Source organism: Brachyhypopomus gauderio, chromosome 4 (genome assembly GCF_052324685.1).
Source record: "Brachyhypopomus gauderio isolate BG-103 chromosome 4, BGAUD_0.2, whole genome shotgun sequence".
Taxonomy (NCBI): Eukaryota; Metazoa; Chordata; class Actinopteri; order Gymnotiformes; family Hypopomidae; genus Brachyhypopomus; species Brachyhypopomus gauderio.
Genome location: NC_135214.1, coordinates 26805248 through 26871048, shown reverse-complemented (window position 1 = coordinate 26871048; position 65801 = coordinate 26805248). Strand labels below are relative to the sequence as shown.

At 39.7% G+C, this 65801-nt stretch overlaps 14 protein-coding genes across 21 annotated transcripts in view; 7 read left to right on the top strand and 7 right to left on the bottom strand.

Annotated features, from left to right (window-relative positions):
• Nucleotides 1-5930, bottom strand: part of eeig1a (estrogen-induced osteoclastogenesis regulator 1a) — a 16395-nt gene extending 10465 nt beyond the window's left edge. The window contains exons 1-2 of the mRNA XM_077003430.1: nucleotides 5636-5930; nucleotides 5171-5522 (exon numbers count right to left, since the gene is read on the bottom strand). Coding sequence (XP_076859545.1) covers nucleotides 5171-5316 — 146 coding nt within the window. The 5' untranslated portion in view covers nucleotides 5317-5522; nucleotides 5636-5930. The remainder of the gene's footprint in view (nucleotides 1-5170; nucleotides 5523-5635) is intronic.
• Nucleotides 5931-6669: 739 nt separating this feature from the next.
• naif1 (nuclear apoptosis inducing factor 1) lies at nucleotides 6670-8896 on the bottom strand. Of its 2 annotated transcripts, none has more exons than XM_077003429.1 (3): nucleotides 8290-8896; nucleotides 7808-7855; nucleotides 6670-7627 (listed from the first exon to the last, which is right to left on the bottom strand). In XM_077003429.1, the coding sequence occupies exons 1-3, from the start codon at nucleotides 8738-8740 to the stop codon at nucleotides 7155-7157; spliced, it is 972 nt and encodes a 323-aa protein (XP_076859544.1). In that variant the 5' UTR covers nucleotides 8741-8896; the 3' UTR covers nucleotides 6670-7154. The 2 variants fall into 2 exon arrangements, with proteins under 2 accessions (XP_076859544.1, XP_076859543.1); XM_077003428.1 differs by having other exon boundaries at nucleotides 6670-7630; nucleotides 8290-8895.
• Nucleotides 8897-14938: 6042 nt separating this feature from the next.
• On the top strand, nucleotides 14939-21454 carry slc25a25a (solute carrier family 25 member 25a). The gene is made up of 10 exons (XM_077003427.1): nucleotides 14939-15184; nucleotides 15697-15823; nucleotides 15913-16000; nucleotides 16410-16521; nucleotides 17725-17883; nucleotides 18749-18901; nucleotides 18987-19094; nucleotides 19189-19356; nucleotides 19476-19626; nucleotides 19800-21454. The coding sequence occupies exons 1-10, from the start codon at nucleotides 15026-15028 to the stop codon at nucleotides 19982-19984; spliced, it is 1410 nt and encodes a 469-aa protein (XP_076859542.1). The 5' UTR covers nucleotides 14939-15025; the 3' UTR covers nucleotides 19985-21454.
• Nucleotides 21455-21940: 486 nt separating this feature from the next.
• Nucleotides 21941-23755, top strand: zdhhc12a (zDHHC palmitoyltransferase 12a). Of its 4 annotated transcripts, XM_077001232.1 has the most exons (7): nucleotides 21941-22036; nucleotides 22131-22170; nucleotides 22288-22393; nucleotides 22552-22688; nucleotides 22772-22867; nucleotides 23043-23209; nucleotides 23323-23755. In XM_077001232.1, the coding sequence occupies exons 3-7, from the start codon at nucleotides 22303-22305 to the stop codon at nucleotides 23636-23638; spliced, it is 807 nt and encodes a 268-aa protein (XP_076857347.1). In that variant the 5' UTR covers nucleotides 21941-22036; nucleotides 22131-22170; nucleotides 22288-22302; the 3' UTR covers nucleotides 23639-23755. The 4 variants fall into 4 exon arrangements, with proteins under 4 accessions (XP_076857347.1, XP_076857345.1, XP_076857346.1 ...); XM_077001230.1 differs by having other exon boundaries at nucleotides 21946-22170; XM_077001231.1 differs by having other exon boundaries at nucleotides 21946-22189.
• A 596-nt stretch (nucleotides 23756-24351) lies between these two features.
• Nucleotides 24352-27671, top strand: seta (SET nuclear proto-oncogene a). Its single transcript, XM_077003422.1, has 8 exons — nucleotides 24352-24657; nucleotides 25899-25956; nucleotides 26046-26188; nucleotides 26283-26386; nucleotides 26530-26643; nucleotides 26736-26906; nucleotides 27016-27135; nucleotides 27215-27671. The coding sequence occupies exons 1-8, from the start codon at nucleotides 24585-24587 to the stop codon at nucleotides 27236-27238; spliced, it is 807 nt and encodes a 268-aa protein (XP_076859537.1). The 5' UTR covers nucleotides 24352-24584; the 3' UTR covers nucleotides 27239-27671.
• A 2407-nt stretch (nucleotides 27672-30078) lies between these two features.
• gle1 (GLE1 RNA export mediator) lies at nucleotides 30079-37443 on the bottom strand. The gene is made up of 16 exons (XM_077003420.1): nucleotides 37239-37443; nucleotides 36305-36538; nucleotides 36039-36197; nucleotides 35747-35895; nucleotides 35508-35568; nucleotides 34649-34903; nucleotides 34270-34495; nucleotides 33125-33237; nucleotides 32872-32941; nucleotides 32554-32696; nucleotides 31858-32048; nucleotides 31589-31718; nucleotides 31386-31490; nucleotides 31177-31259; nucleotides 30913-30976; nucleotides 30079-30709 (listed from the first exon to the last, which is right to left on the bottom strand). Exons 1-16 carry the CDS (start codon nucleotides 37341-37343, stop codon nucleotides 30641-30643), a joined length of 2157 nt encoding a protein of 718 aa, XP_076859535.1. The 5' UTR covers nucleotides 37344-37443; the 3' UTR covers nucleotides 30079-30640.
• Nucleotides 37444-37549: 106 nt separating this feature from the next.
• Nucleotides 37550-39848, top strand: c4h22orf39 (chromosome 4 C22orf39 homolog). Its single transcript, XM_077003426.1, has 3 exons — nucleotides 37550-37701; nucleotides 37979-38146; nucleotides 38760-39848. The coding sequence occupies exons 1-3, from the start codon at nucleotides 37675-37677 to the stop codon at nucleotides 38889-38891; spliced, it is 327 nt and encodes a 108-aa protein (XP_076859541.1). The 5' UTR covers nucleotides 37550-37674; the 3' UTR covers nucleotides 38892-39848.
• Nucleotides 39849-39954: 106 nt separating this feature from the next.
• Nucleotides 39955-42570, bottom strand: mrpl40 (mitochondrial ribosomal protein L40). 2 transcript variants are annotated; one of them, XM_077003424.1, is made up of 4 exons: nucleotides 42441-42570; nucleotides 40976-41053; nucleotides 40728-40883; nucleotides 39955-40619 (listed from the first exon to the last, which is right to left on the bottom strand). In XM_077003424.1, the coding sequence occupies exons 1-4, from the start codon at nucleotides 42461-42463 to the stop codon at nucleotides 40310-40312; spliced, it is 567 nt and encodes a 188-aa protein (XP_076859539.1). In that variant the 5' UTR covers nucleotides 42464-42570; the 3' UTR covers nucleotides 39955-40309. The 2 variants fall into 2 exon arrangements, with proteins under 2 accessions (XP_076859539.1, XP_076859540.1); XM_077003425.1 differs by lacking the exon at nucleotides 42441-42570 and adding an exon at nucleotides 41261-41472.
• On the top strand, nucleotides 41640-47368 carry acaa2 (acetyl-CoA acyltransferase 2). The gene is made up of 10 exons (XM_077003421.1): nucleotides 41640-41794; nucleotides 42454-42620; nucleotides 44378-44506; nucleotides 44710-44826; nucleotides 44967-45114; nucleotides 45204-45379; nucleotides 45839-45968; nucleotides 46061-46131; nucleotides 46224-46378; nucleotides 46489-47368. Exons 1-10 carry the CDS (start codon nucleotides 41779-41781, stop codon nucleotides 46571-46573), a joined length of 1194 nt encoding a protein of 397 aa, XP_076859536.1. The 5' UTR covers nucleotides 41640-41778; the 3' UTR covers nucleotides 46574-47368.
• Nucleotides 47369-47662: 294 nt separating this feature from the next.
• rpl6 (ribosomal protein L6) lies at nucleotides 47663-50764 on the top strand. Its single transcript, XM_077003418.1, has 7 exons — nucleotides 47663-47675; nucleotides 48356-48505; nucleotides 48612-48710; nucleotides 48828-48971; nucleotides 49394-49442; nucleotides 49957-50141; nucleotides 50578-50764. Exons 1-7 carry the CDS (start codon nucleotides 47667-47669, stop codon nucleotides 50728-50730), a joined length of 789 nt encoding a protein of 262 aa, XP_076859533.1. The 5' UTR covers nucleotides 47663-47666; the 3' UTR covers nucleotides 50731-50764.
• A 644-nt stretch (nucleotides 50765-51408) lies between these two features.
• dynll1 (dynein, light chain, LC8-type 1) lies at nucleotides 51409-53618 on the bottom strand. The gene is made up of 3 exons (XM_077003419.1): nucleotides 53462-53618; nucleotides 52171-52309; nucleotides 51409-51987 (listed from the first exon to the last, which is right to left on the bottom strand). The coding sequence occupies exons 2-3, from the start codon at nucleotides 52300-52302 to the stop codon at nucleotides 51850-51852; spliced, it is 270 nt and encodes an 89-aa protein (XP_076859534.1). The 5' UTR covers nucleotides 52303-52309; nucleotides 53462-53618; the 3' UTR covers nucleotides 51409-51849.
• A 1430-nt stretch (nucleotides 53619-55048) lies between these two features.
• Nucleotides 55049-60361, bottom strand: polb (polymerase (DNA directed), beta). The gene is made up of 14 exons (XM_077003417.1): nucleotides 60151-60361; nucleotides 59544-59601; nucleotides 59390-59456; nucleotides 59160-59234; nucleotides 58893-58951; nucleotides 58764-58813; nucleotides 58610-58661; nucleotides 57879-57933; nucleotides 57164-57236; nucleotides 56944-57014; nucleotides 56584-56670; nucleotides 56213-56280; nucleotides 55952-56091; nucleotides 55049-55807 (listed from the first exon to the last, which is right to left on the bottom strand). Exons 1-14 carry the CDS (start codon nucleotides 60209-60211, stop codon nucleotides 55713-55715), a joined length of 1011 nt encoding a protein of 336 aa, XP_076859532.1. The 5' UTR covers nucleotides 60212-60361; the 3' UTR covers nucleotides 55049-55712.
• Nucleotides 60362-60404: 43 nt separating this feature from the next.
• Nucleotides 60405-63565, bottom strand: enkd1 (enkurin domain containing 1). Of its 3 annotated transcripts, none has more exons than XM_077003413.1 (8): nucleotides 63430-63565; nucleotides 62899-62990; nucleotides 62551-62778; nucleotides 62249-62421; nucleotides 62004-62156; nucleotides 61673-61815; nucleotides 61351-61487; nucleotides 60405-61171 (listed from the first exon to the last, which is right to left on the bottom strand). In XM_077003413.1, the coding sequence occupies exons 2-8, from the start codon at nucleotides 62981-62983 to the stop codon at nucleotides 61011-61013; spliced, it is 1080 nt and encodes a 359-aa protein (XP_076859528.1). In that variant the 5' UTR covers nucleotides 62984-62990; nucleotides 63430-63565; the 3' UTR covers nucleotides 60405-61010. The 3 variants fall into 3 exon arrangements, with proteins under 3 accessions (XP_076859528.1, XP_076859530.1, XP_076859529.1); XM_077003415.1 differs by lacking the exon at nucleotides 63430-63565 and adding an exon at nucleotides 63163-63352; XM_077003414.1 differs by lacking the exon at nucleotides 63430-63565 and having other exon boundaries at nucleotides 62899-63352.
• Nucleotides 63566-65448: 1883 nt separating this feature from the next.
• vdac3 (voltage-dependent anion channel 3) overlaps nucleotides 65449-65801 on the top strand; it is a 10285-nt gene continuing 9932 nt past the window's right edge. The window contains exon 1 of the mRNA XM_077003411.1: nucleotides 65449-65570. The gene's annotated coding sequence lies outside the window, so the exon portion shown is untranslated. The remainder of the gene's footprint in view (nucleotides 65571-65801) is intronic.

The window sequence follows — 65801 nt, the reverse complement described above, 5'->3', positions numbered from 1 at the left end:
AAAAAAAAACAAAGAAAGAAGAAACAAATCACTACAAACTGTAAATGAAGCCAAACATCAGTTGTAGCAGCTTGGAATCATCTGCTCAAGTAAAAAAAAAAAAAAAAAAAAAGCTTCAAGCACTGTATGTCCAGCTGAGTTGCGTAAAGCCGCCGCCCTGGGACCTCTCAGATGACTCAGTCGGCGGCGAGCCGAACAGGACGCTCGTTCCCGGCCCACCAGGCAACACCATGCCAGAGTTCCCCAGCCGATGCGTGTCAAAGCCTGACAGCGGGTAGATCAACATTCCCTCTGCCAAAGTGATGACCTCCAAACAGGCCCCATTACCTCAGCCTGGGCCGCCCTATGCAAGCTCCTCCCGGAGCAAAGTGTGGTGAACTCTCCGCTTGTGTAGCACAGTTCCCTCGAGCTGTACAGAGAGCACAGTGGATAAAAAGCCTTTGGTTGTGTGATGAGGTTAGTGATGAATTATTTACTATATATTTGTGCCAAATGATTCCTTTCTGTGGTTGCGTAGTTGCAGATGTTAGTCACACCATCAACTCTGTGTGTACGTGAACTGTGAAAATACAGTCTTCTAATTCCAAACCAAAAATACCTTATCTTTAAGATAAACTAAAATAACCCCAAAGAAGATAAGGTTTTGATGGAGACTCCAAAGACTTCTTTAACTCACTCTGGACAAAAGCATATATCGAATTATGTATATGTAAAACCTTAATACACCCCTTTTCCAGTAAACACTTCCTCCAAATGTAATTGGTGGAATTATGTAACCAGGGTTTAATCCCGAATGCTGTGCTGAGCCCTCACTCTTTCCTCTATCTCTTGCATGCCAGAACCCATTTGACTCTGTAGAGCATGGGGGAAAGCAGTTGTGTACATGCACCCAGGCAAAGTGCCGAACCACTGGACTCCTTGCCCGATTCACCCCAGACGGTTGCAGTACAAGGGCCACATCTGATCCTAGACAGGAAGCAGGCCTAATCAGGCCACGTGTTATGCATCAAGAAGACAGTGTGTAAAATCACCACAAGTTTTTACTTAAGTGGTAACACAAACTTTGAGCCATGGAGTCAGGAGTACATGGAGAGCTGCTCTACGTGTCTCTAAAGAGCACCCCAGCATGGAAGGATTTTGAAGTAACATATTCTTAAAGCTTCAATCAGCGCATTCTAAATCAGTGTCTGTGATGTCACAAAGACACACATTTACATATATTTGCAGTATAGCCTTGCATATATATTACAGTTCTTATTTATGAATTATGAATTTACAAAATAAAAGTCACACATCATCATTAACTATCCAAACCCTGCACAGCCTGTCCCTACGAGACAGAACCTCAGGCTCCCATCCGCAACACTCTGCACAACTCTGGATTTATATCATTCAAGGAAGACAATCCTTCATAGCGCAAGTGACTTGATCGCTTTGCTCGGATAGCACCTTTTGAAAAAGAACTCAGGCCTGTTGGCGATGGACTATAAGTTTGGGCACTTTGTCATGCAGTCTGATCGCAGTAGAGGAGTTGTACATTTTCAGAAGAACTTTCTTGCAGCCTTTCTTTCCATAGATACTGCTCTGATCTTGGTGGTGAAAAGCATCGTTACGCAGATGAGCTGTACAGACAACAAGCAGACAGTGGACAGTGCTCCAAGGAAGAGGGAAAGCCGCATGGACAATGTCCGCAGTGTGACACCCGTGAGGTTGTCATGCAGATGGCAAATCTAATACGGAAAATGGGAAGAAAAGCTGGCGAGTGGAATGTTCCCCAGAGCAGATCCCAGAAGATCCTTGCACAATAAGCACAAACACGGATTATATGAGGCACACATTAAAAGTGGATTACCCATTTCACTCTTCTATAGGACATATGCAGTTTTTGCTTTGTCTTTTGGATTAAGAGAGAGAAAACGACATGAATGGGCTAATGTACTCCTAAAAAGCTTCATAACAGGTTTTCATAAGGCTCTGTAAGCTTGTACCTTTATAAGCATATACACAGGCCTAGGAGGCAGAGTACAAAGGACTGCGTGGGAATCAAACTACAAGCCTGTTGAAGCACTCTGCCCTTCCTGCATATGTCTGGTGTGCTCAGGCAACGATTTCCAATGTAGTTCTCTCAGCCTAAACTCTAATTTACTAATTAATATAACTAAAAACAATGTTAATAAAAAATAACATTTACAAATGTAAATTGTGTAGATTTATATTTTTAGAATAAGCAGAGACAGAGGTAAAAAAAAATTTCAATCAGAATGAAACAACAAGAAACCAAGGATCAAGTTTTTTTTTTTTTTGTTGAACTCTTTCATGTTTGAAACATGCTTTAATTAAAAGCACATTGAGTTTTGAGCAGCAGGAAAATGGCTGGGGTGCCATGTGCCCACTTTGTAGAGGAGTTACAGAATAAACTGAACTATTTCTGGCTTAACCCAAAGGCCCTCGAAACACACTCCTACCACAACCTACTAGTTAGAAAAATACAGGTTACAAATGATAACTGTGTAGCCAAGTCTGGAGGACATTTTTTTTCTTGGTTATGTCTTAAATATCCATGCAATTTTGGGTGTGGAACCCAGCCACATATAAAGAATTTCTCTCATAATATAATTGATAGCTTTATGCACCTAAGAATTCATGCAGTTTCCTTCTCATATTTGTATTTAAACAAACACTGGGGCACAGACATGCAGATAAAACCTCTCATATTACGTAAAACCTCTCTCACTAAACATTAAACCTTTCATATCATCCTGTAATCTCAGTGTACCTAATCTATGATGAGTTCATTTAGAAAGCCATAGCTGCTAGAGTTGATTTGGAAGAAAATCACAAATTATTACAAATTATCTGCATCAACACATTCCATATAAAATATCTCCAGAGCAGCTGGTTTCTAACTACAGCATTGTGCATTCTCGCATGTAAAACTGAAATCAGAATTCACAGTCAAATCCCTTAATATGTCTTGAATGCTTCCCTGCTTAGGAATGAGAAAGTCATAGGGGTGCTGTAGGATACCTTTAACGAACAACTCAGCTAAACTGAATGTGAACAGTCTCTTTCAGGACTGCTCCAAGCAATAGAAGCTTACTTAAACCCCTCTCAGGACACACCCGCCTACCGCACACACAGAAAGTGTCTCTTTAGCGTGGTCACACTATTTATGAGACTGCTGTTTTTATTCTGCATACCAAATCTTGCAGGCTTTGGATTTGCCAGTGGCTTAGACATTCTGAAAAGTACTCACCTGTATTCTGGAACTCAGAACACAGCATGTGAAATAATTTGGCAAGTAGGAAACAAACCCTGGATCAGTTTGATCAAAGAGCAGTTGACTTGCGGAATGTTTCAGAGTTCTACAACACTAACTTCTATCTGGGGTGGAGGGGGTCCTCAAAACAAATCTGACTGTATTCTCGTCACACAGGAGTATAAAAGCACAGTTCCTCTCTGCTCCAGAGTGCAAGAGATGACGCCTCTTATCTACTGAAGCCGTATCAAGCCGAACACGCATGGCCTGCTCTCCTCTAAACCCCTTCTCTGCATCACACTTCTCTCCAGCAACAGGCATACCTCTTTTTAATCTCCTTGATTTCAGCTTGAATGTTGCAACACTTACAAAACTTGAGCTTGAGTTTAAAGCATGACACTGTAATGGCTCACTAAAACCAGTCCCCACCTGAAAGAGGCAGGAGGAGGCAACTGCACCTTTATGGTGGCATAAAAAGAGGATTTTCATGAAAGATCAAAGGCTTAAACACCTTCATCCTGATTTTACTTGCTTGTGTAGCGATGATACCAGCACAAAAAAGTTGTGGTTGTTAATGTTGAAGAGCAATCCAACCAATCAAATTACATTATCTTATGCATAGTCCTCTTATGCACAGGTTTTATGGGAACATGCAAAAGATCAAACTAGGTAGGTTTGTAATGTCTTCTGACCTACATCGAAGAAGAAGTCGGACAGTGTGAATACATCACTGATTCAATATCAACTCCTGCAACACAAATGGTTTGATTTTCGGTCTAGTGGACACTGTCCTGTTACTTCCCCCTCTGCCCCTTCAGCCATGGTCTCTGCCCCACCTCCCTGCCCCTTCAGCCATGGTCTCCGCCCCACCTCCCTGCCCCTTCAGCCATGGTCTCCGCCCCACCTCCCTGCCCCTTTCTTCCCACTCCACGCACATCTCCCACTCCACGCACATCTCCCACTCCACGCACATCTCCCACTCCACGCACATCTCCCACTCCACGCACATCTCCCACTCCACGCACATCTCCCACTCCACGCACATCTCCTTCAGCACGCACTTCAACACAAAGGCTGCTTGTGCTACGAAAGGTGAATCAGCATGTGGGAAAGAAGGCCGAGTGAAGATGATAGCCGTGTGTGACCTGAATGAGAATGTCAACGAGGAAGAAGGAAAAATGAGACCTCCAACAATCGAGGACCCTGTTCCAGCTCCGTGTCCTCTTTAGAAAAGCCCGAGCCAGCTCAGGCACGGACCCAGTATGAATTGGACTGAACTGTGTCTGTGGCATTACAGTTTCCCTTGTAAAAAGCTGTGACTTACCATGCCAGGCAATGTCCAGATTTATTGCCTCTCTCTCACTCACACACACACACACACACCAGTTGCGACTAGGTGAGTACATGCATCAAAGAGGTTTCGACTGCAGTGGGCTTGCCCGATACAGAAGCAACAAGCACATGGGTACAGACTGTGGAGAGCCCCCGTGCACAGCAGACTGATTGCCCTCTCTTTCCTGTTATTCACTGTGTGGGACAGGGACAGGAGTGAGGGACAGGAGTGAGGGACAGGAGAGTGTGCAAAAACAACACTCTTGCTTTTCACCAGTCCACGTGTCGTATTCTCTCATTTAGCCTTTTCGTTTACAGGATCATGCTTTTACAAATTTTATGTGCTTTGCTGAAAACTGCAGCATCCAAATGCTTTCTGCTTGATTTCTGGAACATCGTTTATGTATAACTTATAGAATTATCATCAATGAATAACTCACATGTTTTAATACAAAGTTATCTGACAGCTTCCAAACGCTTATAAACATGGGGGGGCACCTTTACAATAAACAGACATGGGTCTAGTTTGAAAACAGTGGGTTAGATCATTTAATGACTGAAATATGTTAAAGGTTTTACCTAGAAGATGATGTGGCAAAGTCTCCCCCATCCAGCAATCTGATCTTGCAGAAGAGCACTCCGTTTACAAAAGGCACTGCTGTCAATTCCTCCAGCGTAAACTGTGTCTGAAATTTAAATTTCTTTTTCTTGACTAAAAACGCCATCGACTGAAGATAGCGAATAGACAAGTCTATTCCTTGTGTCTGAAGACGACGGGTTTGTCCAAAGTGTAATCGGAAAAGCAACTTCAGGGTAAACCCATTATTTGTCGCGATTAAGGAATATTGTCCATTTGTTCAACTGGGGGGTGTGTTTAATTTTGAGGTTTTCTTTTTCAATAAGCATCTAGCCAACGACGTTCAGTTAGTATCTGAAAGAAAAAATACAAATCAGCGTAAACGTTTAACTCCGCTTCTTACAGCTGCACAAGGCTGTGTGCACACAACTACTAAACAACATTTCTCAGATTCTCTCTGTACGTACCAGCTGTTTATCCGCCTCAATCATTCACCCTGTCAGAGAAAATGGACAAAATTCGGTTTATCCAACTTCAGTATTTACTATCGGAGATTCTCAAATGTTTTCTTTATAACAAATAAAACCTTTCTACTCTCGGGCACCTCCGAACTCCCGATACTTTATGTACTAAGAGAAAGATCTCCAAATGATTTCCCTAACTTCATAATTCCAGTGTTTAGGCATATTGTAAAGAAAACGCTCATATCACCGCGTGCCAGAATGTAGCGACTTCACCACTTCTCACTTTCCAGAAGGACAAAGCGACTAAGGCCCGCCTCAGAGGAGGTGTCAACACTGGCATGGGGGCAAGGCAGGACTTTCCCATGCAGAAAATCACTTATTCCGTGGATATTATAAACGACTGTCACACGCCAAACCAAATGAAAACTGCCTATATAAAGAGATGCTGTGATTACAAATTTTAAGTGCTATTAAACCTAATTTAACTAATGTATTAAGTTAGTTAGCCTACTCAGCCTACTAATCAACTGAACACTGCTTAGATATCGAAGATGTATTGCAACCAAATACATACAATGTATCTGCAGTTAAAAAGTAGCAGAAAAGCAGAAAAAGTAGCAATGTCGTCATCATAAAACATTATTGTTATGTATGATTCGTATGAAATGTTATCACAAAATTTATTCCACTGCCACCCAATACGTCTCCCTCTGGTGGTGTAAATAGCCTCCAATTTTGCAAAACGTGTTAGCACACGTCGGCTTGTATTACGTACATGTTCATCGCTAGCATGCACAGAGATAACGTCTTTAAATATTTTAATGTGTTCAATTTCTAGTTGAATTAATGTGTACATTAGTAAAAAACTGCTACAGTTACCCCGCATGTCTATCGTGGCGTCATCATTTTAAAAGGCTAGTTGTTTTAAGCGTTGGTGTATTGGATGTATATGATGCAGTTAATGGTAAGCCAAATGTCTTCTAATGAAGTAACTGTACATTTGGGTCAACAGTACATTCAGCTGTACATACTATTAGTAAAAATTCAAGTCACTGGTTTATTCATTTTTTCATCCTGTCTATAGATGTGTAATGGCATATGCCATTACAAACTATAGGCATCTTATTTTGTCAGGCAAAAAAATGTATGATAAATGCAACTTTGGCCACATAGTGGACTAAACTAAACACATGCTGAAAAACAATAAAATGCACACTGTATGCAAAATCATGGAATTTCAAATTGAATGTACATTGGCCACTTATGTAAAATTAAACAAATCAAACCACAACAAACTAAACTCATTACACATCCACACACACACAAGTACGCACAAACACAAACTGTTTGAGGCACTATGTACTTGCATAACATAAAATACAGTCTTAGGGACAACATAACTTACAATAGTCTCAATCATACTCTCACACTCCAGCAAACAAACACACACACACACACACACACACACACACACATACACTCCATTCACTCCTCTTGGAACATACATAAAACCAATTCCAGTCTATTGCCCGTCTTCGGCTTGCTGTTGCATACTGGCCGCACCCTCCCCAGTCTCCACGGCAACCCCCATGGTCGCACTATTTGCATTTTGCAGGAACTTCCTCAAGTCCTTCAGCGCGGGTCTGAACATCTGGATGAGGGCCAGCAGGGCGGCCTGCGTGCCCTCCAGGGCTTGAGCCTGTCTCTCCTGGGCGCAGGCCTGGGCCTCCTGCGAGCGGCGGATCATCTGGAGAAGGTCGTTCTGGTTCTCCAGGTGCTGGGCGATCTCGCGTACGTGCAGGTTGGTGACACGCTGCTCCTGCAGCAGTTTGGCCGAGTTGAGGGCGATGCGGCTCTTCAGCTCCTGGGGTTTCACCGAGCACTCCGCCTGCGCCGCCAGCATCTCCACGGGCGCTTCTGTAGTCACGGTGACAGGGGTCTCCGTGGTGCAGTATTCCACCATGCCCTCCTCAAGTGTGTGGTAGGCTGTCTCTGCTGCTGTAATACACACAGAAGTGCAACCACGCTATTCATTTAGTAACGCTGGATTGTCATGGAGAACATTGAGAAGTCTAGTCTTATAATAATTGCTGTCATTGGAAAACACCAATGTTACTTCTATATCTTTGTTTGTCATGCATCATAAGCCAGAAATTGGGGCATAAAAAGGTTTACCTTCTAGAGTTTTTATTTCACAAGTTGTACCTGGTGCTGACTGAATACCTATTAAACAGAGAAAGACAAGCATTATATATTTATTTCTTATATGTGCATTTGTTTCTCACTCTTTCTTGTTGTTTATACCTTCCCACTATACTGAATTTCTGTAATGCATGGGTGGACAACATTGGTTACCCATTCCAGTTTCTTTGAGTATCTCTTAGAATAAATGTACTTGCTTTGCACATCTGATGAAGGTCCTCTGTCAGAAACGCCCAGTTCGTCTGGAAATGTTATGTGATGCACTACAATTTCTGAGATATATATATATATATATATATATATATATATATATATATATATATATATATATATATATATATATATATATATATATATATATATATATATAGCACTGGTACTAGGTTACTCAAGTGTTAAATTTAGGCGCATTGTTTCTCCCGCTAAGTCACGCTACGCCAACGCCACTGACTTACTTTGCGTTAGAGTAACCGTGGTAGCCGAGCTAATAGGCACAGGCACTGTAATCTCTGCGCTAGCCTCCCCAGCCTCTCCGGCGGGCAGGCTGATGATGGTGGCTTCTCCCAGTAGATTACAAATTCGTTGTTGCATAGCAGTCAAAATGACTGGAACTGTGGTGCAGTCCCCGGTCCCTTCCATCGCCGCGCGAGCTTGGGCCACCTTCCGACGAACCTCGGTCTTTAAATCGGACCATTTCTTTTTCACCTCTGCGAGTTCGCGCTGGCAGTTTGTGACCGCGTTAACGCGTTTCAGTATCTCCATCCACGCGTTATTTTTAGTGATGTGAGTTACTCCAGCGTTGAAGTGGTTAACCAAAATGTGTTTTTGCTTTTCCATCTCCTCCACGATTATTTCAACTTCTCTTTCCGAGAAATTCATTTTTCTCTTTTTTGCCTGGGATGCCATTATATTTTAAATATGACTTGAGAAAAGTATAAAATTGCGTAGAATACGTAAAAATAGTAAGTTTTTCTTGATTGAACTGCGCAACGTAATGGCTTCTTGAATCGACTTCTTCTTCCAACAACAACGTTTGCGTCCGTAATGGCCGAAAGCCCGCCCATTTGTGTGATGTGAATTGTTATTTGCTGAGGCGTTTAGCTAACGTCACGATCCCTACTATTATTGGCTTAACTAACATTCACTCAAGCCTGACTTTGGCGGTTGAAGGTGAGCTTTTAGAACGTACGGCTACTCAGTTATACCACACGAGGGAGCGCTTTGATAATACATAGCAGTACTCGCAACAATTGGCTCTTGCTTTACATTCAGAGCACAAGAAATGTTGGTACTGCTTAATTTCTCACAATTGATGGATGTTTCTTTAGAGCATCCCTTGTTATGATAAACCTAATTTACAGATATGTGCTTTATTCTTATAGTAGTTTTGTTACCCTGATTAAGCAGAGGGTAATTGTCAGTTACCAAAGGTTATTTGAAATTAATTAAGTGAATGTTTGAATGACAACATTAACTACTTTTCTAAACTACTTAGAAAAATCAGATAGACCTACATTTGAATTTTACGTGAATGTAAAATCAAGAGGGCTTAGTACTCGTAGTGTTCTTGTCTGAAACAATGCAGTGTTTTGATATCGCCACATTTGATCCTGGGCAGAAACATTGAAAGAAGGCTATATAACAGATGACCGTTGTTACTGTTTTAAACTGCTATATAATCTGAAACTATAGGTTAAGCACTGCCACAACCCGAACCCTTACCTTACTGATAACCGTTTTTTCATAGCCTTTAGTAAGTATGATACAGCGCTTTTGCAAGCACATTCTGTCTGTTCTAACTTGTTAGCATACCTATACTATACCATACTATTGTGGTATGTAGCCTACCACATATCATGAAACACTCTTCTGGCATGACATACTTTTACCATACCAGATATCTTTAATGTGATCTCCATATAATATTTGTTGGTTTGTTTGTTTGTGTTTAGCCATGCCCTATGGGAAGTATTGTAAAACCTGATGTTCCTCTGAAATAAGGGATGATTCCACAGATATGGTTTCACATGTCCTGGAATTTGTAGCTGAACCTAACCAACCTGAATCCTAATACAAATTAATCATTAATCATTGTTTTACTTTCATTTGATAGCGAACTACTGTATTGTATATAGAGAGGGCTTGATTGCAGTAATGATGGCATCCTTCACTCTGTTCCTAAACTAAATACCTAAGCTAATCCCAACAGTAAGTCAGAGGGAACATGCCTATGGTAGATGCTCTTCCTCAAAATGGGAACTGAAGCAAGGTAACAAAACGTGACTTGGCAGTCACGTTCCCGGCAAACAGAACAGCAGAAAAGCCAGGCAAAGTCACTTTGGTAACCCATTGACATGGCTTTAAAGGACACAATAAAGTCTACTTTGCTTGGCCCTTGTGACTTTGAGCAGGCAAGCCAGGGAGCTTGAGGGGGCCACGCCATGACAGCTCTGATGGAAGGGGTTGTGTTCCAAGCAAGTCTCTCTTTAAACTGTCAACTTTTCTTTGTACAAACGGTTTATATCTGAGTGTACAACATAACCCTTATACTCTTATAATCCTTATACTAGCTTATATTTTTGTCTTGTCATACATTGCATCTGTTCTTCAGGAGTGTTCTCCGAGGCTTGAATGAAAGCCATGGAACACCATTTACAGGCAGATTAAAAGACCTGTCTGTCTGGTGTATTTATAGCTCTGGATTTTCACTGGTATCCAGAGGTGGTAGGACTGTATACTGTATTGAAACCTGGCTTTGCAATGAGGCATTAGGCAAGACGTGACACTATACAATGATGAACCCAAACCTCAGGTTATGACTCATAATGTGGCCTAATATACAGTAATAAAGGTTGATCATATGATGTGAAAAAGTGTACTACAGTAAGTTTGTGAACTTTTTTTATGTGAAATCTTATTTTATCATCATCATCAGTTTTTGTATATGAAATGGCAGGTTTACATTAATCAATTCCATTTACTTGTTGTGAGGGAAATGTGTGAGTTGCCAGCAGACTACATGAAACATGGAATCAGAGCATGTGCAAAAGAAAATGAACCACAGCTACACTTGTAAAGTCAATCAGGTAAAAGACTCAGGTGAGTGCTCAAATAATCAAATAAACCGTAGAGCTACACTGATTAAAAGGGAGAGATCGTGCAAAACGTAAAGCACATAGATCAACAATGCTGAGAGGAAATGAGGCATCCGAGGACATCAGGAAGAAGGTGGTGACAGCTCATCAGTCTGGGGAAAAGCTACAAAATTCCAGCTCCATCCATCCACTGTAAGACAGATAATTTACAAATGGCGGGCACTCAGCATCACTGCGACTCTGAAGTCCCAGAAGTGGACAAAATAATAATAATTTTTAAAAAGCAGAAAAAATATATTTTGGGTTAAGGCCAACCCACACATGACTTCCAGAGAGGCCTGATTTTTTGCCTCCGGACCTGGACGACTCCACAACACCATCAATTCCCAGGCCTATCAGCAAATTCTTGACCAGAATCTCCTGCCATCAGTCAGGGAGTTGAAGCCTGGACAGAAATGGATTATACAACAAGAAAACAGCCCAAAGCATTTCAGCTAAACTAGCAAGGAATGTCTCAAGAGAAAGAAAATTTGCACTCTGGATTGGCCCAGTCAAAGTCTGGATCTCAATCCCATAGAAATGCTGTGGCAAGATCTGAAGTGGGCAGAACATGCCAGATGTGCCTGCAACCTCTCTCGACTGGTGGAGCTCTGCAAGGAGGAGTGGTCAAAAATGCCTGAAAGCAGATGGGAGACACACTTGTGGTTACAGAAGATGTTTGATTGAAGTAATGGCTGCAAAAGGAGGTGCCACAAGCTACCAAGAGTTCATATATTTCTGCACTTTTTCAGATTTTCAGTTTTTTTTTTTTATTGCTTTTGTTGAATAAATAATGAATTTTTTTTCTGTATCACTAATTTGCAAGGTCTACTTTACAGAATTGATAATTGGATGCTCATGTCATAAAATGTATTTTATTTATTTATTTATTTTTTAGAAAACAAAGACCATGTTTGGGTGGTCAACTAACTTTTAAGCAGCAACAGCAGCTGTGTGTGAGTGTGTGTGTGTGTGTGTGTGTGTGTGTGTGTGTATGCTGTACCTATAACATCAACATGACCATGTTTTGTGATGTTTTTGTGATCACACAATTATTACCCATAACCAGTTTCTAGTGTTCTATTGATAATGTGCTATATGACTGTTGTTGATATCAGCAGTTTGGTGGGCAACAGAGTGTAAAATAGAAGAGAGGGGAAAGAGCACAGCTTGTTTTTCACTGTCAGTTTGACCCACGGTAAAGGTTATCAGATATGCTTCAGTGTACTAGCTGTCAGACGTAATTCACACCGAACCCTCTTAGTGAGTGTTGAACATAATAGTGGGACGTGACCTAATTGTGAGAGATCTGTGACATGCACATACATTGAGTCAGTTTGTTCAGAGGGAGGAAATTGGTGAGAATGTTGGTAATATATGGCCTTCATATCTCAGTCACAATGTGTTATCTACATTAATGAATAGAACAATAATAGTGCTCACCACAGTCCTGGTCATGAGCAGTGCAATAAATAAGATAATTAAAGTAATGAAAATGAACCTGAATCCACTGCATTTCAGTCAATTTCAGAACAAGTGTTGGGGCTATAAAACTTGGTTAGGACAATTTGTAACTGTTTTTCTATCATTTTAAAGTTAATGTGTAATTGTCATCAGTAAAAGGGAAAGAAAGAAGTGCTGTAGGCATGGTGAGTTACACTGACACCTGCACTAGAGCAGGGGGCCCACAGCATTTGGGCCCCTTGTGATTCCAGTTGGGTCTTTTTCATCAACGATTTTGCTATAAATCTATAATTTATAAGTTGATACCTAAAAGTATCCCTTACCACCTAGTCTAAACATGCTCTACCTTATAGACCCTGAGGGTCATTTGTGACGGTTTTATTAATAATATGTCTCATTTATGGTAGATTAACAGATATATAATTTGTAAAGGTATGCTTTGATGGTATATTTATTTTAGATTACATCCCAACACAAAAGCCAAGATCCAAAGTGCAAAATGAAGTACTTGACTGAATTAAACAGACTTCCTAAACTGGATGCTTAGTTCAGAAGAAAGTTGAAACGTAATGGTTTAGCTGTTCTGTCCACTGAACATGCAGCAGACAGAAATTTGGACTTGAAGACTACATTTGAACACTGCATGAACTTCACTTAAGTTAGTACATAGCATTCATTGAAACATACATACATTCTTAATTTCCCTGAGGGAAACCTCCCAAAGGGATCAATAAACATATATCTATCAACACATCGCTGGAGTAAGGGTTCAGATAATACAGTTTCAGTATTACTGAGAAGAAATCCTACAGGTACTTCAACACAAATCAATAATCAACAATAATAATGCTCAATAATGTTTTTAAATTATATTTAATTATATAACCTAAATTAAAATCTTTTGAAGTAGCAATTTGGTCAGGTGCTTTAATACATGGCCTGCAACTCTACTCCTTATGTGACGCAGTTTAATGTAGTCTAATAAAAGCAGCTGACCCCCCAAGCCTTGTGCTAGAGCTCATTACAGTCATGTGGCCGGTTAGCCTAACTGTGTGACTTAGCTATACTTAGCTTCAGGAGATCTCTTGGCTCAAATATCAAGCAAATTGCTAGACTAACGCTTACATGACACCTGCCTACACATGCTAGCATATGTATTATTGCAGCAAACTCTGTGTATACTGTAATTGATCACACAAAAGCATTTTGCAGTTTAGATGAATAGATGGATAATGTGTGTGTGATTCAATTATATTTTTGATTCCCTTGTTGAAACCTGACAACACCCATTACAAATTTTTTTGCATAATTGTCAGCAGTTTTTGTTTGTGTGTGTGTGTGTGTGTGTGTGTGTGTGTGTGTGTGTGTGTGTGTGTGTGTGTGTGTGTGTGTGTGTGTGTGTGTGTGTGTGTGTGTGTATGTTCTAATAACTGTAAGTGTGGCTGCAGTATAATATTGTTGCTATTTGAAAATGTGCATCAATTGATGAGTATGATTAAAAAGATGATAATGTTTCTAGAGGACATTAAATAGTATGCTTTAAAATGCCAGTCTTGGCATGCTCCTGGCGTAATTTCTCTGACATACACAAGTGGTAATAGTTAATTTGTACCTTTCACTCACTTTTTAAAATAACATTTACTTTGTAAACTCTTTGTAACTTTGTAAACTCTTCAATTAAGACTACATAGTTCATCTATTATTATGCACAATTTGTATCATAACTACTATTCACAATTAGTAATTATGTATTATTATCTTTTAACCTTTGCTCATGGGTTAGTTTCTGTTCTGTTTCTGTAGGACTGTAAGTTCTTTTTGGTGTCCAATCACCCTCAGCCCAGGAGTGATACCAATATGAAACTGATCAGCTATAATGCTGCAAGATCCACAACCGCCACTGCCATTTCAGTGGGAATGCTGTGTTGAAAACTGTGCACCACTCAAATAATATAAATCAGTAGTGGTTCTGTGGTCAGAGTGATGAGTGGGGCAGAGATTGAAGCGAAATGTTCACAGTCATATTCTTTAATTTCTATATGGTTTTTAATTGTTTATAAACTCTCAGTTTAATATGGATTGTACACAGAATATTATTTTGGAGGCCTAGACTTGTATGTTAAATAACCGATAGATTGCCTGAACTACTTGAATCACTGTGTGCAGGAGTGTATGACAACAATCTTAAAATAAAGCGTAAATATAAAAAGTTATTAATCAGTAATTAGTGAATTGTTGCATTTTTAGTTAATTTACAAACTCTTTAAATATAGAATAACAAATATCCTACATGTTCTTCATGAAACGGTCAGAAAATAGTTAACTTGGCTCTAGAGTATGAGGGGCGTCCTTTCGTAGATTTACGCACGTCCAGGGCCCCTTCAATGGAATGACACGCAGGTTGGTCGATTACGCATGCACCGCAGTAACCAATGAAATCGATGCATTTCTAAACTGCGTATTATGGGAGTGGTGAAAGGACTTTTTAGCATCGCGCAACTTCCTTACCGGCGTTTTATCGTTGCACTGCCGTGAGGAGAAGACAGCGTTAATTTATTTACTTATTTATTGTAGCGTTTTATTTCTAGCGATAATGTTGTGTCTGTGCTTATACGTGCCAGTCCCCAATTCCGACCCCGTCGAAGTTGAGTATTTTGAGTCGAATGGATTACCTTCGGAACTGAAGTCACTATTCAAACTGAGTGTCCTTCTACCATCGCAGGAATTTTCAACCTACGAAAAATGGAGAAAGGTAGGACTCGTAAATATTAGATATTAGAACTGTGTTCAAACGGTTTACATATACGTGTAAATGTACATTTCAATCGAACTTGAATATTCTTCAAGCTTTTTTTTTTTTTTTACTCGCACACGTTCACAGTGAGTCATGCGCGGTTTCCCGTAAATTGTTTCTCTACTTCCTTTGCGCGGTTCCGTCCCATGACCATATATGGATTTGCACATCCTGAAAAAAATTCCTCCATTGGCCAACCCGGCCCGAGTGTTTTCCCACGTTTATTTCATTCGTTTTCAGAATAAATGTACGACTCCAGCTTCCTCTATTGTGAAAATGTCACCAAATCTTCTCATATTTACATAAAGGCGAAGGTCCCATCTGGGTGTGTAGAGGAAATGAGACTAGCATGTCTGATGTGAAGTACCGTTAACTGCCTAGTCAGATTCTAAAGGGGCGAACTATGTACGGTTTGATTAAACATGTACATACAGTAAGCTGATTCAAAATTTGTTTTCTTTCTTCCACAGAAAATGACAAAAACGGAGGAAAATGATGTAAACGGACAGCTAGACTTTGAAGAATTTGTTCACTACTTGCAGGATCACGAGAAAGACCTGAAGCTTGTGTTCAAAACCTTGGACAAGAGGAATGCTGGTATGAGATCACTCTGACTTGCACAGAAAAAAGGTTTTGACTGAAGGTTTATTCTTTTGTATAAACAAACGACTTTTTGTGTCCTTTAGGTAAAGTGAATGCTAACGAGATTGTGGAGTCATTGCGAGAGCTTGGTGTTCACATATCCCTTCACCAGGCTGAAAATGTTCTTAAAAGGTGAGTTTTCAATGTTTTTTATGACGTGTCCAAGTTTGTGTTAGAGAAACAAATATTACTAAATGTCCAAATCTCTGTTCTTATGAGAATTCAGAAGAGGTCTTAAAGCCCAAGTCTTGGCCTGATTGAGAATTGAGGTTCTAGCCCAAGTCTTTAACATAAGATGACCTTTGTAGCATTCACTGATGCCCAGTTAATCTGCTCTGCCTTGTTCTATCAAAATAATTAAATCTATAATAATAAACTGCACACTTTAATAATTGCTGTATGTATGCACTATAAAAAATCCAAAATAGCTCTCCAGGACTGGACCAAATAATTGTTATTCGTGGTCTGTTGTTCATGCTTGATGAGTTATGTTATTTGTGTTGTAAATGTGCATGCTTTTTGTCTCCCTTTCATTTTCTAGCATGGACAAGAATGGAACAATGACAATCGACTGGAACGAATGGAAGAACTATTCTTCAATGCAGCCCTCAGAGAACATTCCAGAAATCATCCTCTACTGGAAACACTCCACAGTAAGTTGTCCTCTTCCATCTGTTCAAAAATTATGTGCAGAATTGTAAACTCTGTTGCTCATATTGTAACCAGGGATATATAGGCAAAGGTGTATTATAAAATCTGTAAGCTTTGAGGTCATATTGCATATCTGTATTTCAAGAGGTGCAGTTATTTAATTCTGCAGTTTTTCTATTAAGATAGGAGAAACATGCACAGCTGGACATTCAAATTCTGATCTAGAACGGTCAAATGTACAGCATCTAAAATTAACCTGTTACTCCTCTCTTTTGGGACACTGTGAACTAGGACAGAGTCTGGCTAATAGGAGTAGAATAGCAGCAACTGAACCCTGGCCAGTTTCCATGTCCTTTCTGCTAACACCATGCTGCTATTTATATGTTAAATAGATGCTCAGTGCTGGTGCGTTAAGTAGCTTGCAGGGACCCTTTAACTCGTGCTCTTACGTTACACCCCCACTAAATATGAGGCCAGCTAAAGCACAAAACTTGGAAGTGTTCATCTCAATTTTTTATAGTAATTCTATGTATTTATTGCATTTGTCGTGGTGCTTTTTGTTATTCGATTTTTCTTCATTATCATTTTTGTACATTTACATGGCAGAGAAAGGCCTAATATACTGTTCACATGAGAAATTTCATGTAAATAATATGGTATCAATTAGGCTTGTGCGTTTGATGTCTGCTAATCTAGCTGACCGGCCTAGGTTAAATTTTCTCTTAAACAAAAGCTACAGTTTATAGTCTGTTGCTTTTTAACTGATGTCTTTATCTTATGAAGAATACAGTATATAGACAGCAATGCAAAGGTTTTCTGCACTGGTTGGCAATGTGTTGCAAAGTCCAAAAGGGTTTTTGTACCCAATGTCCACACTTTGTCTTTAGATAAGTGTTAATTAACCATCTCTGATATTTTGGCTAGTGCAGTGCTTGTAATCTTAAAAGGTCTTGCAGGCTCAGGTCATCTGAGCAGCACTTTCTCTGACGTGTGTTTAGCCATGACCCACTCAGTTGGACTTTGTGCCAGACCATGACTCATTGCTTATTATTGCACTGCCAAAGAACAGAATTTGTAAATTCACATCATTTTTGACTTGGTGACCCCTTTATTTGACCTGGTCCTTTGCTGTGAACTTTACAGAAGCATGGAAATTGCAAGAATATTTATTGATCATTTTTTCTCCCTCTATTTTTTCCCTATAGATCTTTGATGTGGGCGAGAACCTGATGGTTCCAGATGAATTTACCACAGAGGAACATCTGACTGGCATGTGGTGGAGGCACCTGGTGGCAGGTGGAGGTGCTGGCGCTGTGTCCCGAACCTGCACCGCTCCACTGGACCGCCTCAAAGTGCTCATGCAGGTGAGCAACCTGTATTCCCCATAGAGATTTCAGTTTACATTCTCTAGACAACTGAAGGACTACAAGAACCATAAATACTCAAGTACTTGGCTGGGCTAGCATGCATAGCTTTGTCTGCCTTTCAGCTAAGGTCATGATAAGGTGATTTCTTTGGATTGGCTTGTTCCCTATTTAGGGTGTTCTTTTCATAGACATTCTCAACTTACTTAGTACAGAAAACATAACAAATGAGAATATTGCCTTGGATAGATAACTTGTCACACAGCCCCCAAGGGCTTCACTATAATGCATGCTACTGCTGAATTCTTTCATCAGTAGGAGGAAAAGTGGGAGGATTGCACAACCCTAGCACGTTACAGGAACCCTTACGAATACGTCAGCTCTTACAAGATCCAATGACCTTTACCCAAGGGTCATAAACTGTTTAATGTGTACATAATTCAGTGCGTGCTAGAGGCTTGTCCTCACAAGATGGTTTGTACACAGCCAATCATAGCGCAGAGCATTTGGTGTGCCCCTCCCACTGCACTCTTTATTGGGTGGTGTCTTGTGAAGCTATCCCGTAACAAATGTTACAACAGCTCCATTACCTGATGACATTCTGGACTATAAACTTTCACCCAATTGTTGCTTGGCACTTTTAGAAAACTTTTGACTTTGTTCTCTTGCAACATATTCACATGTGGCAATGAGCTGACGCATACCTGCTTACGCCGGGACAGACTGACCGGCATTTTTAAAGTAAATAATTAATGGAAGATTGAGACCTAGAATTAAATAGCTGAATAGTTATGGGCTCTTTCTGTGTGAACTGTGCAGTAAATTTTGAAAAATTAAATCTGGTCTCCTCCTTGTTCCCGCTCAGGTGCACGGTTCCCGTAGCAGCAACATGTGTATCATGAGTGGGCTCACCCAGATGATCAAAGAGGGAGGTGTCCGCTCGTTGTGGAGAGGGAACGGGATTAATGTCATCAAGATCGCCCCCGAGTCTGCGCTCAAGTTCATGGCTTATGAGCAGGTACTTAATTAGTGGGGCACATATTTATTTAACCGGAATTGCAATATTTCAACAGCTGCGTAACTGAAATGATATCTCCTTATAGATCAAACGCCTAATCGGCAGTAATAATGAGACGTTGGGCATCATGGAGCGATTTGTGGCTGGATCTCTAGCAGGAGTCATTGCCCAGAGTTCTATCTACCCCATGGAGGTGAGTTGCTGGTAGTTATTAGTCATTGTTGTCACGATTGCTCTGTATGTGTAACCAAGCTGTGGATGTTAACCTTGTCCCATGTCCCATCTAGGTTCTCAAAACCCGTCTGGCTTTGAGGAAGAGCGGGCAATATGTGGGTATCTCCGACTGTGCCAAGCAGATCCTAAGGAAAGAGGGATTGACTGCATTCTACAAAGGTTACGTGCCCAACATGCTGGGCATCGTCCCTTATGCAGGCATCGATCTGGCAGTTTATGAGGTCAGTAGGAAGCGATCAAACTGAGAATGATCACCGATGCATCCATTTAGATATATGAAATAGTCAGCTTTCACCTGTCTAGCTCTGTAGTTGACTTCCATTTCACAATATTGTTACAGACATTGAAGAACACGTGGTTGCAGCGGTACGGCAATGAGAGTGCCAATCCTGGTGTTTTTGTTCTTCTGGCCTGTGGCACCATCTCCAGCACGTGTGGCCAGCTAGCAAGCTACCCTCTAGCTTTAATACGGACACGCATGCAGGCACAAGGTGAGGTTTCTGATTCTCTTCTTTGGTGCTTTTAGTGTAATTATGCATTTTGTGAATTCGCTGCACAACTTCACATATTTGTTGTATTTGGGTGAACATTCATGCATGCTCTATGTTTATGATAAATAATTTTAAGTTGAGCTTTATCTAATTGCCTCCTTTCAACCCTACAGCTACAGTGGAAGGCACTCCTCGGGTCACCATGTCTGGGCTTTTCAAACAGATTATGAAGACAGAAGGACCGTCGGGTCTCTACAGGGGCCTGACCCCTAACTTCATGAAGGTCATCCCTGCAGTTAGCATTAGTTATGTCGTGTATGAACACATTAAATCCACACTTGGTGTGAAGTCGAGGTAAGCTTGAGGGAAAGTGGCTTTTGTTAGGAGAAGAGAATTATGTAAGCTGGAGGCAACTTGGTGGACAGGAATCTCAGGACCGTAAACCTGAGGTGTGCGAAGAAGCCATCTCATTCTGTGAATGTGAAAAGGGATTGCAGCAATGTTTGTGGAAAGAAGACTCAAGGTAGACAAAATGGACTGATTATCAATGCAATATTTATTTAGATGGAAGTGACAGCTTAACTGCTTAACTGTGAAAATGGGGACCAAATTGTGCCATCTTGTTCTGTGAGCCAGGCTATACTTGGAGTAAATGGCCAAGTGCTTTTCTTTGTAGTGTCACTTGAATGATGAGGTGAAATTTTGTACTTCTTTTATGCTCATCTGTACAATCAATTGTGTCTACGTATATACAATTTCTTACAGATTGATACTTTGTTAATGAACAATACTCAGATCTGCTCTCTTTACAGAAAGGGAACGAAACACTAAAACCAATGTGCAGTATTTTTGTGTTTGTTTTGTTTTAATATCTATATGTAATTCAATAGCAGAATGAGTACATGGTGCCATTGCTATTATTAATGCTGCTAAACAATGACTAAAGTAATGTATTTATGCATACAAGACAGATATTTATTTTTGAATAATTATTCCTGTGAACCTAGGATTTGTATTAAAGCTAAGTGTATTTATTTTTGGAAGTTCCAAGTAACAAATTTAAATGTCTGGATGGAATTTGTCTGTTAATCAGAAAATGTATGCACTTTAATTGCTTTAGTCACTTTTTAATGTGCTTTATCTATTGAAGAAAGCAATTAACAAAATATTTGGCATCAGAGTTTTTATACAGTACTTTGGGACCATCTTTTGTTCAATAATACTTATTTGCATAAGTTATTGAGTTTTACACATGACTGTAATGAAGCAAGAAATGAGTTTGGAAGCCCCAAAAGTATATTTGTTTGTTTCTCTGATGCTAATTTATTTGTAAGTCTTATTCTTTGACTGTAGAAATTACCAGAACGTTCTAAAAAATCCACTTAGTTTTTTTTATGAGGTAATATTTACACAAGGTGATTTGACAGCTGGGACTTTGGGTTTTTTCTTTTAATGTGAACTGTTTCTGTATAGTGTGAATGTCCTCAGAAAAATATACTGACAAATAAGGTTAAGTTCAGTTATTTAAGTTAAGTTCAGAATGGGTGTTGTTGGTGTGTTTTATTCTTACAGAATTGTTTTTTTGTTTTTAGGGTTCTTTTTGCCCTCCTAACTCACATTATCACAGCACATGTCGTTAAACATGGAATAATGTACAGGATTTCAAACCTTTTTGTCAGTCAACTGGGTGACATTCAGTTTTAGAGTTTGGTAGAAATGTGTTCAATTTCAGTGCTTCTGTGAATGAAGCTAAGACCATGCTAGTGAGTATGTCTGCTGATCCAGACCTATAAAACAACCAATAAAGTGTTTTTTTCCCTCTTTGTAACCTGATTGATTTGACTTTCCTTGGTTTCTGATGTTATATTTGGTTAGCAGAATTTAAACTTTTGCAGTTCATGCTGAAGTTAGCCAAATATAAATTTTGAGATGACGTTTGTGAGCGGGAGAGAGAATAAATGTTTATTAAACAAACACAGCAAAGATGAAAGTGAATATGGAATGCTTGTTGCAGTCAGAAAATTAGGTGTTGTACTATTATTAATATTTCTATTTTGCAACATTTAAAATTTATTTTTGGCCTAATCTATTATTGCTCAGTGGCATCTACTTTGAAAACCGGCTCCCTTGATCTAAAAGGCATATATCATGCTGATCCATTAACTGATCCTGGGGAGATCAATGACAAATAAGCATTCTTAAAATTAGAGATGAGAGGCTACAGCTTTTACAGTAGTTAAACCTTAACACCTTAATGCAAAGCCTTAATCCCGTTCGGAATAAATGTTACAATTTGAACTCTTATTTTGAAACAAAGAAATGTTACCGGAACAACTAATCTTTCTCAGCAAAAGATCAATGTCGCTACTAGTGAAACAGATTAGCTGTTTGATTGTCAAAGCAGCTTAATGTGAGAGGAGTTTTGTAATTTTTTGTATTTGTAAATTTTCTTCGGGTCTCAAATTGTTCATGGATATTTTATGTTTGTGCATCGTGCTAAGTAGGTTACAGAAGTTGTAGAAGAAGAAGAATTTCTAATGCGGCGTAAGCTACGTTCGCTTATGTTAGTGATAGTTGGCTATTGCTAACTAATGTCTGATATTCACCGTTCTCAGTGTTATTTAACTATGATATCTAGCTAACCTACGTTTTATGCCCCAGATTGGCTTTGATGAAATGAAGTTGTTCAGGGCTGGCTGCTTTGTGCGCACATCACATGTTATCGTTACTTGGGTCATAACTTTGGTTCTGTTTCTTCATAATACAGGTATTTCTTCTCATAATACAAGTATTCATTCTCATAATACAGAGAATTTTTGTCTCATGTTTCAGTGCAGTCATAAACTAAAAGAATAAAGTGCTGATTGTTGGATTGAAATTCCTATTAACACCAGGTAGTAAATGTGATAACATTTTGTTTAATAGACCTCCGTAAGTGTGAAGAAAGAGGTGAACTTCTGAACCCAATCCTGTTTGGCTCCGTAGTACTTCTCTCAGTGATGATGTATTTCACTGTGTCACTCATGGATCCAGGTTTTGTTCTGACTGACAATGACACTCAGGTAAATAGCAAAACAGCATCTGTTTAAAATTCATACTTGGACAATTTCATCATGCTCATTAAAGTGTATTTTGTCTCTTGAAGATTATAGGGGATGACAGTAATCAAGAACTGGAAATAATGATACCACGTAATCAAAGTTTTCAACGCCCACGACGCTGTGGCTATTGTTCAATACTGGTAGTGACCTTAAGAATTTAATCCCATGTTGTGTTATTGAGTACTTGTTGGATACGTTTATTTAGACAAAAGATTTCTTTATAGAACAACCTGGAATTTTGCTTATGCAGTTATCCAGAAACAGAACCGATGAAGAGTACCAACTGCAAGAATGTTGTTTTCTTATTGCAAATAGCAACCAATGAGGGCGAGGCACTGTAAGGAATGTAAGCAGTGTGTCAGACGCTTTGATCATCACTGCCCATGGATAGAGAACTGTGTTGGAGAAAGAAATCACAGGTGGTTCTTGCTATATCTGTGCATACAGTTACTGGCTGTATCTTGGGGACTGCAGACTGCCTGGTGAGTGTGCTGTATCTATCCTTTTCTGTGCATTTCTACATGTCTCAACTGTATTTTTTACCTACTTAGAAATCGTATTGGTGGTGTTAATGCTTATTTTTGTGTGCATTCAGGTCTGGCATTACATTTGCCCCCAGCTGGCAGCAGTGGTTCATACAGAATGGCTTTCTGCTTGGTGCCCTTGCTGTGACGGGAATCTTCTCTTTGGTTGTGCTGTTGCTGCTATGCATACACCTGTACCTGGCGGCCATCAACACTACCACCTGGGAGTTCATGTCCCGCCACCGCATCTCCTATCTTAAAAGTTGCGACTCTGAAGAAAATCCTTTTGATGGAGGCATGATCTGCAATCTGTGGTTGTTTTTCTGTGTTTGCCGCACCATGGCTTGGGAAAGGGTGTACTCCAGAAGGACTAATGGGCCCTTATGACAGAGATATTCAGGACTCTCTAAGGCTGCATCCAAATTTTGGAACAGCGCACAGTACTTTTAAATGTACACTGTAAATAATTATTATGTGGAACCTAATAAAATGTCTTTGCAGTTTTATGAAAGAGTGCTTATTTCAGTCCATCCCTATGTTACGGCCCTTATCCTATTTACCCAGTGTCTATGAAACTATGTATGATATTGTGATGGTACAATTATACCACACCTAATGTAGAGTAATTTATTAGATCTGACAATAGCAATAATTTAATGAAAAATCACACTTGTGTTACCTTTAATCTTAGAAACAATATAATGAAAAAGACTGCTACGTATATATTGAAATCTTCAGAAAAAAAGCTTAAGGGCAATATCCTTGACTGTATTAACATGTAAAATTGCGTAACAAAGCCAACGTTCATGTGTAAAAACTTGACCTTATCGCACATTTGAAATCCGCCAAATTTTTTCAAAGTACTTTAGTAACAGATTGTCTATATCAAGTTTTGTGTTTTATCACTATTTCAAATGATCAGGGATGTAGACAGTGAAATGTAATTTCGGTCAAAATCCCGCCCTTTTTGTAGGTGTTTCACACAGCTCCCACTCCGCAGTGGCGCCTATCAGCTCGCAAATCCGAGAGCGAGCGGAGATTTCCGTAGGTTTGTTCTCGAAGGGGGCGGAGCTCGTGCTCAGCTTGTGTGTGGGGCGCGTGCTCTCCGAAAGAGAGCGCGTGAGTGCGGTCGGTTGGTGTGTGTGGCGGCGCGCTCGTGCGTGTGCGTGTGTATTTGCGTTTCCTCGCTGCAAGTTGTGTGGAGGAGCGCAGCACATTTTGGTGTGCTTACTTTCACATCACGTCAAGAGAGGATTTTTTACACCTCAAGAAGTTTTGGGAGAAATAATCGATCATTTTCGCCGAAAGTACTTTCCCCCTAATACCTGAAATCATGTCTGCCTCAGCGGCTAAAGTGAGTAAAAAGGAGCTGAACTCGAACCACGACGGAGCGGACGAGACCTCCGGTAAGGAGCGAGGGCCTCGTGAGCATCGCCATTTTCACTTTCTCTTTTCACTTTTAAGACGCATTTTCGCCTAATTGTAACCAGATAAACGGCAGTATGTTGTGTGTAATTTAACCGCGGTCGCCGCGTGTTCGTATGCGGTTACGACTGGCCGTAGTCGCCGCCGGTTGGATGTTGTCGGTGCTCCCGAGCGGAGGAAGGCGCCGGTGGCGGAGGCCATGTTGGCTAGCTGCTAACGGCTAACGACTCCGCTACAACGCTGACTAGCGTGACTTATTACATTTGAAACGCGCGTACGCGGCTGTCGTACAAGCGCGGTGTGTGTTTATTATTTTTTAGTTTTTTATTCTCGATGAGTATACAGCAAGTAAAAAAACCCCGCAGAATTGTAAACGGCGTTAAATGAATCATGGAGTCGCCGCGCTAGCGACTTTATTGTTGTTGTAGCTAGCGTCGTCTCCGCCATGATGTAGCTGCGCGGCTAGCCAGCGTGCTAATTGTTTGTTATACGCTCAGATGATGGAGGGAATAATCATGCGACCGGGAATCTTCAGATAACTTATAAATGTATAATAAATAAATGTTTTAGTTTTATGGGAGACACGCGTGGGAGTATGCTATTAATACTATTTGAATAATACTGGAAGGTGCCGCTTGAGAGGACACACGGGCAGGTAAGTTTAGAGTCTCCGCACATTTAAACCACGCGGCCCGAGTCGCAGGAAGCGGCGTGTGGGTCCCCCACTCAGCTGTGCCCACAGCGGCGTGTTGGGCAGCACTTCACCTCTATTAGCTGCTCCTAGCTGCTACTCTAATAATCAATCGTGTTTTATTCATTTCATGCCCCGTATTTGTTCAAAAACCTAATGTTAAGACGGAATTTGTGATGGAAAGGCGTTGGAGTAAACAAAACCCGCGCTAAATCTATTATACTTTTTTAGCATCGATCTTTGAAAGTTTTGTATATTGTTCTTTTAAAGATTTATATCTGAGCTCTGTTGAGTAAAGGCCATTTAAAATAAAGCCCAACGTGTGCTATATATCCAGTTTTGTAATATTCTAGAAAATGCTTTTGTTGGATATGCAAAATGAGTGTGTCTGAACCTATACACCAAGTGATGGAGTTGCTACTAGTTGCTGCTTAAACTGGTTAAAATGTACTAACAAATACATTTTCTTTGTTTGTGTTTGTTGGAGGGGGTGGTGTACCATAATAACACGAGTCTGCATTTGCATTTCAGAAAAGGAGCAACAGGAAGCCATTGAGCACATTGATGAAGTACAGAATGAAATCGACAGGTAATTTTATTTTACTGAACATGTTGATGTAAACATTGTTATGTAAAGGTCCTGGAATAAAACAACATGCATATGTTTGTTCATCACAGACTGAATGAACAGGCCAGTGAGGAGATCCTCAAAGTTGAGCAGAAATACAACAAGCTTCGCCAGCCGTTTTTTCAGAAGAGGTCAGAACTCATTGCCAAAATTCCCAACTTTTGGGTAACTACATTTGTGAACCACCCACAAGGTAAGCAAGAAAGAACCACACATCACCTTAAAGAGTTAAAAAAAATATTCTGAAAGATAAAAATTTCATATGGTTGTTCTCTCCAAAACAATAGTCTCTGCTCTCCTTGGAGAGGAGGATGAAGAAGCACTTCATTATCTCACCAGGGTGGAAGTAACGGAGTTCGAAGACATCAAATCAGGCTACAGAATAGATTTTGTAAGTACTATAGTTTATTGTGTAGACTCCAGATATTATGTGTGATGTCTCTTGTTCAGTATGTTTTACTATTATTGCTGCACTAAACTCTATTATGGTTCCTGGATAATAACTTCATGTTAATGTTTTCTCTTGTTTTGCAGTACTTTGACGAAAACATGTATTTTGAAAACAAAGTCCTTTCCAAAGAAATTCACCTGAATGAAAGTGGAGACCCAACTCCCAAGTCAACAGAGATCAAATGGAAACCTGGAAAGGTATTAGTGATGGTCGTCATTAATGCCTTATTTTCTCTAGAGAACTTGTGTTATTGAAGTATACATTCTCTTTTAATTATTTCTCTTTAAAGGACCTCACAAGTCGCCCCAGCCAAACTCAGAGTAAAGCAGGCAAGAAGAGGCAACATGAAGAGCCAGAGAGCTTTTTCACTTGGTTCACTGACCACTCTGATTCAGGAGCAGATGAACTGGGTGAGGTCATAAAAGATGACATCTGGCCCAATCCTCTGCAGTACTACCTGGTGAGTATGGACAACTCAGTCTGGGGGCGAGGTTCTCTTAATGCAAGGAACATGGCAAATGTTTATCTTCTGTGAAGAACCTAATGTTGACTGTTTAATTTGTCTGCAGGTTCCAGACATGGAAGATGAGGAGGGTGAAGGTGAGGAGGAAGATGATGATGAGGAAGGCCTAGAGGACATAGATGAAGAGGGAGAGGAGGATGGAGAAGAGGAGGAGGATGATGGGGAGGTAATTGACATGCCATTAATTAATTGATAGACTTGTGAAAAGTTTTGTGATACTTAAAATATCGAATTACTCGTTTCAGGATGATGATGGAGAGGATGACTGAAGCGGAAAACATTGAATATAATCCACCTTTACCTGGTCCCTGTTCCCCACTGCCCATCTGCTTCTTTGGCGATTTTTGGGAGCAAATATGCATTTTTTTTTGTTTGTTTGGGTTTGTGTTGTTTTTCCCCTGCCCATTTGTTTTCATGCTCCATTTCCTGTCCTTTATCCTGACAGTGCCATGTTGAAGTATCCCCCCCCATCCCACCATCCCATGAACAGACTCTCCCAGTAAACTGACTGCAAAATACTGCCGTTGTGGCATTTAACATCTCAGTTCCAGAGTACACTTTGAGGCAAAACACACTGTAGTATCAGCAGCACGCTGTCTGGAGTAGACTTGCAAATAGCATTTTCTTTTTTATATATATAAATGTATATGCATATTTCTTCCTGTTTGTGATTAAATGAACAAAAGCCATGGTGCATAGTGACGTGTGAGTTCCAGCATCCTTCACTGCTTTCCTTTACTCATGGCATTGCCACCCATCCTTTGTTTTTTCCTCCTCCCTGGTCAAGCTTGTGGTTTACGCAACATAGAATTCACAAGCTCATCATTCCTGTCCCTTCTGTAATCTTGTCAGTTTAAGGGGGGGCTAAATTTCAATGAGGTATGAGGGAGGAAATAGGGTATTTGGACAACATGGATTTTTTTTTATTATTTTTATCTTGTCTTGTTTTACAGACATTTCATCAAATTTGAAATGACATTTTTGATAAAGAAAAGAATAAAATAAAAAAAAACTTAATCATGCTTGTAAATTTTGGCCCCATTACCTTGGTTAAAATTTGTGTAGTGTATGTTCTACTAACCTGCTTCTCACAAGAGAAACCTAGCTGTTCAGTTTGCTTTGTTAAAATAAAACTTAATGTGAACAAAATGTTTGACATTTCTCCACCTGTAATAGTTAAGACAACGTGAAAAAAATGATTTCATTGATATAAAGCACTGCAACTGCCAGATGCAAGTGACTTTCTTTCCAGGTGCATTCTAATAAAGCCCTTGTTACATTTGATTACATTTGGGCTGGTCAACTTTTAAAAGCCTTTGGTGTCATCAGAAGCGTGGACGCGAACTGTTCCTGCAGCAGTCTGTGGACGATGAGAGCCACAAAGGTTTGGTCCGAGTCCTCGAATTCTTGTCTAGTCACAGTCTTCGGCCAGTCACTTGGTTGAAACGCCCAGCCTATAATGGAAAACCGCACAAGTGGGTTTAGTTTCGCAAATTTGCCAGTGTGTATTTGCGAACGTTTAATGTGCAATGACCCACCTAGATGTGTTTTGCACCGGGGGCATGTGGCTACGGTCCACGAATAACCGGGGAACCAGGTGAAATGCTTATCCGATGGCCAATGCTTAAACACATCTGCTCTTCTTAAAGTGATCACTTCGAACTGGAACCCTTGAGGATTTTCAAAAAGCTGCACAGGAGTTTTTTGTTTCCCGATGATCGTGTTGTTCCGCTGAGACAGGGCCAGTCGACTCGGGACAAAATTCACATCTTTCTCAAACGCCACTTCATGTCCGCAAGATCTGCACAGCAGCAAGTCCTGTGAGCTAGAGCACGCATGAGCCCGGCCTACCCTCACACACCAGACTGTCAGGAAGGTAATGACCCAAAGAGACGTGTGGAACTCTGTTAAATGCATCGCCAGGAACTCTCTCTTTACTAAATACATGTTTAAGTCGCTAGATCCACTCAAACCTCGTTCTACCAAAAATGTCCGCGGTTTGTTTAGCAGGAGACTAGAGGTGAAAGCTATTGGAGGTCAAATCTGGAAATCATCGCTTGACTGGTTTTATTACGCCCCTGCAAAAACATTTGGTGTAATGTCACAGAACCAGAATTATTACTCTTGGGGGTAAAAAAAGAAAGAAAAACAATGTTGGAGCTATGCCACCTTCCCCCAAAGTTAAGGTCACATGTCACAAAGCAAGAAAAAAATTAATATTGCCACCTATAGGTGGGAGGATGAACGAACAAAAAGGTTGAATTTATTTATATAGCGCTTTTCACAATACAAGCTTTTACAAAGATGATTCATAAATGCCCGAATCCCTAAAGACCAAACCAGAGGCGACAGTGACGAGGGAAAAAGCTCGTAAATGGTGATCTAGTGAAGGACTTTGGGACGGTGGACGATAGAGGAGCGTTTCTGATGCTGCAGCGTCACATTACCAATCACACCTACTTGTGGTAGAAAAAAGAAACATAGACCTGCGTTCGCTTTGTTTGCTATTTTCGTGTAATACATTTTTCAGTTTTACGAACTTTCTGATCCTGGACAAGTATATAAAACGTTAATTTTTGTCTTAAGCCGATTGTCTCCAATAGTATTATTATTTTTTATTCGTAGGCGTCTGACCCGGAAGTCGTTACAGAGTGCGATACGATTTTCTAAAAATTCGCTGGTGTTTTCGGGTATCCAGTTCTGCATTACAATTTAAACAGTGTGATATCCAATTTACACTCAGACCGGGATTTAAGTATCCAGGGATTAATTAGGATTACGTGCTCTCTCCTTGTATGCAGCAAACGTTTCTTCCTTTGATTGATCAATTTAAACAAAATCAGCAGGAAGGAGATAGTGGTCTGAAGTGGACAAATAATAAGATGTTGTAAAATGACTGTAGGCTATACATTTTCATATTGGTGGACAAAATACTGTGTACTGGTTTGTACATTAGTACAACAAAAATAGATTGAACTATTAAAATAAACTGAATTGGTATGTCCTACCTCCAGGAATCCCAACCAATGAACTATAAAGCAAAGCACAATGGCAATACACTGACCAGTGTGATGAAAACAAAAAAATGATGCATGTACAAGACAAGACATCCACATTTGCCTTTTATGACCTCGTATGTGCTGCATCCTGCAGACAACCCAGATCACACTTACTTACACCCACCCTTACACACACTGGCATGGAGCAATAATGAGAACAGAAAGTCTGCTCATTTTCACATTTACTCATTATAAAACTCTAAATATAAACATTCATCTACAATTAATTCCACCATTAGCATACATAAAGAGGCTACATTCAGTGAGTGGCATCATTCCAAGGTAAGGCTTATGGCATGCTTACTGAATGCACGGATAAACCTGACAAGTTGAAGAAGAAAAACAAACAAATATACCACTAATTAAAAGGCCATATCTCCCACCCCAATAACTTTTAAAATCTCTTTCGTGATAAAGGAAATACAGTAAAAACAGATTAAGCACAAGCATATGGGGGGGGGGAATCCATAATTATTCTGCTAACATACACAGAAACTGATGCAAGCACATAGCAACATAAAAGCCTTGTATTTTTCAGTTAATTGCAGAATAAAGTCTGAGGGCCTTCATTACTAGTATTATAGTTAAAATGCTAAATAATAGTATCAGCTGTCAGGATCTCCAGAAGGCTGAGGTCAGCTGTCCTTTAGGTGGATCAATCTGCTTGTTTCTTAAAGCGCTCTGGGTTAGAAAGAAATAAAACATAAGCACTCCATTTCTTTTTTTATTTTACAAAACATAGACGTAGAAGATAAATATAATAAGAATGCATAACTAAGAAACGACATACGGAGTCATTCGTTTCACACAACCTTCCATTCCCAATATTAATATTCAGAGTATTTAAGGTAAAGATGACACTCAAAGTTTCCCTCCTAGCTTACCTGTAGAAACTGTTTGAGTCTAGTCAGTGAACCTAACTGTCCAGTGCTGGTGACTGCTTCAATCCTGTGATACAGAGCAAGTAAGCCCAGGTTAATTCAGTCTTACAGGCCTCTGTAATATAGATGCATTTGTTCAACACCAAACAACTGTTTCATTAATTCTGTCAGTCAGAATTAAGCATTAACACTTAAGCATGAACAGGTGAGCATTAAGCCAACTGTGTACAAAAATCATTTCCAGAACATGCATTGCAGTGGCTGTACCTGGAGATGTATTCCTCTTTGATGAGCATTAAGAGCTTCCAGAACTGCCCTTGATATTGTTTCAATAGAGCGTTCCCACTAACCTGCACATGTTTAAAAGGGAGATGCCAAAATACAAGACATGGAGGACATAAGAATATCCAATATCTCTATACAAGAGTTCGTAAGACATAGGGGAAAGTAAGCCCATAAATGTCAGTAGGTTTTACCTCAAGAAAGTCGAACAAAAGAGTTGCTGTGACGTCAGCAATAGGCTCCATATTCAGCATCTGAGCCAACCAGCGCCAGCCGTGATTCAATCCATGATGGCCAGGCTGTAATGGACAGTCACAAAGGGATGAATCAAGAAAATAAAAGAAATATCTGCAAACATGTTCACATCGTTTACATCAGATAATATGAGGAAGGCTACCCCTTGTTTATTACTATGAGGCCATCGTAGCTGTATTATGGCAGCATAGAGTCGGATCATCCCAGACATCCTCTTCAAGAAACTGTCCTGTCCCTCCACCCCCGAGTCGTTCACACGATATCCAAGAATCCTACAGGCCAAGAAACATTTCTGATCAGGTTGAATGCAACCAGTCTGATCCTGCATAGCTCAAACTCCAAATGTTTTAGAGGTGATGGTAGAATTTTTTCAAATGAGTTCTCCCCGAGGAGTTGGTGATACATCCATACCTTTGATACTCCTCTATGGAGGTGCCCTGCTTCATAACTGGATAGTGGGGAACAGCATAAGGACACTTCTTGTGGAGGTGGGCCAGGATGAGGTTTCCCACGGTGGGGTGCAGCTCCCACACCCCTGAGGCCACCACAGCAATGGGGAATGCCGCCTCATGGTGAGAGGCCACTTCCTCTTCTCCTTGTTTCTGTGGACAAGTTTATTAGTAACCTTGTTACATAATTTAATTTATGTTCTCAATGGTAAAAAAAATCAGTGTCCAGCAATAGTGATTCTAAAAAATTAAATATTCTGCAAATATTACATTGCATGGTAAGATCGGGTGTAGTGCTGTAAATGCTTCAAGCTCATGTGAATGTGCATATTATGCCTTCTGATAAACTGCTTTAGCTGATCCCAAGTCTACTGTATGTCGGACATGTCACCCAAGATGCTCTCACTAAATGCTACAGTGAATGTACATGTGAGCTTTAAGGCATCCTTTAAAGTACATGGGTTTCCTGTGGAGAGGCACTTGTGCGCAGTTTATTCCAGAAGCATGTATATAAATATTTATTCTGAATAAATAAATAAATACACTGACATAAAAAAGATAAAAGACATTGACATTATTGGTTTTCTTAAGTAAATTATGCCTAATCACAACAAATACAAAATACTTGTAACAACTTTGACTTATATAATATACTTACCACAAACTTTTCTGCTAATTTATAGCTAACAAATTCCAGCCCATGAGGATGGTGGGATGTTGATACAGATTTTCCACCCGAGACAACTTGCCGCCCTGATAACAATTTATCAATCTTGTCAAAGATCTCCTTCAGCTGGGAACCTAGATTTCATTCAGGAAAAAAAAAAGTTTCAAGAAAAAAACAGTGATGAAAGGTGTTGTAGCAGCCATAGTTTTTAAGAATTTTCAAAAGGCAAAAAAAATCTAAAGCTCTTCATGGAGGAGCACAAATCCAAAGGCTAATATTTGTGGGCTTTAGAAATGTAGTTAAACTCACCTGAAATGCTGGAGATCTGGCTCACAGGAATTGTCGCAGCTTTCTGAAGTTCCATTCTCAACTTCTTTGTCTGTACCAATGGACAAAAAATATAACTGCATGTTTATAAAATGTATTCATAAAATAATGTCATTACTTGTGTGAAATGCTAAATAAAAGTATATAAATAAATGTATAAATATACAGACAAACATACGAACAAACCTAGTGATGGTTAGTTTATATTTAATTACATTTAAGGCCAGAGACTGACCTGCGTGTCCTTTGCATTGTTCAGATCTTCAAATGAGTGGGTGTACTGGCAGGCCAGATCCTGCAGCTCTGTGTACCACTTAAATGTGCTGTCTTCAGCTACAGCCTGCAGGCCTGTATGTAAGCAATGTTAGAACATTTGACTCTTCACATTTCCACTCTTCAAGGAAACACAAGTGTGGAGACTAACCACGAGATTCTGTGGCGAACACCTCTTAAATAGGCAGAGTAAAACAAAATGGACAAAGAGCTTTGGGCCATGACATGTTCTATTTAGGTAGTTCAGAGTTGTTTTATCAGCTGATCCAAGGGTCCTTAAGAGGACATGCCCCGTGATCAAAAGCGGGGCAAAAGGAAGCAGTACTCAGTTCTGTTGAATCTGAGTGGGATAGGTAGCCAGTACTCTTTAAGGACTGATGTCATTTTTTTGCTAATCTTTACATGTGCTTGTACTCTGGCTACTAGATTTTGAACCCTCTATAGCAGGGGTACTCAAATAGAAATGATGACGGGCCACATTTTATTTTTTCAATCACTGAAGGGGCCGGTTAGAGGGGGGGGGGGGGGGGTATTATGTTGTGTTCTAGAGAGTAAAAATTCACAGCTGAGTCACAGGTACGCCCTGGGTTTGATATAGTACACACAATGGTCAGGTATGCCTGGAAGCAGGTCAAGGCAATACCAGTTCATATACCAATATCAGCCTACCCAGTCTTGGGTGGTTTCAGCAGTAAACAATGGTCTACTTTGTCAAGTGCTGCACTGAGATAAAGAACCACCAGTACAGACACGTTACTTGCATCATGATTGAACAAATTCATCACACTTGTCATTAGATAGTTCTAATGGTTAATAAGCTCGTCAATAAAAATAGAAAAAAAAATTATAGTAATAGTAGAATTACTTTGGAGTCTATGAATCAGGCTTGAAAAGTAGGCCGTCCTTGCATTGATGATCTGCATGCTGAATTCAATTTGCAAATGTTTTTTCAAATTTCAAACTGGACAGTGAGCTTAGTCTGCCTCCATTTTTGTTCTGTAATCCTGCAGTTTCTACATAACCCAACAGTTACATAATCTTGCAGGACTGTGTAGGCTGAATAACTGTTATATAAAATTCAGCTGTTCTACCACTGTGGGGTTTCACCTTGTTTTTGGACTTGGTCTTTAGCAGATGGTGCTGGACTCTTCTTTTGTTTTTCTTGCTGCACTTTCAACTCTGCCTGTTTCTTCCTCTCATCTTCCTCCTCCTGCTCCTTCTTCTTCCTCTCCTGAGCTTGAGTGACCTGCTCTTGCAGGGCTCTGAGAAGTGATCTCATTTCCTGTAAGGCCCGCTCTGCCACGGTCATGTCCTCCACACTGGGGAACTGTCCCTAAGTGGTCCATACAGTACATTCATAGTCAGAATTCAATAGAGTAAAACAAACGCTCTAAAAAATGCTGGTGGAACCCTTGAAATGATCATGAAATTATAATTTTCCATAAGAAACAAAGCAAAATAAATGAAAAGAAAAATGACAACTCACTTCAGCTGTAGTGCGAATCACCTCTGAGACCTGTGAGCAAAGCTGATTCCCACGGGTGATGTAGGAGGTATGATCAAGGGTGGGGCCTGGTTGTGTTGGGGGAGCAGGTTCCAGGAGTTGATTGAGTTGAAGCACCTCTTCTTGAATGGCATTAAGTGTCCTCAGCCTCTCCCTGCCCTCCACCTGCCTCTGCCTCTCAAGCTCCGCCTCCCGTAACCGCTGCTGCTCCGCCTCCCGCAAACGCAGGTTCAGAATCTGATCAAGCAAATACATTTCAGCATGACTATTTTCCAAGGTCAAAGGACACTCAAAATATCAGTCCTCCTTGGCTTGTACAAAGTAGAATATAGAATATAACTAAAATTTTAATTAATTAATTTTCATTAACCCCCAGAAAAATTCTGTTTTGTCTTATTTGTGCAACCCCTTGTTGAATTAATAAAATATATCTAAAGACAGAGACGGATTCATAAGAATAATTTACGTTCACATTTGATACTGACTTTCACATTTGTTAAACTGTAATTATTGGAAACATTTTGGACAGAATAAGATTAAAATCTCTGCTGCATGTCAATTCCTACATTGGACCACCACTGTTTCTACCACCAATTTCACTGTGCTAACCAAAATGTTAACAGTAGCAAACCCCAGTATGATGCCACTTCAGATTGCAGTAAAAACCCTCTTTAGGATAGATGCTCATTACTGGCTGGTAATGAGCATGAAATAGGTATGAAATTTAGGCTGTTTTAAACATTGAAATGGCATTGGAATAGGGAAAGATGAAGGATTAGGGATTCGTGCAACAAAGACTAGAAACTCTTGCCATTGGTAATGTTTTATTTTTCTTGCTTACTTTTGTTCTGTGTCTGTGTTCTTCTTTCAGTTTCTCTTGACGTCCAAGCATTTCCTGGGTCCTTTTAAAGATAGGAAAACAATCAATTGTGACATGGAAACATTTGGAAATACTGAAGGGCTATTGTGAAACAATCTTAGCATTAGCGTTTAAATCCTAAGAGGTGAAAGAATCTAGATAGAAAATGTGACTGCATATAGCATGAGTGCAGTTTGAAGAACAGGCTGTGGGATCCATACTCCTTTTCAATCATGTCCCTCATGCTCTGGTACTCCTGCCTCTGCTTCAGCTCCATGAGCTCCTCAAAGCGTTTCAGCTGCTCTGATTCTCGGCTGGCCACCGACACCACCAACCGCTGCTGCAGCTCCTGCCTTAAGCTCAGCTCTGACTGCGAGAAAGGAAAAGAAAGAAGAGAATTTAATCAGCATCCCCTAAAACAAGATCAACGCACATCAAAACATTTAAGGTCATAGCAGAAAGGTTTTGCATCAATCAAGTGCATGTGCACTTCTAACTTCAGGAATGCCACACCTTGGCTTTAGCCCGATGGTTTTCCTCACAGATGCGGATGCAGCCTGCCATTTGAGTGGCCCTAGGTGATAGGAGGGAGATGGCTGGGGGTGGAGTGCAGCTGAGCACAGGGCTGAGGTCACCAGAGGAGTCGGAGTTCTCCAGTATATCCTCACTCACCTAGCACATAACGACAAAGTTAAACCACCGACTCCATACAAATCATTATACACAATAATTTTAAAGGTGACAACTGCCTTTTATTTTTAACCCTTAAGAGATCTTACCTTTCCCCCATTCTCAGTAGCAACTAGTGTTAGAGACGTGGAGGGTGAGACTGGAGTAGTGAGTGTGTGATAAGGACTGATAGAAACTGAAGTGTAGATGGGGTCATTTTCAGTGGTCCCTGGGCTCGTATCACGAGTGGGGGAAACAAAGGATGAGACTCTGCTCAGATTCTTCAAAATATGCCCCGAAAGAGGCGACAGGCTGGTAACTTCTTTACAGCCTGCTAAAATGTCCTGGAGATTTAAAAGAAATAATTTTTGAAATATACAGAACATTTGTTAAGGCAATGGTGACAATAACAGTAATGAGATATAGGTATCCTTATAGCCCAACACATTACACATGTAGTTAGCTGCATTATCCCATTTAACTTACAGAAGTATGGAAGCCCATTCCCGCCACCTAAAATAAAAAAAACAGCACATATATATTTTTTTTCTCATTATTAAGTAAATTGCTATCTCATTATTTCGAGATACTAAGTCATTATTTTGAGACACTACATTATTAGTATCTCAAAATAATGACTTAGTATCTCGAAATAATGAGATATCAATTTACTTAATAATGAGAAAAATATATATATATGTGCTGTTTTTTTTTTATTTTAGGTGGCGGGAATGAGCTTCCATACAGAAGCAATATTCATTGTGCCTTGTTATTTTTAGTGTGCTAGCTATATGATGGGTAAAACTACGTAGTAGCAATCTTAGCTGAGAAGTTCTTTTCCTAGTTATCATGTAATACGTAGAAAGGGGTTAACCCTACAGGAATCAACCTCTGTAGCTACATAAATGTTATTTACATTTTTTTTATTGTTGAAAATGTGGTTGGCAGTTGTTAGCTAGTCAGTCGAACAGGTAAATTAGCCAGCCAGCTAACTCAGTATTATGATAAAACTGGTGTGAAGTTTGATGCAAGCTTTTTTATTACCTCCCCTTTTTCAAGCCAGTCCGGACTGTATTTAATTCTTCCCTTTGGTGAGTTTTTCAAAGCCTCCAGTGTATCCCATCTTAGATTTTCAGCTGGCATTTTCATGTAACACTGCACATTTAGATGTAATACCTTATCCCAATGTTGATTAACACACGGGTCACCCAACTTAACTATTTCAACCTTTTCCGCACAAGCTGAATTTCCGCTTCCCAAGTGCTAGAAATTAAAAGTCTTAGTATGTTATTAAAATTAAAACGAATTAAAACGAGTTATCATTAGTTTAACATATAGGTCACCGTTTACACTCGCATTGTGCGGTTTGGTAATAAAAAAAATTGGCGATAAAAAAAAAAAAGTGTAAAAAAAAACCCGTCATCATACAAGACCGGTGGGTGGCAGTAGGGAGCACCTCTAAATCCAAGAAGAAGTGAGCATGATGGCAGGGTCAGAGTCTTGGAGGGTATGTTCTGAAATATTGTTTATATATCGAATTTGTTTATTTCATGTTTGATCAGACAAGACTCAACAACCTCTTGCTTGAACATGATGTTATTTATCCGTTACGCGCATATTGTCTAGTTATCTTCTGTATCGTTTTAAGAATATGAGCACTAAATTGCTAACTTAGTTTACATTTGGACTGTAGTGTAGTGTGAAGTGCGTTGCCCTACCTAACCACAGATTCACTATGCTTTCCAACAAATCTGTTTCTAAATCTGCATATATCCTAATCTCAGCCACCACGGGAATGTGATGTCTACTGGAGTGAATACAAACATTGTAAGAGATTATGGCACCGCTTTCATCACTACTACACTTTCGGGACATCACCATTATGCCAGCAGTGGAAAGATGACTACGGTGCATGCAGAGATTGGGAAAAGACCCACAGTGCACATGCCAAGGTCTGTGTCCACTGTAAAGAACAGCATTACCTGGTGTTTTGGTGCAGAGGCAATCATCAAGGTTTTAATGAGTTCTGTTTATATTGTGCCTTTCACAAACCCAATGATGCTTTACAATGTGAAGGAAAAAACAACAAAAAAGCATTAAGGAAGAGAAAAGTGTGGAGATTAGCTTTAAGGGAAGAGAGTAGAACAGTGACAAGGTGACTGGAAGGGAGTCCTAAAGTTTAGAAACAGCAGGACTGAAAAAACCTGCCACCAGCTGATGAGTCTCGATGTGTCGGACTGCCAAAAGAGCTGAGGGTGTGGCGAGGACAGTAAGGATGAAGGTTAGTGAGTTATGAAAGGGAAAAGCTATGAAGGACTGTGTAAATTAGCAGAAGTATTGTAGTGACGCTGATGAAGAATGGGGTGATGCGTGCAGTCTTGCTCCTGGATGTTGAGCTTACAGAGAAACACTGATTAATCAGGGTAGCATTTAGGAAGTGCAGAAGAAAGTTCAAAGAGCACATTTTCTTTACATTACCTTCTTTGTCTCCAGTAGTTGTGTATGCTTTTGTATTTATTTTAGTGCCACATTACTTATTTCTTTACTTATTTACTGTTTTCTCAGGAGTGTCTCCAGGAAAGTGAAAGGAAGCGAGTGTCTGAGCAAAGAAACGTTACTCCAGTTTGGGAGCTGAGAGAAAAGCCCCCAGCTGACTGGCACATGCCTCTTAATCAGGACAAGTCACAGGACTCTTGAAAATGTGCACTCACAATCATTGTCTATAAAATCAAACCTTTCAATAGGCATTTATCTTAAGTTACATTTTCTATAGAGCCATAACAGTTGCTTATATATGTGTACAGATAACTTCTTTTAACAGGTGTTATGTTCTTCATATTTGATTAAGTATAAGGACTTTAATAAAAGTGTTCAAATAAAATTGAATTTTGAAGTGAATTTAAAACTGTTATGTATAATTTAGCTTGCACGAATGAATGAATAGAATGCCTTAGTGCAGGGGTGCCCACAACTTTTCAGCTTGCGAGCTACTTATAAAATGACCATGTCAAAATGATTTACCTACTATAATAATGCAAAACAGATTGGGGGGGGGGGTGTTCCTTTCACTGGATCTAAGGGGCCAAGCCCAGCTCCTGAAAAACAACCCCACACCATAATTCCCACTCCACCAAACTTTACACTTGGCACAATGCAGTTAGACAAGTACTGTTCTCCTTGCAACTGCCAAACTCAGACTCGTCCATCACTGCCAGATGGAGAAGCGCAATTCGTTACTCTAGAGAACGCGCCTCTACTACTCCAGAGTCCAGTGGCGGCATGCTTTACACCACTGCATCCAACGCTTTGCATTGCACTTGGTCATGTATGGCTTGGATGCAACTGCTCGACCATGGAAACCCATTCCATGAAGCTCTCTGCGTTAATGGCTCTGGATAACGTGGATTGCTGGAGTCCCCAAGCTTTAGAAAAGGCTTTATAACCCTTTCCCAACTGATAGATCTCAATTAATTTTTTTGGATCTTGGTATGATGTGCAGCCTTTAAGGATCTTTTGCTGTACTTCACTTCCAGGCAAGTCCTATGTAAGTGATATCTTGATTGAGAACAGGTATGGCAATTAATTTTTCACAGTGCCATGTAGGTCTGGATTTTTTTCTCCCATAATAATAAAAAACATCACTTCAAAACACTGCATTTTGTGTGTACTTGTGTTGTTTTTGACTAATATTTCAATTGGCTTGATATTCTGAAACATTTTATGTGTGATAAACATGCAAAAATAATCAGGAAGGGGCAAATACTTTTTCACACCACTGTTAAATAAGATAGTTCTGTACTATAACTTGCTGTACCATTTAAATATAGTCAAATATAGTACAACAATGCTTTGGGAAACCAAGGCTAGTATTGTAGAACATACTGTACACCACATTATATTTGTATGTTTATATTTAATCAGCAGAATCCTGGGCTTGAAGTAGTTGTCTCTCCTATTTACAGATGATACACCAATACTGTTTGCAAGAGCGTCAGTGCCATTACTCAGAATTATAAATTCCACAACCAGTGTATGCTCTTTGGATTTTTTTTGCAAAACAGAAATACTGTCATCATATATTTCTTACTGGCACTGGCCACATTCACTGGGCATGTTCACTGTGTGTACACCCGTGTAATGTCATTATATTTTCCATCATGGGCCTCATGGTTTGGTATAGGTGGTGTATAACAGGGACCCTGGTGGTTGAAGGGGAAGAGGTTTGTGTCAGGGCTGATTGCTGCTTGGTAGAGCTCCTCCGATTCCAGCTTGAGCTCCTCTAAAGCTTGCATCTGGGCATCCATGGCCTCCTCGATGGCTGTTACCTCAGCCTTGTGCTGTGCGTGTTTGTAGAGGGACCATTCTTTCAGCAGCAGGGCCCTCCTCTCGCTCTCTTCAAAGGACAGCGTGGGACTGCTGCGCATCCTAGACAAAAGATTGTTAGAATTACTGAATGCAAAGGGCACCAGAGATTTCAAAGTTCAGCTCAAAACCAAGTGCAGCATTTCTGTTACCTGAACATCATTTGATTACCTGGTCTCATCAAAGCACTTGGCTGGAGTTATAAAATCTTCAATAGGAATGAATTCTGGTGGGATTTTCTCAAGCTTCTTCAACTTTTTCTTCAGACGCTCTTTTGCCATAAATTCACGACGAGGGTCAACCTTCTTTTTCTTCTTTGGCTCTGCTCTGTTTGGGATGACAGGGAAGAAACGGAAGAAATGTTGCATTCGCAAATCAGAGTTAAAATTCTCTTCTAATCTCTCTGAAATTGTACTGACCTTAGTGGCACCGAGGTCTTCAACGAAAGCACTGAAGCAAACCAATGACTCTGTCTGACAGGGGCATCTATAACACAGCTGGACAGAATTGGAAACAGTCACTTAACATCAACACCTGCATGTTAAGCACAACATTTGACAGCTAACATGTCGATCTTGGTCCGTATGATGTCTCACTACGTACAGTCAACTGTCTAAATTCACATAGTAAGATGTCTCAGACGGCTTAGCTTACTTGCTAATGTTAGCTAACTGGTTAGTAATTCAAGTGTTTCAAAAACATACCCAGACGGCAACGTCGTTCTTGAGAGAAACTTAATTGCGCTTCGACATACAGTCCCGGACATTTTATTTTTCTACACTAGAATAAAGTAGTGAATGCGAAGGAAACTAGGTAGTTAGCGAGCTTTATATCCAACTTAACCGTGCCACTCGTGCGTTAGCTTAGCTCGCCACCACTTTGCTGTCAGTACCGACGATAAGGGCATGTAGCCGCAACAATTATAGACGCACTTTCCATGCTTTCATTTATTTATTTATTTCTGTCCTAAACTCTTTGGAACAAATATTTCCAATTATATCGATCACCCGCAATCACGTCCTATTTTCATAATTAAATTGAAATGTTGTTTTTAAGACAATAAAAAAATGACGAATCTTGTGTTCTAAGTGATGGATAATTACGCGCTTTCTAGGTGAAAGGTTGCAGCTTTCTGTTACGACTGTGGAGAAGTGGTGAATCTGTTTTAGAAGAGGATATCCATAAAGGATCTTGACCTTCACTGACTGACTAAATCACCGTTATGTCGCTCTTGAGAGGTAGCCAAACTTTCTTCATTAAGCCATGATGTTTATACTGCCTTCAGACATAGAACTCACTCGTATGCCTTAAATTTAGCTACCTAACTAGTAGTATTTGTCAGTGATTGCTGTGTTATTTCTCTACGTACGTTATCTATTTCACTATTTAAAACAATTATTTGCTTCAGTTATTTAAAATACACTCGCAGGCTTTACTACGCACATCATTTGGGAAAAGATGCATGCGTGATTAGAGAGGGCAAAGTAGAGCAAAGGTTACTGGTCCTTGTAGCAGCTCCCTTTATGGGTCATAACTACACATTAACATTTATGGGATTCTTATGAAGACCCACTTACAACAGTACTCGCACATATCCTCATATCATGTACGGTACTGGTGATCGAGAAGTTTAGGCTACCCTTTCCCATTCTGTGACACAACACACAAGATCTAACGTACGGGACTTATAAACCAGTACAATGCAGCGAGACTCGAATACTGACATTCAGAACTCAACAAAAATGGCTCAGATGAAAGTGTTGTGATTCTGTCTTCCCAACTAATAAGAAAAGTTTCTAAAGACTATGATAAATCTAACCAGAGATGTAATTCATGCATTTTTCCCATTCTTTATTCATTCCTTTTCATCATCAATTCCCTCACCTTTCTTGTATAGGTGTTTTCATTGTTTCGGCTAAGAGGACTCCTTTTGGAACATATGGTGGTGTTCTTAAAGACCACAGTGCCACAGACTTGGCCGAACATGCTGCAAAAGCTGCCCTTGCTGCCGGAAATGTTGCTCCAGAACTAATTAACAGTGTCATTGTGGGTAATGTTATGCAGGTGAGTGTTAGATGGCCATGACCGTTCACTTCCGCACTATTACTGAATCCAACCTGGAGTACAGCTAACTTTGTGATTCCTTTGCTGAACGAGCTGGTGAGGTATTCACTTACAGTTGTGATCAAATTTATTCAACCCCCAATGCTGCGAAGGGTTTTATGGAATTCAGTGCACATTTGTAATTGTGTTCATAATGAAATCTTACAAGGACTTGTTAAAGAACTAAATGCAACTAAGATAGCATCAATTTTTTTTGTCATAAAGTATTAAATGGCCTTTTTGTGATTTCTTCATTGACACAATTATTCAACCCCTTTACGACTACCACTCCTAAGAACAGAGGTTCATTCCAGTGTTTTCCATCAGGTTTTGAAAACATCTGTGGATGTCAACGAGCAGCAATCAAGCATGATAAGCACCAATTAGGCAGATTTAAAAGGACTGTGATACTCAGCTCCTTCTAGACATCTACTGGTGTGTTTCCAAGCATGGTGAAGGCAAGAGAATGGTCCCAGAAGACAAGAGAAGAGGTTATTGCTCTTCACAAGAATGGCAATGGATATAAAAAGATTGCGAAGTTGTTAAATATTCCAAGAGACACTATCGGAAGTATCATTCGCAAGTTCAAGTTAAAGGGCACAGTGGAAACGTTACCTGGTCGTGGCAGAAAGAAGATCCTGACCGTGACTGCTGTGCGCTACCTGAAGCGTAATGTGGAGAAAAATCCCCGCGTGACTGCTAAGGAACTGAAAAAAGACCTGTCAGATGTGGGCACTGAAGTTTCAGCTCAGACAATAAGGCGCGCACTGCATAACGAAGACCTCCATGCCAGAACGCCCAGACGCACCCCCTTGCTGACTCCAAAGAACAAGAAAAGTCGACTGCAGTATGCCAAAAGTCATGTGGACAAGCCACAAAGGTTTTGGAACAGGTTTTGGAAACTAAATTAGAACTGTTTGGGACAATGGACCAGCGCTATGTTTGGAGAAGGAAGAACCAGGCTTATGAACAAAAGAACACCTTGCCTACTGTGAAGCATGGCGGGGGGTCAATTATGCTTTGGGGCTGTTTTGCTTCTAATGGTACAGGAAAGCTTCAACGTGTGCAGGGTACCATGAATTCCCTTCAGTACCAGGAGATCTTGGAGGAAAATGTGATTGAGTCAGTCACAAACCTGCGGCTTGGGAGACGTTGGACCTTCCAACAGGACAATGATCCGAAGCACACATCCAAGTCCACTAGAGCATGGTTGAACATGAAAGGCTGGAACATTCTAGAGTGGCCATTGCAATCACCAGACTTAAATCCAATTGAGAACCTCTGGTGGGACCTAAAGAAGGCAGTTGCAGTGCGCAAGCCTAAGAATGTGACTGAACTGGAGGCTTTTGCCCATGAAGAATGGGCTAAGATACCCATAGGTCGCTGCAAGACACTTGTGTCAAGCTATGCTTCACGCTTGAAAGCTGTCATAACTGGAAAAGGATGTTGTACTAAGTACTAAAAAATAATGTCACTAGGGGGTTGAATAAAACTGATAATGATGTGAGCACAGTAAAGACATTTGTGGTTATTCCATCATAAATATTATGTTATGTTTGTCTAATTTATAAGTGCCTCTTTGATATAATTGTAAATAAGATGACTGAAATGATCAAAATCAATGTCAAACTGGCCAAAACACTTTATTTCAGTGGGGGTTGAATAAATTTGATCACAACTGTATGTGTGTGTATGTGCTCTTTCTCCCTTTCCTGCAGAGCTCTGCGGATGCTGCATATATTGCCCGTCATGTTGGCCTGCGGTGCGGTGTTCCCATACCAGTACCTGCGCTGACTGTGAACCGCCTCTGTGGATCAGGCTTCCAGTCCATCATTGGCGGCGCTCAGGTGGGGTGGAAGAGATGAGCACATATTTAAGCTGTCCGCCATCAGAAAAGAACTAATGCTCACGCACCGATCTGTTATCATAATGTCATAGTGTCCTAATGCCGTTGGGCAGAACTCCTGGAATGGGGTTGAAAGGTGCTGCCTATTGATTGATTTGCTTCTCTTTTATGGGTTATATTCTCAATTGTGCATCTTGTGTTTAGGAAATCTGCTTGAAAGAATCGGAAATTGTTCTTTGTGGAGGCTCAGAAAGCATGAGCCAGGCCCCATATGCTGCACGTAACATCCGTTTTGGTACGAAGTTTGGAGTTGATTTGAAGGTAAAAGCTCAGGCTCCTCGGATAATTCATTTTAACGTATATGAGAATGTATGAATGATGAAAAGTAGATGTTAGGCAGTGGAGGAAAGCTAATAACAACCTACATAAAATAATATAAGTCCCTTTTTTGTCTGCATCAGCTTGAGGACACTTTGTGGGCAGGACTAACAGATCTTCATATAAAGACCCCCATGGGCATCACAGCAGAAAACCTTGCTGAAAAATACCAAATTACACGTGAGGACTGTGACAAGTATGCACATCAAACGCAACAGAGGTGGAAATCAGGTCAGTCTACACTGCATTTACACTGGAACACTAACCTATTGGTCTCTTCCATTTAGACCATGCCCAAACATACTTACTCTTTCCTGCAGCTCACGAGGCTGGCCACTTCAATGCTGAAATTGCACCTGTTGACGTAAAGACCAAGAAAGGCAAGGAGTCTATGACTCACGATGAACACCCTCGTCCACAAACCACACTGGAGCAAATGGCGAAGCTGCCCACCGTCTTCAAGAAAGGGGGCACAGTCACTGCCGCCAATGCTTCTGTGGGTACCATAGAATCCTCCTGATTCATTATATGAGAGAAACTGACTTTACTTGGTTTTTCTCAGATTTAATTTGAGGAGTTTTGGTTTATGGAGGGTTAAAAGTTACACCCTTTGCAACTGTTGTAATGCATGTCAGTAATTGTAACCAGTGTATCAAGATGTAATTAAACTCTGTTGTGGTACAATACACAAACATACAATATAATGCATATACAATAAGCAATATACAATGTACAAGATTCTATTTAGAGGAAAGCCTCTTTACACAGTGTTTGTTTTGACAGTTATGTTATTGCAATGTATGTTATTTAATTTTCATTTACATCCTGTGTCCTCCTTTTATTTCGACCAATCATGTTACATTTACTACACAGCCACAGAAATAGTTCTTTGCGATGAAGGGTGTGTCTTCACTTGTTTGACGGTTCTCCTTATTCCCACATCTGTCCCCTACAGGGTGTGTGTGATGGTGCTGCAGCTGTGGTGATAGCCAGTGAGGATGCCCTTAAGGAGCACAAGCTAACCCCATTGGCTAGAATTGTAGCCTATCATGTCTCAGGATGTGATCCTAGTATAATGGGCATTGGTGAGTTATGCACAAATTAGTCCACAAATTTACAGACCAGCGAGAATAGTTTTTGACCCATTAAAACACCAATTCATTGCTTCTTGATCCAGGACCTGTTCCTGCTGTAACAGAAGCTCTGAAGAAGGCAGGACTCACCCTGAAGGACATGGACCTAGTAGAGGTACATCAACGACTTGCCATGGCAGCTCTGTAAATGCATAGTTGACACAACATAAAGAAATGTAACCTGATATCATGCTCTCTCTTTGACAGGTGAATGAAGCATTCGCACCCCAGTATCTAGCTGTTGCTAAAGCTTTGGGACTGGACCCAGAGAAGAGTAACGTTAATGGAGGAGCCATTGCTCTTGGTCACCCACTAGGAGCTTCAGGGACGAGAATCACTGCACATTTGGTGCACGAACTCAGGTAAAGAAATATCCTCTCAGTGAAACTCCTATGCTGTTTGTCATTTGTGGGCTTTTATTTTATATCCTCAATATCTTGTGTTAATTGTAATATTTTCTCTATATTTAAAGGCGACGAGGTGGCAGGTATGCAGTGGGCTCGGCGTGTATTGGTGGTGGCCAGGGCATTGCTATAATTTTGGAAAACACAAAATGAGGAGAAAGAGGAATACAAATGCCTTTAAGAAAAATAACAGAAGAACACTCCTCTGTCTCCAACTCAAACTTGTGAATTTTGGATTTTTTTTGGCCTGGAAAGTATGGGTTTCAAAGACATGCACACATAACTGCAGCTACATGTTTAAATAGGTCTTTTCCAAAATGTCCATGACATATTTTAAGGCCTCAGTTAAGGATTAAGTTACTTTATTTGAATGGAATGGAAGCATACACTATTATTATATATATTTCATCCAATGCCAAACCAAAATGTGTTTAATACCTACAAACTATAAAATATACACAAACCATTTAAAAATTTAGCTTGGACTTGAAACTTTTGGTTGGACACACCTCCAGAGGGATTTTTTTTTCTGTTTAGAAAATTCAGTTGTGAGGCTACTGTCTTCCTAATTTGAATTTCGTGATGGTTTAAAATTTGAGACAGCATTCCAGGTATTATAGTGTATAATGACCCTGCACTGCTTCTGTGTGTAGTATGAGGACACTGTACACTAAATTAGAAGAATTTAACTTTCAAAGTAAATGAATTCATATAGAAATGAATGGCGTTATACTTGTTTTACCTTTTCTTTCTGTGCCATTTAACAGTCCATTGCCTTAAAGCTCACTATCTTACTCTTTTGTTGTGTTTGTAACATCACTCCGTTTTGTGCACCATGTAACATTTTTGATTTGCAATGACTGAAACCTATTGTATGCTGTAGCATTCACACCTGTGCACCTTTGGAGACATTTCAGTGCAAAAATAAAGATGGAATAGAGTAACCTTTGTACATTCTGCCTATTTATTTATTCATGAACTTATTTATTTGTTTGTTTGTTGTTATCTATTTATCTATTAATGATAGTACGCTTTGAATTGAATGCACGCCGTAGTTATAACACGATTTTAAATACACATAATACCGTGACTATCTTAGTCAGTAGGTGGCAGTGTGATTTCTTTGCGTTGAAGTCAAACCTCGGAACACAAGAGAAGAAGACGTGACGTAACACGCGTTGTCTATATATATGTCAAGTGCCCGGATGTCGGTCTTTTTTCTAGCTAAAGGTAATTGTCGAAATTCATGTCGGAGGTCTCGAAATGTAATCTGTTGTCATCTGTATGAATAGTACAGTTTATTAAATCCGGAGCTGTATATAAATATCCCGTGATACCGTTAACACTAAAATATGTGACGATTTTGCGTCTGAGAGTGTTTTTCATTGCTATTATCCTTGTGTCCTAAACCGGGCCCGAACTGGTTGTAGCCGCCTTGCGAGACCTTGTGTTGGCACGTTTTCATGTCTGTTAAAACTTAATGATTTACTCTTAACTAAGTGATTGTGCGACTGGAAAGCGTACATTGTGTTTCTTGCCGTTTAGTAGATAGATATTGTAGGCCACGATAAGTACCGGGAGTGTTGTGCCTTGCTAAAAAGCTAACTAGTTAGCGAGCACGGTTCCAACAAGCCACATTTGTTATCCAGGCAGTGAAAGTGAGTCTGGACTGAACGGTGTATATTGTAATGGACGATCATGTGGTTTCCCCGGCAACTAGGGCTAGTGCCTGGATTTATATTCGTATCGTTAATAGTTTAATTTAACGTAATGTACGCATGCTGCTCATTCAGCCTTTAGTTCGGAGCTTACTGGGCATCAAACGTTTATTAAAACGACCCCTCTAACTCGGAAAATATGCACAATTGACCGTTTGTGTTCGTGTGATATGCATGAAGCTGGTCTGAAAAATCCCTGTTTGCATTAAATTTGTAGATGGCTGAGGGCGATAAGAAGAAGGTTGCCCGTAAGCGGCACTGTAGCCGCAATCCCGTCTTGGTGAGGGGCATCGGGCGCTACTCCCGCTCGGCCATGTTCGCTCGGCGGGCCATGTACAAGAGGAAGACCAAGGTGCCTGAGACTCAGGTGAGTGAGTTTATCTGGAGGCAACATGGCTCCTGTCGTCAGGATGCACCTCAGTCTGCATTTAAGTAAACCATATCATGTATTTTTTAAATAATTTGCTGGTTAGATCGAGAAGAAGTTGAAGACGAGGCCCCCTACCACTAAGGTCAAAACTGTCGGTGGAGACAAGAATGGAGGTACCCGTGTCGTCAGGCTGCGCAGGATGGTGAGTTGAAGAGCCTTGGTTTGTGTACTTGGGACAGATGTACTGTTCTTGCACTTGATGGCAGCCCCGTCATTGCCAGTTTGGCACAGCACCATTGCCTTCCCTGTGCTTCTGCAGCCCCGCTACTACCCCACGGAGGACGTTCCCCGAAAGCTGAGGAGTCATGGCATCAAGCCTTTCTGTGAGCACAGGAGGAAACTGCGTTCCTCCATCACCCCTGGAACGGTGCTCATCATGCTCACTGGACGCCATCGTGGCAAGGTGTGCACACTCATCTGAATCTGTGTTTGGTGTTCAGCTGCTTTGGAGTTTGTGTTTGGAGGTTTTAAAGAAACTGCAGTTTGTAGTCTTGCTTTTAAGCTCACTTAAAAAAATCATCAACATCCCTGCCGGTGCAGGTCTTCACATAGGCATATATTTTTTTGTTGCAGTGACTACTATGTTCCTGCACTGTGAAACTCAGAGCACACATTCCACTTCCATAATATTTTTACAGCTTGCTTTTTCCTCTACATTTCCATCTGAATTCCAGAAGAGACTGGCAAGCTTATGTTCTTGTGTTATGCTGTAAGGTTGCCCTAACTAGTTCACCCACCTTAAATGGATGAGCTCTAATGCCAGAAACTGCATGCTGGATGATGTCTGCTGAGTTTTAAGGGTTTATTTCTCTTTCCTTTCCCCAGCGTGTCCTCTTCCTGAAGCAGCTGGCTAGTGGTCTCCTCCTTGTCACTGGTATGTCTTGTTTTAATTTTTATTTTACAAAGGAAATCTTTTAAAACAAATCTTAATTGGGAATGAGTTAGCAAATGGTGACTGAGTTTGACACACGGCCTCAATCCTTCGCTGACATTTTAACCTTACTCAGCAGTCAGAGCTGCTTAATTTGTTTAGGTGGTTGACTGGTGTTTTTTACGTTCAGGCTAATCAAGCAAATGCTAAGCAGCCTGCCCTCAAGAAGTCACGATTGGCACATTACTGAATGTCAACATGCCTCACCATGAAAAGCGTTTTCAATACTGTTGTCCTGAAAATGCTGAACTTCCCTAACTCACTTTGCCTAATGTCAATGCCTCTGTTAGCCTGACTAGATTTGCTTGAGGGAGCGTGCTTATAGTTGAAAAGGTGTATTTAGTTGTCAGATTTCCCTAAGTACATACCGCTTTGCAGTCCTGAAGGGCATTATTTTTACCATCAGTGTTTCTACGGATCAGTGGATTTAATTGCTTTACTCTCCCTCGCTCTCCAGGTCCTTTGGGTATCAACAGAGTTCCTTTGCGCAGAGCCCACCAGAAGTTCTGCATTGCTACATCCACCAAGTTGGACATCTCCACCGTGAAGATCCCCAAGACCCTGACTGATGCTTACTTTAAGAAGAAGAAGCTCAGGAAGCCCAAACACCAGGAGGGAGAGATCTTTGATACAGAAAAAGAGGTAATGTTCATCTTCACACATTGCTAAATATGACCATCAATAGCAGGGTGTCTGTGTTCTTAAAGCCACAGGCAGCCGTTTCAGAATGGGCAAACAGATATTGTCATTTATATATAATGCAGTTGAATCAAAAATGACTACTACATGTACAACCTGTATGTTTGCAAAATGGCTGAATTGGTCATTTGACAATAGCTTTTTACATTTTTTGTTTTACTTTACAGTACTTTCAAAGATAAGTGTTGTTTGCAAAAGGTTAATGCTAATCAGATGCCTTGGAATAACAAGTTCTCAAATGAGTTAAGAGGCTTACATTGTGCATGTTGAGGGTTTTAGTGTAGAGCCCACACAAATAATGGGGTGTGTGAGATTTCCATTTCCTTCATCTCCTCCCACACTCTACTGATGGTGGTGCTGTTTTTTTTCTTCACTGAAGAAATACCAGCTGACTGAGCAGAGAAAAGAGGACCAGAAGGCTGTGGACTCTCAGCTGCTGCCTCTCATTAAGAAGGTTCCTCAGCTGCAGGGGTACCTGCGCACCCAGTTCTACTTGTCCAATGGAGTGTATCCCCACAAACTGGTTTTCTAAAGAAATGCTAAATAAAAACTGTTCTCCAAACCCACTAATTGGTGTTTTCCTAAGGTTTGTTTACAAATATGGTAGGCATGCATTGCTTGCACACCTCATGGAACCGTCTACCTCTGGTTTCTCTGGAAATCTTAAACATTATAATTTTTACTACAACTCACTTAGTCCCTGCAATCTTCATATAGATGGATTTTAAAAAAAAATCTTGGTTCAAGTATGCACTAAATTTACCTATTTAAATCCTGTAGCATTCCACTTTACTCAATCATAGGTCATTTTAATAAGTTGCACCCTGTTCTTTAAGAGCAGATTAGTTATTAGTTATACCCAGAGTACGAGTCGTGGTCCTAAAGAGACAGATAAATGGCTTTGTCATTAAAATATTACATGGATTGTGCATATCTGAATGCGTTTGATGAATCATGCCGAGCTGCTGGATCACGACCAGGCTGTAGGTACATCTGGTTTATTTATAGTAAGATGTATAAGAATGCTTACAGAAGCCTTTAAAGAATGTCTTGTCTTATCCACATTTACCGATGTTATGCCAGCAGAAATGAATTTTTAAAGTCATTACTAAAATTGCCTCCATAAACCACCTTTTGAGCGCTTGTTAAAATCTGCATGGTTTAAGGTGGCCTCACTGGACACATTGATCACTCAAGTAAAACACCAGTGTATAGTGAAGCCACATCAATGTTTATTTAAGAGACACACTGAAGGTCTGTTATAACAGTAAGGCCAACATACTTATACAGTGATATAACCAACCCTGAGTGTCTCCATATTGGTATCTTCCAGGTTGCAGTCATGTATCTCTTTGAGAATCGTAGCACTTCCAATCAACACACCCTTCGTGACAAACTACTTGTCCACTCAGACAGCCAAACCATTTTTAATAATAAAAAAAAAAATCCAAGTGACAATGTTCAAACTGCATATAGAAAACAAAAATAAATACATGTTTTTACTCATTCATCTTTTTCCCTACATGGCCATTTTCTTAAAACAAAAAGGAACAAAAGGAGAAGCAGCCAAGAAAAGGCATGTCCCAGAAGAGGAATGATCAGCCTTTTTGTACAGTCAGTATTTAATGGTCAGTTGAGGTCAAGTACTGTCTCAGCCAGACTTGAAGAGCAGAATAGCCACCTGGCCCAGGTAGAAGTAAATGAAATGCTTGGTCTCGTGAGTTACGTAGCTGCCGAAGTTCCTGCCCACAATGCAGTGCCAGGTGGGGTTGTACTTTTTGTCAAACTCCTTGTGTGGGCAGAAAAGAAACGAGTTCAAAATGCATGCTTATAAATGACACTCAAGTATGAAAAGCTTGAACTTGTGTAGCTTTCAATTCAAAGCATTTCAGATCACACAATGTCATGTATTTTATGCTCAAAATCGTCAGACACAAATGTGAAGCTAGCCACAGTTATATTGGACACTTACCTTTTTGATGTAGGCAGCAATGTCCTTCTCAATGTTGTACTTCTCCAGAGCCTGCGTAGCACATTCCACAGCGTCTTGCTGCATCTCCTCGGACATGTCCGCATTTTTGATTACTGCCTTCCTGTCAGACATGGCTGCTCTGCAACCATGAAAACAATTTCATAAAATATTTCTTCGCTGAACATGGGCGGCCACAAACCCCTCTTCACCCATAGCAGCCATTTAGGAAAATGCAATAGTACTTCAGACTCTCGACTGTTCATATTGGCAATAAAATGGCCGATGGATACCCATTTACTTTAATAACACATAGAATAAGATTACTTTGCCCGCTCGAACATCTTTTGTGAAAGAGCAGTCACGATAAGAAGTCGACTGTGATCAGTTTCACCAACACACTGTGTTGTATAACATCAACGAAACGTTCATCACTGCAGATTTCTACATCACAATTACATGCAAGTGTACATTTTATTAATCCCTTCCTGTGCATTTTAAACTAGTGAATCGGGCCCGTGCATAAACATCTGTTTCCCCCAGCATCCAAGCAGCGGCCACCGTGCGAGAGGTAGTTATATAATGTCAGCACATGGGATGTTGGAGAGCTTTTCCTCCATCATTGTTGCATAACAATCTCATCACTAAGTCTACAGTTTTCGTTCCACCGTTGCTATGGCCACGGTACCTGACGGTTTCTTTTAAAAAGCCGCCGCTAGGATTGAGCCATTTTGGCCTTTCTCTGCCTCTCCGAAACGTCGAAACATTTTACAGGCACGTCGTCGGCTAACGTTAGCTAGGCAAAATAAGTTATAAAAGGTCCTAGCTAGGTTAACGTTAACCTATATTAGAACTTTAGAAATACTTATGTTAGCTAGGTAACCTTCAAATAGCAATACATGTTAGGTAAGACGTAAAGCAGGTTAACTATCCTACCTCAGCGAGCTACCTGGCATCATAGAAAGAAAGCTAGCTCATATCTAAATAAAAAAATAACACAGCGGACTATCCAATATCCAATAATACCAGAATTATTCAGTCCTCGAATAACAGTTCATAAGAAGACCAAAAGATGGCTGGCTGCAAAAACAATGATTTGTTTTAACTAGCTAGCTAACCTAGCTAACGCTAACTGTAGAGATGTATGTTCGTGCGTCAAGCAAAACCTTTTGTGCAAAGCTAAATTTAAAGTGATGTTGAATGAAGTTTTAAAAAATACTTAATTGCATTATCGTAGGACCGGTTCAGTGAAACATACCACCAAGGAACATTACAATATAAAGCATTTATTTACCTGTTAATAGTGAGTCGGCTTAACGAGAAGAAATAATGAATTGGTCCAACCGATTGTGATGAACTCCCGCTAAGTGGTTGACTAAAAGTAATGTGGGTGTGTTACAGAGACTACTCGTACTCGTCTTGTGTGTTATTGGTTGTAGCTTAACCCCACTGCTCCAGTATTGGTCAGAAGTAACGCTTTCTCCCCAGTATTTACTCCTGCATTTTATTTCAAACCATCATGCTTTGCGGCCTAGACGCTTTAATTGTATCCATAGCAACTAACATGGCTATCAGTTTATTTTAAGCGTATTCTTTAAGGTAAAAAGACTCCATTTTAGATATTTCTGGATTGTACTTCATACACAATCAGCGTGTGCTAGCCTGCGACCTTTCGACTCGAGAGTAAAGATGAAATGTTGTTAATGTTCATTTAATCCTTAGTGTTTATACGCAGACGAGTTACTGAATTAAAAATTACAGACCGAATACATTCTATTAATAAATATTTCAGTCTGTACATTAAAGCGACGTCAATTTAAATACTTAAATATTAAAGATAACATAATCCCAGTGCAAACATTAATTTATTTGCAATACCTTCTAGGCATACGGTTATGTTGTGGTCCGACCACAAGAACAATTAAGATTTAAGGACTATAACTTTAGCTATGAGTTTAAGTAAATAAAATTTTAACTGAAAAAAAACCTTCATATTACACACAGTGGATTCACTTTCCATTCACTACATAAGACATGCATTAAGCTTTTCTCATTTATGCTGAATTCCTGGGCATAAACATGAGAGGGCTATTAATGAAATATTCTACAGAGTTCTGATTATTGGTGTGGCCTGCATGTTTGCTAAACATGAGCCCAATCAAGCATATGCGGGATGTGGTGGAGAGGTCCATTTGCACTCAAGATCATGCACCTACATGTACCATAGCGCTGCTGGTAGCTATTCATATGGCATGGCTCAACATCCCTGTACCCGATGCCACGTCAAAATGCTGCAGTTTGCTGCAGGCTAAGGAGGCTACACAATAAATATTTCCAGTCACATGATACTTGGCATGTCACTGTATCATGTAGGCCTACATTTGAGGAAAAAATGTTTTTGTACTCAAATATTACGAAGTATCTATTCTGCCAGTTGGTTAAATAAATGTGTTATTGTGTACATTTTTACTCATTTTTTGTGTGTCTTGTCTTTAGAAAATTTTCGTGATTCTGGCAATCATCATTTAGATATGTAAGTTTTAACTAAAGTTGATCATTTCGACCATTTTACCCCCGTCACATCATTAAAGGTATGAAGTCAAAACAAACTCCTGGAGTATTTAGTCTCCACTTTACTGGATTACAACAGAGTGAAACATAGAACTACTGTGGTAAACACTAGGATCTGAGCACCAATGCTTTTTTCAATCCAAGTTGTTACTGTTAATTAATGTGGTTAAACCCATGAAACAGACTAAGAATACCATCCACTTTTTAGCGTCAGAAAGGAAGCTCATTACACCATGAACTTGACTTGAATCTTGACTTCTTTTTGGTGTTATCAAACACTAACCAAATAATTTTAACCAAATAAATGACACAATTTTCACACATTTTATTACTGGACAGCAAATCCATGATATACAAGACATCATCATCCTGCCATTCTCATGACAAACACATAGGACATAAATGCAAATGAGACTAAACTGAAACCTAAATCTAAGACAACTAAAAGAATTTTAAAATACAGCATAAATACATCAGTCTTTAAATTTTTTTTTTTGCTACAAATGTAAAACCATTTGGCTTCCATCTGTCAGTTTGATAACTTTTCCCCCTGACAAAGCACCTTTAAAAAATTTTTTTAACATAATTACTCCCAATGCAATATCTTCCAACAGTACACAAAATACTCAGTAACTAAAATCAAGGAAAAACATTTAGAAAGAACCAAATGGCACTAGACTTACAACTTGCATTGCTTAACTACACATTTTTTATCTGACTGTATTCAAAAAGTTTTCTTGTTTCGTCCTCATAATTTATGTATAATTATTTTAAACTGACCAATCTACTTAAAACACTGCACTCTATATTATAAATTTTTCCTGGTGATACTGAAGATCTTGCTAACATAGTCATTTACCCACACACAAACACATGCACACTTTGAGGTGATATGTTCTTGTATTATGTCCCAGAAAACAATGAGAGTGAGGCCCCTGCAAGTTCAACTGGTGCCTATCCATCTCAGTCTTTCCTCATTCACTGCGGTCCTTTGGCTCTCGGTATTTCATGTGGATGTAGTCAAAGATGTCCTTCTCACTGTCCACCTGCAATGGCTCTCCAGCCATGCCTACAGCATCAAATTATTAATAATATATTAATAAGTTATATATATATATAACACAGACAACATATTTAGGTTGGTGTCTTATTTAAATGCAAAATCCACAGATTAGGCTGAAAATTAACGCCATCTTATTGATATTTTCCTTACCAGTGACCCCTAGTGGACGGATAGTGTATTCATTGAGCGTAAAGCCTTTCTCCAAGGCATGAGTCCTCATATTCTTATTGAATATGTCACTTCCAGTAAAGTACAGCACACCACAGTAATACTGATCCTTAGGAATTAGTCTGAAAAATATTAGGATTAGAATATTAAGTTAAGTAGATAATGGTTCACCAAAGAGATAATAAAAAATAATAATTGCTACTGCTGAACAGATTATGGGATATCTCAGTAATTAATGTGCACCTGATATCAATACGACGATGATCGTAATCTTTCTCATCTTCCTCACCTCTCTTTAGCTGACACACACCCTGATGAAAGACATGCGATGAAATTGATGTGAGACAATTGATGTTGTAAATCAATACAAATGCAATGCAGTACACTATGTTTTAAAAACTAGTCTGACAATATCAAACCCATGGACACAAAATGATCAACACTCACTCTACCACAGTGCAAAACACACCTTCATTACAACATTTAAATTCATACAGCTCCATTACTCATGGCATTTAAAAATATTATTCAAAAGAAATGTTGAACTCCAATAAACAAAGGTAAAATGTGCTGACCAAACTGAGAGAGGGAGCGAGAGAGAGAATTTCTCTTACCATGAACTTGGTGTCTCCTTTAGATAGGGTGTCAGTGATGAAGCCAATAGACTCGAGATGCTCCACCACTGCATGGAGCAGCCTGGGCTTGAGGACAAGACAATAAGAAATGAAATTACACAATCACAGCAACAAACAAATAAAAAAACCTACCACATTCCCAAAAAACACCACATTCCCATCATTCACTGGGAAAGCAAGAAATTATTATAGAAGTCAGCAAAGCCTTCATTCTCTATAAACTATCAAATTAATGATATAGCAAAATCATTAATTAATGTTATTAAGTGCAATTGTAATTACAACTGTAAATGAAATGTTTTACAAAATGTAATGTAAAACATGTCTTAGTGAGCTTACTTGCTTCTCAGAGTGTGAAGTAAAGTCTGGATGGGTCAGAAGTATATCAATATCACCACTTGACTCTGCACCTGAGGATGTGATACACTTTCATACACTTTGCATGGACAGGAGATAATATTTTGCATAATACTGTCTGGCTGTGAGCTGGCAGTTATGTAACATGTAAATAAGTCATGGATGGTTTACAGCCACTTAGTGTGATTGTAAATTAGCAAACCTCGTCTGTAGCTACCACAGATAGTGCCGATGTACTCCGGGCCCACATGCTCCAATTCTTCCAATATGAGTTCCTGGGAAAAACATCCAAACATACAACTATAAACCCCATTTTCAGAAACTTGGGCTTTCTAAAAATGCATCAAAAACTAAATTGTTTGACCTTTAACTGATTCAAGTACAAAGACAACATTTTCTGTGTTTTACCAACAACCTAACTGTTTTATAAATCTAAAAACACAATAAAATGTGATGCATGCAGCACACTCCAAAAATATGCATGTGACTGGCCAGCACAGATCTTCCCTCTACTGAAAACGCATGGTTCATCATCAAAAGGAGAATCAGACAATGGTGACCACTGACACACAGCAAGAATAGGTAAAAATTGCAACAAAAACTTGCAATGCTCAAATGATTAAAAAGTACAGTTAAAAGAACAGGTGATGTGACCCTCTGATAAACATGCCTCTGTCCCAACTTTGAGTGTTGCAAATCAATTTCTGAATTTGTTCATATTTAACAAAGAAAATTCCATTAATCACTGAAATCACAAAAATACTAAAAAGTGACATATTGCAGATTTCAGCTTTTGCTGCATTTTTAGAAAGTGTCCCATCGTTCCTAAAAATGGTGTTGCTGGCTCAGACTGGTTCAGTCTGGTTTAGTCTGGCTACATGTAGCAGACTACAGTACAATGATGAAAAAGCTCTCACCTCCATTTGCCGCATCTCTGAGCGGGGAATTCTCTTTTCAAACTCTTCAAAGTACCTTTAGTAAAAGAAAAAAATAAATTAAAAACTTTACTTGGAACTCATGATAATTAAATTCAACCTTATTATACACACTCAAATAATGTACAATATTAAGAAATATAATTTAGCTAGCTTCACTTGTAAACACATTACTAGATGTTCTCATTTAAAGCAATTTAATGTTTTTTTAATTTATTTTTTTACAGCAACCCATAAAAGTATATCAACTAATGAAACATATGTATACTTCAGTTATTAAAGTTATTAAAATTTCATCCCTGCATAGTTTTAAGAGCAGTCTCAAAACATTCCTGTTTAGATCCGCTTTTAGTTAAGAAACTCTATCTTAATAGTTTTATCTTATTTACTTTACTTTTTATTATCTTACTTACTTCACTTTTTACTTTTTATGTTATTTTAATATTTTTATCTTTAATTTCTTTTAACATTTTCTTTTGTCTTCTCTCCTTTTAATGTTTCTTTTATTTATACTGTAAAGCACTTTGAGTTACATGTATGTATGAAAGGTGCTATACAAATAAAGATTATTATTATTATTATTATTATTATTATTATTATAAAGACTAATACTGGGAGTACCAGCAAAAACAACTGCAGCAGATCAGACCAGATCCGTCATCATAACTATAAAAGAGAATGAAGGCACTTTCAGTAGATATACATGACCTTACTTTAGACCGATCTGCTGATGGTGATTCAGCTTGTGCTCGATCTTCTTCAGATCTGAAAAATCCAAGAAGAAAGCAGTGAAAAATACAGAATGGTCCCAAGTAGAGGAATAAAAAATGCCACAGAAAAGTGTAGAGAAACAACAGGGAGACGCACCTTCCAGGGTCTTGATGCCTTCATCATAGAACTTCCTAGCAGCAGCTGGGCTAGTAAGAAAGAGGAAACAAGAAATTAGCCCAGAGATTACAAAGATCTGATGGAAATTTAAAACAAAAATACACCTACCCAATTCCAGTCACTCTAGTTAAAAAGTTAATAGAGGAACTGGTGTCGTCATTGCGGATCTGCAGATGATAAATTAATAACACCATTACAATTTGGGTACTTGAAGGGTCATTATTATTGCTCTACTATTGGACTCTGCTCATATGTTGACAAACACCAATATGCATAGGACTACAGCCTTTTCTTAAACTCTTCCTCATTTAAATACAGTTCAAACAATAGAGTAATATATGTTAAAATTTTCTCCAACAGAGTAGTATCAAATACCTTTTCCAGTTTGCGAAGTTTCCCTGTGGTCAAAAATTCATCTATTTTCTCAGCAATCTTTGCACCAACTCCATCCTGAAGACAGAGTGAAAAAGGAGCATTTCATCAGCCTGACCATATATTGTGATTCCAATAATGAAAAGATGACTTACTCCATGTTATTATTATTATTATTACTATTATTATTATTATTATTATTATTATTATTATTATATTACTCTATTATTTACCAGTTTCTTTGCTTCGGTTCCACTTTTGATTTTATTTGGGTATTTAGCGATTACCGATGCAGCTTTCCTACAATAGATTAATTAAATGTTACATATGTACTTATTCATATGCGAAGCTAAAAGAGGAAACGATTGAACTGTTTATTTGATTTACCTGTATGCATTGTATTTATGTATGGCCCTGTTGACATTTCTTTCATAATTGGCCAACTCTGAAGAAGTAAAAACGATAAAGTGGGTTAGCGGTTGATTCTGGCGTAAGTGTTGAATAAATACCCATAAAGATATAACTATAGCTGCATGTCAGTGATGCTTAACGGGTCAATGAAGGGGGCTTTAAACGTACTGTACTCCTATCTATCCTACCCGCATAGCTAACATCTGCGTTTAACTACCTTTTCAAAATGACTCCTTGCCGAAATCTACTCATTCACCCCAGATCATTACGATTTTAGCTTATGTACATCCAAATAAAATGCATTTACAACGATAGCTAGTAAAAACATACATTAACATCTTAACAACTAATCTAGCAATCTAGCACAAAGAGAGGCCGGCTACTGAACTACCTAGCTAACTATAATGTAACCATTCATCCGATAGTCTGGCTTGTAAAATAAGTTGATTAAAAATAGTATACGGAGATTAACGTGTATCTAGTATATCCACTTAGTCAGTGTCTGTCTTAGCTACGCTAGCTAGCTCGCTAACTGCTTACAGCACTAGAGTTGTTTTCAGTATCAGGTCAATCCACAACTTACCAACGAGAAAATCTGTGATACCCTCGTTTAAAGACTCTTGTGGCGCTTTTCGTTTACTCATTGTTTTTATATAGTTGTTTAATTATTGTCGCAGGTTGATAAATGTTATCTCAGAAAAATCTAACAGTTAGCGTTAGCGAGCTAAGCTAATGGCCAAAGCCTATAGACAAAGCACTTGCTCAGCAACCGGCCTTAAAAGCCACAGCGCGACGTCACTACCGTCGGTCTGCTCTGGTCCATTCAGACAATGCAAGAGTGTTTAATTGTTTGAATTTATTTACACATATTCTGACACAACACACACTAATTTCATGGTAACTACAAAGCTTTGCCGATCATAAATCAAACACATATGAACTTAAAGAGAAGTAGTGCGAGCAGTGCATAGCCAAATCAGTTATCTAAATGGGAAAAAAATCATTTTTTACACAATTTAACACTCAAGGTTGAATCATAAACTTGTATGAATACCAGTGTAACGTTTGTGGGTCAAATATCATACAAACCTTTATGAGATTGAAAATAAAGATTTATCTATAGTGCACAATGACATGAAATCTATATTTCTACACTTTATACAGTTCAACCAAACATTTAAGTGAACAATGTGTACAGTCTCTATGTACAAAGAACTCTTACGAACTGCACTATTAAATCAGGTCAAATAAAGTACATGTGTTTGTTAAAAAAGTAATCAGATATTATAAAACTATATCACCTTTCTAAAAACATAGTTTTGCACATAATGCTATACTTTAAGACATACTTCAAACCACATATAGGGGCTATAAAAATGCATGACTTCTCCAAGTGTACATCTTAGGGTAATGGACAAGCAATAAATACAGAATGTTTGGTGATTAAGAGTCATTTTTAATATACACTTTATCACGGGAGAATATTTTAAGTGCTTCCTCAACTTCAGAGAGACGCCGGTCAAGCTCTGCACGGCGTGACCGCACACTCAGTGTATCGGACCTGACTGGGAGAGAGAGCAGCTCACTTACCAGAGACTTGTGGGCTACAGAGAGAAGAAAGAGGGAGGAAAAGAGAACGAGAGAGAAATCTCATAAGCATTTACTCCAAGACTGTCAGGTTGTCAGCATTAAACAATATGTACTTCAAATGATTAAAGATGTGTGCACATATAAACTGTGAGTGAATAGCTTTTCCAAAGGCAAAGGATTACAGAACACACACTTTCTTTCAATTTCTTGAGAGTTTCCTGTCTCTCTCTCTCAAACATCTGAGTGTGCCCAGCAGGTACAGAAGGATCGGGAATGTTCTTCTTCCTCTCCTCCTCCTCCCTTCGCCACTGCTCCTTTCTCTCCTCCAAACTTAAAACATGGAAGAGGAAAAAAAAGTTACAATGTCCAATTACTGACATTTATTTAGTCAGTATTTGGTAAAATAATAACAAAAAGTACAGATGTGGATTAAATTAGGGAGGGCATTTGTCATGCACAACTAATCATAACACATTTTAAACATTGCCCTATGTAAAATACTGACAGTCACTCACTATTGTGGCACTCGGCCTTTCACACTGCTTGGTGGCTGCTTGTCCTGCAGGTTCTGCATGGACTGGGAGCGTCTTAGTATGGTTTTTCCAGCAGCACGTGCATTATGTCTCACAAAATCCACCATGTGGCCTTTGACCTGGATCTGCGTACGCATGGATCACAATACAAATATACATGATTCACAGTGCAGTCACAAAATGGATGTGCAACAAAGAAGCTCCAAGCAAAACTACCGAAACAACTACAGTTTCTATTTCCCACAAGCACTTTACAGCAAATGCATTTTATGATGGCTCTGTGTGTACATAAGGCACTGTAAGAGTATGACACCTCTGGATCTGTAATGTCAGGGTTTAGGCTGGCTGTTGGGGCCAGAGCTGGAGTCGAACGTGCCCAACAAGGCTGAGGTCGTCTGCCAGAACCACAGCTTGAGTGGGCCCTCAAAAAGTTCTGGCACTCTGGCTTCTTTGGTGGGCTTTTCTCCTACAGTACATAAGACAGGAGGACAGATGAAGAGCATAGCTTAACAATGTCATCAATATTAGGTATTAAAACTAAAGCTCCGATATGCTTACTTGTAGCTGGGCCATGACTCTGGATGAGATGTCCTGGTATTTGGGCGAGGTCCACAGAGCTTTAACGGGTGCTGGCTTTGCTCTCTCCTTCTGTGCCTCCTGCTCACGGAAACGTCTCTGGACCTCCCGCAGCCTGCGCACATTCTCTTTGCCATAATCCCGCGCTGCAGGTTCTGTGGAAAAAAAGCAATCAAGAAAGTAGCAACATATGGTGTCTGAAGAGCAAATTGATGAATTTGTGGCCTTTTATTTACACTACACATCTGCTCCACATGGGAATAAAAGGACTGTTGGAATCTTACTGTGTTTAGTGGTGCTGGGGGTCAGGGAGATGCCATCCAGTTTAAGAAGGGCTCCCACCTCTCCCTTCTGGCTTCTTTCTAGGATGTGTGTGGCATTTGGGCCAACACGGGGTGCGTGAGGTACACGTGCACTGTAACACCCTGGGTACAAAGTGGGGTCTGGAGCTAAGGGCCCATTCAGCAGGCCTAAAGATCCACCCCAGGAATTCCCTTCCAGGCGACCTCGTGCTTTATAAAGGAGACACGATGCATAAAAAGATAATAAACAATGCGCAAAAAAGTACAAGCGTACAACATTATAAAGTATAAAGCAGTATAAGCGCTATATAACGTATTTCACGTCCTTACCGGAGACAGGTCGTTTGTAATATTCAGGAAAAAGTGAAGGATCTGGTGGAATAGGCCCAGATAATACAGAAGGTCCTTCGCACATGATGGTGCTGCATAAAGATGTGAAAACGCAGCGAGTTAGTTACACAACTAAGTAGTTGTGGTTACATTTATACAACATATACAGATGCAAACAACAGGCTTGGTCCGTTAAGTTGCTTGTTTTTATTTCTTCTGGTCAATAAATTGTGACGTTAAATTAAAAGGCCTCTTATAATTTACATGTAATATTATCCACTCATGCTCTACTCGGTGAAAATATTTTCACTATGAGCCCGAACGTTTAGTAAAGTTAGTAATAATTTGTCATTGGGAAACAATAACTAGTGAGCTAGCTAGACTGGCGAGCTAACAGAATAGCTGGTAGCTAGAGCAAGTTATTCCGTCGTGATATACTGCAGTTTACGTCTGCAGTTAAACGTTTCCGACCATTGTCCGAAATCAAGTGTCAAAAAAGGACGTAAAAATAACGTAGTGAGAGTTTTTTACCTTTTGCGTAAATGCGTAATTCTCGTTAATACGATATCCTTTGTAAGCGTTTATGACATACATATACAAGCCGAACACGTCTCCATAGCAACGTTTTAAAGGCACAGCAGCAGTAGCGGGTTCGTTCCGGCTACTGAGGGGGGCTTTGAACTTCAGTGAATCAGTCAGTGAAACAATCTGTCTGTCTACATTGTATCAATTGTATTAAATAACATGCACTCATGACATTTATTGGTATCATTTTCCAAGCTCCACCCAGCTCTGAAAATATATGAAACATAGCACATCCTGTTTTTAAGGATAATCTTTTTTGGATGTTTCAAGTTTGTAAATTCCTGTTTAAATACCATGTATGAATAGTATGAATATTTTCAAAATTTCCTGGAAGTGATAGATGATGCTATTACTTGTGTTTACTTGTACAGAGTGTATACACTGACATACACTATTCTGTCAAAAGTATTCGGTCGCCCATCCATATTATTGGAATCAGGTGTTCAAATTACTTCCATGGCCATAGGTGTATAAAATTAAGCACCTAGGCATGCAGACTGTTGTTTTTTTTACAAACATTTGTGAAAGAATGGGTTGCTCTCAGTGAATTCTAGCATGGAACTGTGATAGGATGCCACCTGTGCAACAAATCCAATTGTGAAATGTCCTTGCTCCTAAATATTCCACAGTCAACTGCCAGCTGTATTATAAGAAAACGGAAGTGTTTGGGAACAACAGCAACTCAGCCATGAAGTAGTAGGCCATGTAAACTGGCGGAGCGGGGTCAGGAGATGGTGAAGCGCATAGTGCAAAGAGGTCGCCATCTTTCTGCAGAGTCAATCACTACAGACATCCAAGCTTCATGTGGCCTTCAGATTTGCTCAAGAACAGTGCGCAGAGAACTTCATGGAATGGGCTTCTATGGTCGAGCAGCTGCATTCAAGCCATACATCACCAACTGTAATGCAAAGCGTTGGATGCAGTGATGTAAAGCACACCACTGGACAGTGGAGGCGTGTTCTCTGTGACTTATCGTACTTCGCCATCTGGCAATCTGATGGATGAGTCTGGGTGTGGTGGTTGCCAGGAGAACGGTACTTGACTGCATTATGCCAAGTTTAAAATTTGGTAGAGGGGGGGATTATGGTGTGGGGTTGTTTTTCAGGAACTAGGCGTGGCCCCTTTGTTCCAGGAACTTCAGCATACCAAGACATTTTGGACAATTCCATGTTCCCAACCCTTCCTCATTCAACATAACTGTGCACCAGTGCGCAAAGCAAGGTCCATAAAGACATGGATGCCAGAGTCTGGAGTGGATGAACTTGACTGGCCTGCACAGAGTCCTGACCTCAACCTGATAGAACATCTATGGAATGAATTAGAGTGTGGACAAAAGTCATATTGAAGCCTATGCATTAGGAATGGGATGTCACTTAAACCCATATGTGAGTCAAGGAAGGTGAGTGAATACTTTTGGCAATATAGTGTAGGCCTATAAACAGTCTGTTGTTAAGATAACATTTTAGAATCCTCCAGGATGATGCAGAAACTATGTCCCCTTTTAATGATCTTCCACTAATCTACAGACAAGACACAACATCAAAATCATGCTCATCAAGAGTGAGATAAATGACCAGATATGAACTGTAGTTTGCACCCAAACCAGATCCGTCACATGCAACAGATTTAATTGTCTTTATTTTTGAGAAACCAAGAGGTTGCTGATCGTTTGTTTAAGTCCATCAGACCACCAGAATTAAGTATTTGTCATTTCCAGTGGTAAGACATTTTAAAATTAATGGATAGCAACTGTATTAATGATGTATCTCTCTGCATTGCCAGTATTGTGTGAAGACATTTAGTTAGTAATTTAAATGATGTCATTTACTTTTTATTTTTGTTTAAAATGTTAAATTACCGTTAGGTATACTTAAAAATATAACGAACGCTGTCATCCAATAAAAAAAATTCTTTGTGAAACGTCATTTACACACAAATCAGAGAAAGGAATAAAGGAAAAGCTATACACATTGCGCATGCTCAGTCTGTATCGTTCCTGCTCGGCTAGTTTCTCCTTCAGCGTGCCCTCTTACGCGAGCTACCATAGACACCACAAGCACAGCCAGCACATCGATACGGAATAAACGGTAGGGTTCAACGGATGATGCATTTGCACGAATGTCACGATAGACAATTGTCAAGTGTAAGGGTAAACCATGCTCCTTAAATATTGCATTTGAGATCCGATTTAAAGTGCAGGCGTCTAAATCGATGAAGCTGTGTAGAAAGACATCCTACCGCATTCCAAGGGCCGCGGCGCACAACAGCTTTCCATGACACTTGAACTGTGCATGCTCAGTTAATCGGTATATTTAAGG

Bases quoted from the DNA above. Each gene is read 5' to 3' on its own strand.
- naif1 (XM_077003428.1), bottom strand. From the start codon at position 8,740: ATGGCATCCCAGGCAAAAAAGAGAAAAATGAATTTCTCGGAAAGAGAA. The intron at 7,856-8,289 runs GTAAGTCAGTGG...TCTGTTTAATAG, and splicing joins CACGGTTACTCTAACGCAAA to GTATTCAGTCAGCACCAGGT. The intron at 7,631-7,807 runs GTAAACCTTTTT...TGTGTATTACAG, and splicing joins TGAAATAAAAACTCTAGAAG to CAGCAGAGACAGCCTACCAC.
- slc25a25a (XM_077003427.1), top strand. From the start codon at position 15,026: ATGTTGTGTCTGTGCTTATACGTGCCAGTCCCCAATTCCGACCCCGTC. The intron at 19,095-19,188 runs GTGAGTTGCTGG...TGTCCCATCTAG, and splicing joins GTTCTATCTACCCCATGGAG to GTTCTCAAAACCCGTCTGGC. The intron at 19,627-19,799 runs GTGAGGTTTCTG...TCAACCCTACAG, and splicing joins GACACGCATGCAGGCACAAG to CTACAGTGGAAGGCACTCCT.
- zdhhc12a (XM_077001232.1), top strand. From the start codon at position 22,303: ATGAAGTTGTTCAGGGCTGGCTGCTTTGTGCGCACATCACATGTTATC. The intron at 22,689-22,771 runs GTAAATAGCAAA...TGTCTCTTGAAG, and splicing joins TGACTGACAATGACACTCAG to ATTATAGGGGATGACAGTAA. The intron at 22,868-23,042 runs GTAGTGACCTTA...TATTGCAAATAG, and splicing joins GTGGCTATTGTTCAATACTG to CAACCAATGAGGGCGAGGCA.
- seta (XM_077003422.1), top strand. From the start codon at position 24,585: ATGTCTGCCTCAGCGGCTAAAGTGAGTAAAAAGGAGCTGAACTCGAAC. The intron at 24,658-25,898 runs GTAAGGAGCGAG...TTTGCATTTCAG, and splicing joins CGGAGCGGACGAGACCTCCG to AAAAGGAGCAACAGGAAGCC. The intron at 26,644-26,735 runs GTATTAGTGATG...TTCTCTTTAAAG, and splicing joins TCAAATGGAAACCTGGAAAG to GACCTCACAAGTCGCCCCAG.
- gle1 (XM_077003420.1), bottom strand. From the start codon at position 37,343: ATGAAAATGCCAGCTGAAAATCTAAGATGGGATACACTGGAGGCTTTG. The intron at 35,896-36,038 runs GTGTGGCATTCC...CCTTTCTCGCAG, and splicing joins ACCATCGGGCTAAAGCCAAG to TCAGAGCTGAGCTTAAGGCA. The intron at 31,719-31,857 runs GTATGGATGTAT...CTTGGCCTGTAG, and splicing joins TCCATAGAGGAGTATCAAAG to GATTCTTGGATATCGTGTGA.
- c4h22orf39 (XM_077003426.1), top strand. From the start codon at position 37,675: ATGATGGCAGGGTCAGAGTCTTGGAGG. The intron at 37,702-37,978 runs GTATGTTCTGAA...TCCTAATCTCAG, and splicing joins CAGGGTCAGAGTCTTGGAGG to CCACCACGGGAATGTGATGT. The intron at 38,147-38,759 runs GTCTGTGTCCAC...CTGTTTTCTCAG, and splicing joins CCCACAGTGCACATGCCAAG to GAGTGTCTCCAGGAAAGTGA.
- mrpl40 (XM_077003425.1), bottom strand. From the start codon at position 41,322: ATGTCCGGGACTGTATGTCGAAGCGCAATTAAGTTTCTCTCAAGAACG. The intron at 41,054-41,260 runs GTATGTTTTTGA...AATTCTGTCCAG, and splicing joins AGAACGACGTTGCCGTCTGG to CTGTGTTATAGATGCCCCTG. The intron at 40,620-40,727 runs GTAATCAAATGA...TCTTTTGTCTAG, and splicing joins AAGTGCTTTGATGAGACCAG to GATGCGCAGCAGTCCCACGC.
- acaa2 (XM_077003421.1), top strand. The intron at 44,507-44,709 runs GTGGGGTGGAAG...TCTTGTGTTTAG, and splicing joins CCATCATTGGCGGCGCTCAG to GAAATCTGCTTGAAAGAATC. The intron at 45,380-45,838 runs GTGGGTACCATA...TGTCCCCTACAG, and splicing joins TCACTGCCGCCAATGCTTCT to GGTGTGTGTGATGGTGCTGC.
- rpl6 (XM_077003418.1), top strand. The intron at 48,711-48,827 runs GTGAGTTGAAGA...GTGCTTCTGCAG, and splicing joins TCGTCAGGCTGCGCAGGATG to CCCCGCTACTACCCCACGGA. The intron at 49,443-49,956 runs GTATGTCTTGTT...CTCGCTCTCCAG, and splicing joins TGGTCTCCTCCTTGTCACTG to GTCCTTTGGGTATCAACAGA.
- dynll1 (XM_077003419.1), bottom strand. From the start codon at position 52,302: ATGTCTGACAGGAAGGCAGTAATCAAAAATGCGGACATGTCCGAGGAG. The intron at 51,988-52,170 runs GTAAGTGTCCAA...TGCCCACACAAG, and splicing joins TTGCTGCCTACATCAAAAAG to GAGTTTGACAAAAAGTACAA.
- polb (XM_077003417.1), bottom strand. From the start codon at position 60,211: ATGAGTAAACGAAAAGCGCCACAAGAGTCTTTAAACGAGGGTATCACA. The intron at 58,662-58,763 runs GTGCGTCTCCCT...TGGATTTTTCAG, and splicing joins AGGCATCAAGACCCTGGAAG to ATCTGAAGAAGATCGAGCAC. The intron at 56,671-56,943 runs GTAAGCTCACTA...CTTGTCCTCAAG, and splicing joins CTTCACACTCTGAGAAGCAA to CCCAGGCTGCTCCATGCAGT.
- enkd1 (XM_077003413.1), bottom strand. From the start codon at position 62,983: ATGTGCGAAGGACCTTCTGTATTATCTGGGCCTATTCCACCAGATCCT. The intron at 62,422-62,550 runs GTAAGATTCCAA...TTTTTTCCACAG, and splicing joins CCCCAGCACCACTAAACACA to AACCTGCAGCGCGGGATTAT. The intron at 61,172-61,350 runs GTGTGTGTTCTG...TTCTCTCTGTAG, and splicing joins TCTCAAGAAATTGAAAGAAA to CCCACAAGTCTCTGGTAAGT.